General features: G+C 38.6%; 1 protein-coding gene across 1 annotated transcript; it reads left to right on the top strand.

The window, feature by feature from the left end:
• Positions 1–12,855: 12,855 nt before the first annotated feature.
• Positions 12,856–22,448, top strand: THOC3 (THO complex subunit 3). The gene is made up of 6 exons (XM_051978983.1): positions 12,856–13,541; positions 14,321–14,477; positions 15,814–16,018; positions 18,678–18,839; positions 19,171–19,271; positions 20,747–22,448. Exons 1-6 carry the CDS (start codon positions 13,044–13,046, stop codon positions 20,908–20,910), a joined length of 1,287 nt encoding a protein of 428 aa, XP_051834943.1. The 5' UTR covers positions 12,856–13,043; the 3' UTR covers positions 20,911–22,448.
• The last annotated feature ends 38,500 nt before the right edge of the window (positions 22,449–60,948 follow it).

Raw genomic sequence — 60,948 nt, 5'->3', positions numbered from 1 at the left:
CCTTGCTCTAGCATAAAGTACAAATTTAGAATGTAAGGCTGGAAGAATTGGTTCAAAAAAAAAAAAAAAAGACCTTAAAGATCTATTATGATGATAAGGCCAGTTCAGATTCAAGAGAATGACAAAACACAGATTATGGAAGAAAATGGCTCCAAAATATATTCAAGAAAAACTTCAAAGAATATTAATTTGTGCACAAGTTCAAGTCAAGAATTTATAAAATGCTGCTTAAGCTCTGATTGTAGGCTTCTTCTTTCCACATTATTAGGAACTTTCTGAAATGGGGTGACCAAACGAACACATTCTCAGAATTGATCCTTCATTGGCTAGTCCACCCTTCCCTCTACTACTAATAAATGAGAAGAATGGAATGAATGATTGCTCCCATTCTCATAGTGCTTCAAGGTTTCCACAGTGCTTTTTCTCACAACAATCCAGGAAGGTGGATTATTATGCCCATTTTACACATGAGGAAACTCTGGCACAGGGAAGTGACCAAGCCTGGGTCACAAAGCTGGAGTCAAAGCCAGGACTAAGACCTGTTCATTTATTCATTAATTCCTTCATCTAACCAACATTTACTAAATGTCAATTGTGTATTAAGCACTTTAATGGATTTTTGAGGAATGTTGTTCATCCTTCATTTTTGAAGAGGGCCAATGACATCATGGGATGATAACTTGCTCATGAATTAGTTAAGGAAGGCAGAGTTGCACAAAGTTGTCAGCCTTGCTTTCTCTTCTGGAGTCATCAAAATCCAAGGGCAAGATAAAAGAAAAGGCTATGGACTGGAATGCAATAGCTGATCCCATCTTTACTGTCTGACCAAGCTCTAAATGCTCTACAATGCTGCCTTCAGTCGCCTTCATGGCCATTAGAGAAAATTCTTTCATTCAGTCAGTAGATATTTATTAAGTACTTTGTTATAGGCAGACTACTGTGTTGGGTCCCCAAGAATATTGCAGAATTATAAGACAAGGTTCCTGCTCTTAGGGAGCTTACTGCAATTTATTCAAAAAGAATAGACTTTTAACACATGAAAACAAAGTATGGTAAAAGATGAAATGATTAAAACATTACATTCCCCAGGAATTTAAGGGAGAAAGATTAATAATATGCCTGAAAAAGCCACATGGCAAGAAAGATAAAATGAATATCTAGGGTTTTAATCCTATCTTTGATAGTTCTTAGCTTCAAGTAACTTCTCTTAGCTTCTATAAAAAAGGGGATACTCCTGGTAGTATCCACCTCATAGATTTTTGTGAGGCTAAAATAAACACATTTTAAAATTCTAAGTAAATTCTGAGATGATGATTACAATGATGAATGAATAAATAGAAAAGGATGGATTCAAAGGATATTTCAAAGGTGGAATATTATCTTGAAATGAACACCCCATAAACATCTTGAAACTCAACATGTCCAAAATTGAACTCATTATTTTGGCCTGTTCCCCCTTCTTCCCATTCTGTGGGCTGTGATGTGAAAGCTTGCCAAGCCCTTTTTCAGGCCTGCTCCTTCACTCTCGATGTCCACCTTTTACTCCTCTCCTCCGTGGCCCCAAAAAGCTGTAGCAGCACAGAGGCCACACCCCAATGAATCATCTCATCTAAACCAGGTTTAGGGTAACCGAAGGCCTCAAACCTATCAATGAATAGGTGGATATTTACCCTAAACATGTGAAGATTTCCACCAACAGAATAGGCTGATGAGAACAATTTGATGAACAAGTTGAAATAAGGCAAAGTCCTTTGGGTAATATATATAACAATATAGTTGCTAATTATAGCTACAAAGCTCTAAGAGTTTAAAACTACACAAAAATTGTTGGGATAATACTTATAATGATAATGAATAATATGTATTATATATAATTTATGTATATTTATATATAATACTTATAATAAGAATATTCAAAGTGCAAACAAAATCTCTTCTGAATTCCTAGGAGAACTCTTGTTCTGGGAGAGGAGGAAAGGTGTCATAGAGGAGGTAGTAGTTGAGTTAATCTTCAAAAGATGTGTAGAATTTCAAAAAGTGAGCAGTGTATCATATGCATCATTGTGTATCATGTAAAGTCTATGTATGCCCCTTTCAGAATATCATTTTATATGCATGAAATTAAATGCATAAGATACAGAGGAAACAATTATATTGAAATAGTTATCACCACATGTTTAAAAAAAACCCCAAACAAACAAGTTCATGGTCCCCAGGTTAAAAACCCTTGGAATTGATGATCAGCTGTGAATGACATAGCTATTTTTAATAATACAATGCTCTATGACAACTCTAAAGGAGTTAGGATGAAAAATGCTATCTGTATTCAGAGAAAGAACTGATGGTGGTTGACTGCAAATTGAAGCATAGGGTTTTTCTAACTTTATTTTTCTTGAGGGTTTGAGGCTTTTTTGTTTTGTTTTGTTTTTTGGCCTAGTTTTTCTTTCACAAAATTATTATGGAAATGTTTTGCATGACATGTATAATATATATTGAATTGCTTACATTCTCAATGGTGGGGAGGAAGGAAGGGAAAGAATCTGGAACTCAAAGTTTTTAAAATGAATATAAAAATTATTTTTACATGTAACTGAGGAAAAATAAAATATTAATAAAAAAATTTAAAAGAAAAAAAAATCCTTGTAATCTCTGAAGAAGAGGAAGGGAAATTCTAGGGATAGAGAATTGTGTCAAAAAAGACAGAGGTGGGAGGTTTCAAGAGTGTGTTCAAAGGTGTGGGAGTCTTATACTTATAAAGAACATTTATTTGAGCAGCTAGATGGCCCAATTGAGCACTGTGGTAGATTGAGGGTATATAGAAGTAAGTTCTCTTCCCCCTTGGGGATTACAGATTGGTAGTACAAGATACAAGCACAGATAAACTATATTATGTAAAGTGGATAAAGCACCGGACCTGAAGTTAGAAGACCTGAGTTCAAATATGGCCTCAGGCAATTGCTTAACTGTGTGATTCTGGTGTGGTTCAGTTTCCTTATCTGTAAAATGGGGGTGATCATTGAACCTACCTCTCAGGATTGTTGTGAGGATCAAATGAGAAGATATTTTCAAAACATTTAGCCCAGAGTCTAGTACATGATGAGCATTATATGAATGTTAGCTATTATTATTGTTATTACATGGAAGGGGAATATTAAGAGATTGCAAAGGTAGGGTGGTGACAGGTTGGAGAGGACTTTAAATGCCAGGCAACTGACTCATTTTCAGTCTTGTGACTTGATCTCTTGAAACTCTTACTGATTCAGAATTGTTATATTATGCATTTTGTTTCCTGGAAGCTCATTTTCCAGCAGCACAGGCATAAGTAAATGCTTTATTGACTTCTGAAGACGATATAGATACCAGTACTATGAACTAGCACAGATTTTATGTGCCACAAAAATTTATTGAATGAATAAATGAACTGAATTAAACACTGGGGATATAAATAGAAAAATAAGATAGTTCCTACTTTTAAGGAACTCGAATTCTAATGGGAGAGAGAATACTTTTAGAATATTTCAGCTATAAGGCAGATGGAAATGTCTCATGATCCTTAAGGGGTAACAGTAAAATAATATCTCTTTTAAAAAGTAATTTTCTTTTAAAATTATTTTTAATTAAAAAAATTTTTTTTAGAAATTCATTTTAAACTTTAATAAAAAACAAGAAGAGAAATTTCTGTGTATACAGCAGAACATAGAGGATTCACTATAAAATCATGAATTTCCATTTCAGAGTGCATACTTAAAAAAACAAAAACAAAAACAAAACTTGTACTTGTTTTCAAAGCTACCCAGTTTTTCTATGCTTCTTTCTAAGGTTCTCTGCTGTATGCTTTTTTTGGTCCTTCACTGGCCACCCCACCCTAGAGTTTAATTGTACAATTAAACACAAATGTGTATATAATACATACATACATATGCACATATATAAGCATATGCATATACACACATGCACATATATGTATAACCATACAATACATATTTCTATTTATGAGTTCTTTCTTTGGAGGTGGATAACGTTTTTCTTCATGGACCCAAGTCTTTCATTATTTTTCTAAAATCAACCAGCTTATTATTTCTTTTAGTGAAGTAGTATTCCATATCACAATCATCTATTAAAATCTGTTTAGCTATTTGCCAATGGAAGCACATCTATAATTTTAACTAATATGATAGGTATAAGATCAAAGTTGTTTTAGTTTGCATTTCTCTCATCAATAATGATTTAGAACATTTTTCCCAGATGAATTAATATAATTTTGATTTCTTCATATTCTTTGATCATTCATCAATTGGTAATGACTTGTATTCTTATAAATTTGACGAAGTTTTTTATATATTTGAGAAATAAAACATTTATCTGGGAAACTGAAAGACTTCTCCAAAATTTGTTTTCTTTTTAATTTTGACTATGTTTATTATACATACATATATGAAACATTATATATATACTACAACTTTTTAATTTAATACAACTGACATTATTCCTCCTATGTCTTATTTATACATAAATACTTCTCATATCCATGAGTCTGATAGGTAATATGTTCCATGTTCTTTTAATTTTTTTGTGATATTTCCCTTTATATATAGTTATATATTCATTTTGACCTTATCTTGATATATAGTTTATGACAATTGTCTGTGCCTTTCCATTTTTTTCCCACAATTTTTAAAATGAAATAATGAATTCTTTTCTTCAAAACTTAAATCTTTTTCATTTATCAAATAAAGTTACTATAATCCACAGGGTATCGTTTACTCTCTTCCACTGATCTACCTTTCAATTTCTTAGCCAGTAATAGATATTTTTCACATTTGCTGCTTTATAATATAGTTTAAGATCTGATACTATTGAATCTCTTTCCTTTACATTTTTATCCCTATTAGTTTCTTCAAGATTCTTGACCTTTTGTTCTTCCAAATGAATTATTATTTTTCCTAACTCAGTAAAATTATTTTTTAGTAATTTAATTAGGATAGCAGGTAAAATTGTCATTTTTATTATATTGGGTTTGCCTACCTGTATCTACCCATTACTGTTTCTCCAATCACTTAAATCTGACTTTATTTGTGTTTTATAATTATGTTCGTGTATATTCTGGCTCTGTTTAGGCAAGTATACTCAGGTATTTGATACTGTCTACAATTATTTTAAATGACATATTTCTTGCTATCTCTTGTAAGATTTTGCTAGTAATATATAAAATGCTCATGATTTCTGTGAGTTTATTGACAGTCTTAATGACAGTCTTAAGAGTACTGATATTTTCAATTAAGAAGTAAACAGATCTTATTTTTTAAAAGTTTTATTTATTTATTTATTTTTTGCTGAAGCAATTAGGGTTAAGTGACTTTACAAGAGTCACATAGCTAGGACACTTAGATCTTATTAAATTTCATAATTGAGCTTTAATATTTATCTTATGTTTCTCCTGATTCTTGTATGTAGAATTTTCCATTGAGTTGTGATCTTTTTGCCACAAATATCTGAAAGTCTTTCAGTTCATTGAATGACCATTATTTTTGTTTGTTTTTGTTCAGGATTAGACTCAACTTATTTTTGGTTGCAATCCTAACTCTTTTTCTCTTTTGAAATATCATGTTCTAAGACTTAGGGTCTTATAATGAAGAAACTGATTGTAGCTCTGTGGTATTTGCATTTTTTCCCCTTGTTGCTTGTCATATTTTCTCCTCAACCCAGGTTCTTTAAAACTTGGTTAAGGCATTTTTGTATATTTTTATCCTAGAATATCTTTTAGGTCGTGATCAGTAGATTTAAAAAAATTTCTATTTTATCCTTTCATTCTAATATTTCAGGGCAATTTTCCATGATTTCTTGTAATATTATATCAAGACTATATTTCTTTGAACTCTCAGATAGTTCAAAGATTCTTATATTGTCTCTACTTAGTCTGTTCTCTAGATCAGTTGTAGAGGATTGGAACAATTGCAGAGGGCTGGAACTCTGAAAAGGTGTACTTGAATTTAAGACAGCAGAGCACTTAAGGCTAAGTACCTACTCAATGTGAGATAATGGTTCTATAAATATATACTTAGAGATATAGTGATGTGATGGCTCTCCTCAAGATTGGCGGGGCTGCTGAATGTGATGCCGTGAGGTAATTGTAGGGAAGAATAGGAGGGCTGAGGGAAGAGGGTCAGAGTCTCTGGCTGGCTGCAGCACTTTCGGCAGGGAAGACTTCAGCCTCCAGACTCCAGAATCCAGGATTCATCTTTGCTGAGCCACATGGCAGCTTGCCTGCCTCCTTCACTTCTCCTCCTAAAGACCAAGAACTTTGACTGATCCTGAGGCCCTCTAAAGAGCTAGTTCGAACTTTATAATCAGTTATTTTTTTAATAAGAGGTTCCATTTTCTCTTCTATCTTTTCATTCTTTTGATTTTCTTTAATTATTTCTTGGTGTCTTATGACATCATTAACTTCCCCTTGCCCAATTCTACTTTTCAAGGAATTATTTTCTTCTTTAAGTTTTTGGATCTCTTTTTTCAGTTATCTTGACTTTTTTTCAAAATTTTCTTGATTTTCTTGGCTTGCTCTTATTTTTTCCCCTAATTTTTCCTTAATCTCTTTTGTTTGATTTTTGAAATCCCTTTAAAGTTCTTTTAAGAACTTTTTAGGGACATTGTGACCATTTGGTCATGTTTTCTTGGATTAGAAGTGGATTTTTAACTTCATTATCTCCCTCTGAATATGAACCCAGATCTCTATCCCCACAATAGCTTTCTATGATCAGGTTCTTTCCCTTTTGTTTTCTCATTTTTATTTTTGTTTTATTTTATTTTTAATAGCTTATTATTATAATTGTGTGTGAGGAATAGTGTCCCAAGTCTCAAAACCTTTTTACTACTATTTTCTGAGCTCTGTCTTGGGGATCAACCTTGAGCACTCCTCCCACCACCAAGCCAAGGTTAGAACCTAAGCCATATTGTGTTGAAAATATCCTATTTCACTGCCATCCCTCTGGAGGCTGCAAAGTTCAGCATTTCCCTCTGCCCTGGAACTGCGACCAGGAACTCAGCTCGATTGCAAGTCTCCACAACCATCAGGGTCCCTGTCCCTCTGCCACCACATTCACTGAGTATGTTCTTGCTCCTCACCCACAGCTATTATTAAGATCTTGTCTGGTCAATACAGCTGGGCCTGACATCCTGTGTTAGGGAAGGGTCTTTCTCTGTCCCTCCAGGGGGCTTCTTGTTTGTTGATTCAATAGAGTCTGCCTGGAGGTGTTTGCATTTCTCTATGCTGGAACCTCCACTCCTGGAAGTAGGGTCTTTCCTGAGGTCCTCTCAAGTTGTCTTGTAAGGGACAACTGCTTTGATCTGGTTTTATTTATTTCTGCAGTTCTACATTCACTTTGAGATGATGATCTTCTGCCTTTTTTTTGTGGAGGAAATTTGGAAAGTCTGAATTTTTAAAAATTACTTTGCCATCTTTCCAAAATTCTTTCCCTTTTAAAGTCATTTTTATTGATACTGATAATATTTTCACCAATTACATGTAAAAACAATTTTTACCATTTTAAAAAAAATTTTGAATTTCATATTCTCTATCTCTCCCTCACTTAGATGGTAAATAATTTGATATGTTATACGTGACATTATGCAAAACATTTCCATGTTAGTCATGCTGTGAAAGAAAACAGATAAAAAACATGATAAAAATAAAGTGAAAAAATGTTTTGATCTGTATTTATACATTTTAGAAATAGATAACATTTTTCATTATGGACTCATAATATCCTTTGGAATTGTCTTGGATCACTGTATTTCTGAGAATAGTTAAAATATGTACAATTGATCATTGTACAATAATACTCTTATTGTATACAATGTTCTGGATCTGCTCACTTCACTTTGCATCAGTTCATATAAGTTTTTCCAAGTTTTTCTAAAATCTTCCTGCTTATCAATTCTTATAACACAATAGTATTTCATAACAATCATGTATTATTACTTATTCAATCATTCTTCAATTGATGGGTATCCTCTCAATTTCCAACTCTTTGCCAATACAAAAAGAGCTGCTATAAGTATTTTTGTACAAATAGATCCTCTTTCTGTCTCTTTATCTGTCTATTAGGGAATTGATCTATAGTTTTCCTCTTCTGTTTTGGCTCTTCCTGGCTTAGGTGTCAGCATCCCATTTGTGTTGCAAAAGGAATTTGTTAGGACTTTATCTATTTTCCCAAATAATTTATATACTATTGGAATTAGTTGTTCTTTAAATCTTTGGTAGAATTCACTTGTGAATCCATTTAACCCTGGTGATTTTTTTTTAGGGAGTTCATTGATGGCTTGGCCAATTTATTTTATTTTATTTTATTTAAAATGGGGTTATTCAAGTATTTGATTTCTCTTCTGTTATTCTGGACCATTTGTATTTTTGTAAATATTCAACCATTTTACTTAGGTTGTCAGATTATAGGCATGTAATCAGGACGAAATATGCTTATTTTTTACCTAGCTTTAATCAGTGAATGAACATTGTCTTAGTCAAACTGAGATCTGAGAAAGAACTTAGCTTAAAAAAGCCAAGGTCTCCCACTGTATTTGAAGTCATCTCCAGTCATCCTGACCTATCCAAATAATTGCTTACTTTCATCTTCATGAATTCACTCTTTAAATATTAGATACTCGTTAATTTTTTTTTTTTCCTTTTTAAAACATCAGTTTAACCAATGACAACCATTTTATTGTTGTTTGGTTCCTCCCCTCCCTCCCCCATAAAACCAGGTCATAATTTTATTTCCTAATTCAATAGTTTTCTTACTTTCAATTTTATTCTCTCCTTTGATTTTCAGGATTTCTAATTTGGTGTTTAATTTGGGGTGTTTAATTTATTCTTTTTCTAGTTTTTTTTTAAATTTCACGCCCAATTTATTGATTCATTTATCAGTTCTTTCTCTATTTTATTGATACAAACATTTAGAGATCCAAAATTTCTCCTAACTATTGTATTGGCTGCATCCCATACATTTTGGTATGTTGTCACAATATTGTTTTTAATGAAATTTATTAAAGAATTTTTAATGAAATTTGTTATTTTTTAAGAATATTTTTCTCTTCAATGAAATTATTCTTATGATTTGTTCTTTGATCTTCTTATTCTTTAGGATTAAATTATTTAGTTTTCACTATCTTTTCTAAAATTCTATTTACCTTAATGGCCTATTTTTGGTTGGATTTATCTAGTTCTGATAGTGGAAGGTTGAGATTCTACACTAGGATAGTTTTACTGTCTTTTCTCTTGTAACTCATCTAACTTCTCATTTTAAATTTTGAATGGTATTCCATTTAGTGCACATATGATTATGTTGATGTTATTTATTTTTGTCTATAGTACCTTTTTAGCAAGATACAGTTTCCTTGTCTCTTTTAATCAGATCTTTTTTGCTTTTGTTTTTTCTGAGATTATGATTGCTACCTGTTTTTTTTTTTTTTTTACTTCAGCTGAAGCATGATATATTCTTTTCCAGTCTTTCATCTTTATTTTATATCTCTCTCTCTCTGCTTCAAATGTGTATGTATGTAATTGTGTGAGTTTGTGTTTTGATATTCTCTGTCACCACAATAACTTCTTATAGGGTTCTTTTTTTGTTATGGTTGTCCCAGCTTATTCCTTAATTTTAAACTTGATGTTAATATTGGGCTTTGTTCCTAGTATGTAAGAGACACTGTGGCAAGCTTCAGATTTTTTTTTTTTTATGCTGCTCTCTTCAGAGCTAATTCTGAGGATCTATAAAGTTTTCAATTTTTCTAAGGGTATGATTTAAGGAGTGGTAAACTCACTAATCTCCTGCCTCTGGTGCATAAGTAACCATATGCACTCTTTTTTTATCCTGGACCTGTGACTAAGACCATTGCTCCCCAGTAGCTGCAAGTTCAAACATGCTTGTGCCTGTGATCTGTGTTTATGATTCAGCTCCCCATTTGTGCCATGCAACAAAGTCCTGCACCTAGAATCAGCAAAATGTCCCTTTTATTTTTTTCTTCTTCTTCTCCCTCCATCCACATAGGTTATAATACCCTTACCTGCAGGTACTATGCCCAAAGAATTGTAAATGTTGATCACTGAAACTTTGCAAGACATGTTGGGGTTTAGGAGATTGAATCCTTTCTTAAGGACCATGCCTTAAGCCCAGATCATCCTGGGTGTCATTGATTGGCCAACAGCAGGTCCCACACCAAGCCTTACTTGGTCACTGTTTGGGCTATGATGATTCAGAGTGAATGTAAACAGTAATTGCTTCTGGTTTTATCCAGAAACCCTGAGGGTCTTTCCCTCAAAGACTGATTTTTTTTTTAACCATTCTTTGCCTTATTTCTTACCTAGTTTTAATCATTGAATGGGAATTGTTTCAGTCAATCATTCAAGCGAAAGACCTTAGCTTAAAAAGTACGAGATCCCCCATTGCATCCTGGGCCATCTCTAGTCGTTCTGATCTATATGTGGCCACTGGGCCCAGATGGCTCTGGAGGACAAAGTGAGGCAGGTGATTTTGCATGGCCTTCTTCACTTAAATCCAATTCATTTACATGCCATAGCATCACCTTCCTGATGTCTAGTCCTCTTTGATAATGAAGGACAAACAATAACTGGGTGAAAAGCATCTGAGTCATGGCAGCAAAATACAGAGTTGAAAATACTACAGGGAGGCGAATCATCCATTAGAACCAAGGAATCAACAAAGCACCTACATGATCCGCACTGGGCTAACTGCTAGGGACCAAAGTCAAGAATGAGATAGTCCCTGCCTTTGAAGTGTATATATTTGTAACCTGCATTTTTAAACCTGGGACGTTTTGCATGCCTTTGCATGTGCAAGAGAATATTCCAATTACTGGAATGATGACAGGATACGAAATATCTGCAGGAGTAGTAGTAGAGTTGATGCAAGAGCTTTGGGGAAGAAATATATTCTTTGATAAACACTTTTGGATTTATAAATTCTTTGGGAACCTTCTAAGTTGGAGAGAAAGACTTTAATGTAGGGGAAGCCAACTCCTTAACATGTCATCAGTTTCTACTTAAGCTTCTTAAAGATTTTGGAGAGAGAATTTCCTTTTAAGTGGGATCAGGATTTTTCTCTCTTGGTTCAAACTGAAATATCTTACTTCCATCAGAAGAAATCATTCACTTTTGTGTATTTTTCTTGCTTAATTTGTATAACCTCATTTTTTTTTTTTTTTTTTGATTACTTGCTATTCAATATTTACAACAGTCTTTGTGTGACCAACATTTGGTGGGAAGGAGTCAACCTGACAGATGTAAATTTGGGGATATCTTTTTCTATAGAGGACTAATGACCACGAAAGTGATTTTTGTTTTGAACTTATCATACCCTGTACAATAACTTTTAGGCAGATACATATATGGTTGGTTCTCATCATTCATGGTAATTAACTATTAAGTTACTATGAACAAGGAATTGACAAATACATAGCAAATTGCTATGAGAGGCAATATAGATAAAGAGTCCTGGAAAGCCTGAGAGCACTCTCCAGAGCTGCCTCACTTACAGATTAGTGAATTTTTAATTTTTCTGGATGTATCCTATTGTTGATTCATTAATGCTGAACCTATGACCAGGATCACTGAATATGCCTGAAAGGTGTTTATCCAACACCTCTTTTCTCAATAAGGCATATCATAGTTTTCTTATGCTTAGGCACACTAGGCAATACTTTAGCCCTATCGTTGGGAGCCATTTAAACAGTGAAATCACCAACCCCAAACCCACAAAAATACAAAAAAGAAAAAAACATGACATTTAGGAGACCATATAAAGAGAAGTTATTTATACAGTATGAAACTGAAGTAGGAAGTCAAATGATTGCCAGAAATTTGCTGGACCTCAGCTAGAAACATGGCCACTCAAATTCTTGTCACTATGTTCATGTGGAGGAATGATTATATAAGTGAGTATTGTTTTTTGGGTTACAAATACATTTTAGCAAGTTGGTGAAGTTGTAGATTATAAAAGCTATAAATAATGAAGATCATCTAATTCTAGCCCAGTGCTCCTCTCAGAGACTGGGGGTGGGGTGGGTGGTGGGTGGAAGTGGGGGGGAGGGAAGTTTGTTCAAATTCCTGATCCTTTTGCTCCTTTCAAGGCAGCCATCATAGTCTCTTTTCCATAGGCATGGAAGATTCTAGAGATATTGGAAGCCCCTGAAAAGAACTATCCATTTTGACTATCCATATCAATATCCATGTCTTAAATGGGCACACACAAACATATATTCTATGGAGGAAACATATACATAAATATATATTCAAATTAAATATGAATTGATCTGTGAAAAGAGCTTTGGGGGTGATTAGGAATAGAGGTGGGTCTTGAGGTTAGAAGGAGGAAAGAAATGCATTTTAGGTATGCTAGGCAATGTCAAAAAGGAGGAGAAATAAAGAAAATTTCATTGGCCTGCGGTACTGTGAAGTGGAGAAAAAATGTAATCTGTAAAATGGGAATGCTAACAGCATTTATCTCCCTAGAGTTTTAAGGAGATTAAAATGAAATATTTGCAAGGCACCTTCAAGCATTACGCAAAGATTAATTATTTATTAATATTCCTGGAAAGTAGCCATTAAAGGTCACTTAATTTCCTTTCAGGTAGCCTAGGCTTTCTTCTCCACGGGCAATCCACTATTGCTGCCCCACGCCTTGTTTACTGTCTCTTTCTGCTGGGTCTTTAACTCCCAAGAGCACTCAATGTCTTTTTGTTTCCAGGCTATTTCTAAGCTAATCAGTTCTGGTCGGCTTAAGGTATAAGGAATATACCAATATAGCAGGGAAATTTTAAAACTATCAGAAGCAGAAGTAGAAGAGATCCAAAAAGATGGTTAATATTTAATAGAGGTCAAAGGAGAGAGAACGCTGAAGGATGGGATTTGTAGTCTTTAATCTTTTGCCGACTTTTCAGTGGCGATTGGATTTGTGAACGCGCTTGCGCCATTTGGTTCCCGAAGCTTCCGGAATGGCTCTTGCCCGACCGGTGGATGGGCGGGATGAGTGCGCATGCGTATTTTTTTGAGGCGGCGGTTCCTCGCTCCTTCCGAAGCGGTGGTTGGGCTAGATGAATGCGCTTGCGCGTCTTCCCCTGGAGGAACCAGCTTTGCTTCTCTCTCCCTCTGGCGGTTGAGCGGAGGGAGTGCGCTTGCGTGTCTCCGCCCCTGCCTCCACTGCGACGCGTGGGTGGCGGTTGGTTTCTGCTCTCCTGGGCGCGCGGCCCGGCTTTCTGTGCCCGGGATGGCTAGCGCCTCAGCCCTCGCGGGGAGCTCTGCTTTGGGGTTGGGTGCTGTCGGGGGCCCCGGGCCTTGGGGCAGCTCGACCGGGGGCCCGTCCCGCTATGTGGCCGGGATGCAGGAGCTGTTTCGGAGCCACAGCAAGACACGCGAGTTCCCGGCGCACAGCGCCAAGGTGCACTCGGTGGCCTGGAGCTGTGACGGGCGCCGCTTGGCTTCGGGCTCCTTCGACAAGACGGCCAGCGTCTTCTTGCTCGAGAAGGACCGCCTGGTGCGCTCGGCCCCGGGGGGGTGAGGAGGGAGGCTAGCGTTCAGGAATTGGGGGGCTGAGGGGGCTCCTGGCCTGGGGTGGCAGGAGCAGGACAGAGAACGCCCCCTGGAAGGCCCAAGTGGTCTGCTTGATTTTTCCTGTACACTACGACATTCCATCTCCCACCACCATGCCTTTGCATAAGTTGTCTCCCCTCCCCCCTTCCGTTACATTTGGGCTCTGGTCAGGTTCAATTCACTAAGCTTTTCTTGACCTCCTCTCCTCACATTCTCACCATTACAGTTCTGTTCCTTGACAAATTGTACGCACTAGTTTGTGAACTTGAACTCCGACTCTTTGGCCCTTCCTCATAAAAATTTGAGGACAGTGACTTTTGTTTTTGTTTCTGTTTTACATAATTATCACAAATACTTGTTGCTTTAGTAGGTGGTTTGTAAATATATTTTTGAACTGAATTGAAGTATCTGGAGCTTTGGGGATTTGAAAGTAATGGGAATCTATTGACAGGATGGAGGGAGATGGTGAAATGTTAGAGGCCTGAGAATTGCAGGGGCTTGGATATGAGTGAGAGGATCGGGAAGTGGGGAGTGGGGGTACAAGAGCCGAAAGAAGTAACAGGACTAGTAGGCCTTATGCAGTAGAGGGAAGAAGTGATGGGCATCTTTGAAAGTGCTCTGGGGCCATGCAGAAGGGTCATTGTGGTGCACTCCCAATATTCCCAAGTAGCCCATGGAAGTATTTATATCTATTTGAGTTAACAGATACCGCCCTCATTTTAGGTAAAAGAAAATAACTATCGAGGACATGGGGACAGCGTGGATCAGCTTTGTTGGCATCCAAGTAATCCAGACCTCTTTGTCACTGCATCTGGGGACAAAACTATTCGCATCTGGGATGTTAGAACTACAAAATGCATCGCTACTGTGAATACTAAAGGTGATTCTCAAAAGGGAAGAAGGGACTGTCATGGTGTAGTACATATTATTTGGAAATTGGAGTTGAAAACAGGGTAATATCCTAGTTTTGACTTTTTACAGGCTGGTGACTTGGGGAAAGTAAGTACACTTCAGAGTCTGTTTCCTTATATTGAAATTATGATATTTATTTTCATCTCAATCTTACAGGTTTTACTATAAAGCAGTACAGAAATGGAAGCTAATATTTTCATGCAAATTAATTTACAGTAGTGATTACAAGGCATTTTTTTCTGCCTTTGCATCCAATCATTCTTTTATCTAATATGCTTTCTCAATCTCTTTATTTATCTATCTGTATAGCTATATATTAAATATATCTACTGATCTAGTGGAAAGAACATTAGATTTAAAAGTCAAACAAGTTGGGCTCAAATTCTAGGTCTATTGCTTACTAACTGTAACTTTAGATAAATTATTTGATTTTTCTGGGCCTCAGTTTTTTCATTTGTAAAATGAGAATAATACTTGCACAATCTACTAAAAAAAAAGTACCATGAAAGCTAGAAAAATGAATTCAACCATGGCCTCTGAGACAAATGACTATCACTGGGGGCAAATCACTTAGTTTATCATTGCTCTAGGTCCATGGTATCAAACTCAAATAGAATCTCTGTAGGTGCCATATTGATTTAGAAAATCATAACTAACATTTTTAAAAAATTATTATTTTGTTAAACATTTCTTAGATTTTAATCTGGTTGGATAGAGCTGCTTTAGGCAGCTTAAGACTGTAAGTTGCACAAGAAATGCTGACTTGTATTTTGTAGAGGGAGTCTATTCACTCCCTTTTCGCTATGCTCCCTATATAAATGAAATCACAGAAGTCCACTTATGACCCTTATAAATTTGTTGTGAGGAAAGTGCTTCTTTGTTTCTATAAAGATGAGTTTAGACTTAATCTATTTGATAAGTGGTCATTGGGTTTAGAATATTTAGCAACTTATGTGATGTTTCCTGATTAATATCAAGCTGAATGTGGTATTCAAAGAAAAGTTTTGATCTTGTATTATAATCAACCAACTTGCATTTATATAGTGCCTAAAGATTTACAAATTACTTTCATCACAAATCTTAGATGTGATAGTGCAAAAGATTACTGTCTTCATTTTATTGACTGAATCTTGGAAATAGTGATATGCCTACGACCACACAGCTAGTAAAGATCGTAATTGATATTTGAATGCAAGTCTTTCAATTTCATGTCCTGTGTCCTTTGCATTGTACTACAGCTGTTCCTTAGAAAATTTATTTGGTGGTTCTTGGTCAAGTCAGTTTGTTTATTTTTTTCTTTCTAGGAGAGAATATTAACATTTGCTGGAGTCCTGATGGGCAGACCATTGCTGTGGGCAACAAAGATGATGTGGTAACTTTCATTGATGCTAAAACCCACCGTTCAAAAGCAGAGGAACAGTTTAAATTTGAAGTAAATGAAATCTCCTGGAATAATGATAACAATATGTTCTTCCTGACAAATGGCAATGGTTGTATCAACATTCTCAGGTAATGGGTATCACCCAGCTCTCCTATTTCTCTCCTATTTATAGCTGTTACAGACTTGTAGAATGTTAAAACAGGAGGGAGTTTTAGAACCTAGAATGTCTTACTGATTTGGTTAATCAATTAACATTTAGGGTTATATTTGTTAGGCTTGTGTTTTCTTCTTATTTCTTTTGTACTGATTTTTAACCTTACCTTTTAAATCAGCACTTTGGTCTTGTGATTATTTTTTCTAATGCCACCTTGATATTAGTCTTCCCATTGGTTCTTCATTTGCTTCCATTTAGCTTTCTAATCCCAAATTCCTTGAATTTACTTAGATTAGAACATAGAATATTAGAAGTTGCAAAGGGACCTCAGAAATCATATAGTCCAATTTCCTCATTTTATGGATAAGGAAACTTAGATTCAGAAAAGGGACTTGCTCTAAATCATACTGCTAGTTAGTGGTTGAGATTCATACCCAGGGCTTTTTTCATCATACCATGTTTCTGAACATTTCTTTGGAGGCTGGGATCTATTGGATGATGAGCTGTACAATATAGATCTTTGCAGTAATTAGGCTGGAGTTGAATGCTTAGTGAGATATTTAAGCTCCTTTCCCTATCATGAGTTTCATTAAAGTAGTCATTACTTGGAGAGAGAATGTTTGTCATTTGTGACTCATTTGCAGATTTATAGAGAAGGCAGCATGATTTAGTAAGAGCAGTTGAAAGATTACTAGATTTAAATCTTAATGACTTGGATATGAATTCCAACTGCCTAGTTAGCAGTTATATCCCTTTGGGCAATTCACTAAACTGATAAACTAAATCCACAGTTTCTTCTGTGAAATGAAGGGATTTAGTGCTTTTCGTTTTATATTTTTCATTTTGGTTGCTTTTTTTAGGATTCATGAAGACATTCTCACCTTATGATCATACCTTAAGATTTATGTGGTATTTTATACAATACATATAACATAAACCTAGTGCCAGTATTATAACCCAGAATGGATTCAGGGTCACACATCTGGTAACTGGTTCCAGTCTACCAGGCCATCACATTACTCTTACTCATTAAATATTTGAGAGCTTATTGTGTAAATTGTACTATCCTTCTGAGTAAGATAATGTATAAAATAAATATTGATCCTTCTCTGGGAGTTGAGTCTAGGTTAAATGAGATGTGAACATAGTCATAATGTAAGTGTCATGTGAATGATACAAAATGTTCTTTAGGAGTTCAGAGAGGACAGAATGATAACTTTATATTGATCGCATAAAAGGAATATAAACTAAAAGCCAGGTGAAATTCAGGGAAGCAAAATAGGTAGAGATGTGCCTCTCTATCATTTATCATGCTCTTTTGGATGAAGAGTAGGGCATGTTCCCTATTGATAGGTGGAAGAAGCAGTGATACCTTGAGAGGGTCATTCCCTACTCTAGTGTTCAGTTTTCTCTTTTGTTAAATGAAGGGTTTGGACTAAAATTAAGATGCTATATTTGGAACTGGAAGGGACCTGATCCTTTTACTTTACAGATGTAGAATTTTACAGATTTTATAGGCCAGAGAAGTTACGTGACTTGTTCAAGGCAGCACAGTAGTAGACCTAGTATCTTAAAATTAATTATTTTTTAGACAGGATTTGAACCTACATTCTTTGACTTTTAAACCCAGTGCTGCTACTACTTTACCATGCTAATTAATTCACACCACCATAATTCAGGTCTTCATTTTTTCTTGCTTGAATTGTTTCAGTGGCATCTATTGAGCAAACTAAACTAGATGGGACAGTGAACTAGATCTGAAGTCAGAAAAAATCTTGTCTCAGATGCTAGCTGTATGACCTTAGACAAATCACTTAATCTTTTTTAGCCCTAGTTTCCTGATTTGCAAAATGGGGATAATGATGTACTTCCCTTCTGAGGTTGTTGTGAAGGTAAAACAAGGTATTTATAAGTGTGGTTTGAAGTTGATAAGGTTAATGAGAGATGCAAAGTATTCTGCAAAAACATGAAGAAGGGAGAAGTAACTTTGAGCTCACATATATAAAACTGCTTTATAGTTTTAAAAACGTTTTCCTTAAAAGAATCATAAAGAGAAGTAATCAACAAGTATTTATTAAATACCTACTATATGCTGGGCACTGAGGATGTGAAGACAGACATGAAATAAACTCTGCCTTCAAGGAGCTTACTGTGCATTTTATTGTAGCGATAATAAGGACATTTAAATTATATGCAAAATAATTTCAAGTTAATTGTGGAAGGGGGAAGGAAAGACACCAGTGGCTGGAGGAACATCTTCATATATATAACTCTTGGTGCCTGATAAAAGCTTTGAGAGATATAAAGTATTTATGAAGTACTTATGTGTTAGAGGGGATTCTAAGAGGTAGAGGTAAAGAGGGAATAGATTTCTATTTATGGAAATGGGTAAGGGGAGTAAAAAAGAACAGGAATTATGAATATTATCTCTTAATGTGATGATGAGGAAAATGTAGCTCAGAAAAGTTAAATGTAATTGGTTGGGTTGCCCCACATCTCAGTTAATTAAAATTTGGCACAACTCCTAGGCCAGTGCCTTTGCTAATAATTTAGATCCAGGTTGTCAGTGGGTTGCACTTTTGAGTATGTGGATAAATGATCTATGTGCCTTGTTCTGTGTTTTTTCTTTTTAGCTATCCTGAGTTGAAGCCTGTGCAATCCATCAATGCCCATCCTTCCAATTGCATCTGTATCAAATTTGACCCCACTGGGAAATACTTTGCCACAGGAAGTGCTGATGCATTGGTTAGCCTTTGGGATGTTGATGAATTAGTGTGTGTGAGATGTTTTTCCAGGTCAGTAGTACTTCCTGATCATTCATCTCTTGTGCCTAACTGTGCTACAGTATTTTGCCATTCTCATTTGTTCTTTACATTTCTTAGATGGGGTTCACATAGTGAAAGATGGAAGCTTTTTGGTTCTGTGTAACGTGTAATATTTTGAATATCAACTCAGCACTCAGGCTGTCCATTTATTCTTGCTGGGAGAAAAGTTTCCTTTTCCAGTTATATATATATAATATATATATATATGTGTGTGTGTGTGTGTGTGTGTGTGTTATACATAAAAAAAATTACATTTAATTTAATTTTAATTTAATGATGAATAAAAATCCCTATTCTACAGATTGGATTGGCCAGTGAGAACCCTTAGCTTTAGCCATGATGGGAAGATGCTTGCATCAGCATCTGAAGATCACTTTATTGACATTGCTGAAGTAGAAACAGGTAAAAAAGTTTCACTTAAGGATATTAGCATTATGCTTAATAATGTGAAACAGAAAGTACAGCTGGCAAGAACTTTAGATTTGTGTTTTCGCTTTAATTTTTACAGCTGATAAAGCTGATATGAAATAACTTATCCAAGATATCATAACTAGGCAGTGGTAGAGCTGACATTGAAAAAATTTCTAAAGTTAAGAACCCCCAAATCACTTTCTGAGTGAGTTGAATTACCTAAACTGTCCCTCTATTCCAATAGTTTTATGCTAAAAGAAACAAATTTGTGGTGGTAGGGAGGTATGTCTAGAGTTGCATTTTGCATCTGTTAAAAAAATTCCTTAATGGTTTATTTTGTGGATACCTTTCACTTTAGCTTCTAAAGCCTTGAAAATGTTCAATATTTTTAGATAAAAGATTTTCTGAAATTACCTTTGACATGATTTTAGATTACTATTGACAGATATGCAGTTTTAGAGTTCTTCTGGAGGACAATAAAAACCTCAATCAAAAATATCAAAAAAAAAAAATTAAGAGTAAAGCACTTTGACAACCTTTGAAATGCTAATGCAGTAAATGAATAGCCACTAACTTAAAATTCGTAATTCATTGTTATATCTGGAGAGACAAAGCAGATCTGTAGATCTCAAGAAATCAAACTGAGGAAAGCTTTGAAGCAACTTGACATTATTCTCTTTGATTTATCTAATTTGAAGGAATAATAAAAAACATTATTCATACAGATTTGGATCATATCCATTTTGCAAAGGAGGAAACTGGAGCTAAGAAAATTAAATGACTTATCTAAGATCACATAGCGAGTATCCGAGACAAAGTTTTGAAAACACAAAGTGAAAGCTACCTTTTCATGAAGTACAGATCCACTTGTCAAAGTTCACCAAAGCAAAATGAAGAATGATACAAGTAGGACCTACTTCAAAGGAGTATTAGTAAAGCATTTTATAAATTTTAAGGCTTTACATGTGGACTTTTATTGACCCATGTTGCCCTTTGTTGGAAAATTTCATACCTTTAAATATTATCAATATTTATTTGAAAGAAATTTAGTTCTTAATTTTCTTTTTTTGTGCCTTTCTGTTTCAAAGAAGAAAAAACTTTTTGTTCTATCTTGTTTTTGATTCTTAGAAGTTTTTGTTAATGGAATAACATTCTTAGAATCATGTAGTTCAACCTGTATTTGGGAAACAGTGGGGTAGAATGGAAAGAGTAATGTATTTTGTCAGGACACTTTAGTTTAGATCTCAACTGTAGCATTTTCTAGCTCTGACCTTGAGGACATAGTTTTACCTCTTTGAGCCTTAGTTTTTATATCCTTTACCTAAGGATCATCCTTATGTAGCTCAAAGGTAATTGTGAAAAAGTACTTTTTGGGTCTTAAAGTGCAAGAGAAATAAGAAATTTTATTTCTGATCAAATCTGTATGTGAATATATCTGACTTGTTTTCTGTGTCTGTTGATTGTAGGTGATAAGCTCTGGGAGGTGCAGTGTGAGTCCCCAACATTCACGGTGGCTTGGCATCCCAAAAGACCTTTGCTGGCATTTGCTTGTGATGACAAAGATGGCAAATATGACAGCAGCCGGGAAGCAGGGACTGTGAAGTTATTTGGACTTCCTAATGACTCTTAAAAAGAGGCTGGAGAGTCCAGTCTGGAGAGGGGAGCACTGGTTCAGAAGAGAGGCTGGGAGAAAGGCCTGGGAAAGTCAGGCATTGTTTTGTCTAGTTTGTTTGGTCTGTTTTTTCCCAGAGTACATTCTCCCATCACCAAATATCCCAATAGAAGAAAAAGTTGTTACATGTCCACCCATTTGAATAAGATAGTACGACTTTTGGCAGTATTTTTATGGGACTGGGGGGGTGGCAGAGTTTCCATTTATAGTAATCTGTTAATGCAAAGAGCACTGAATTTAAGAGAGCAATGGAAAGAAGACTGGATTTGAAATTAGAGGCCTCTATTTACAGCTTAGTTCTGCTATTACTTAAAACTTTGCCTCTCTGGGCCTTAGTTTCTCATTTTTAAAATGAGGGATTTGGATGATCTAAATCCTATTATCTTTCTGTCTCAGGGGACTGTCCTATATTGTTCAGAAATCCTAGGAATTTCTGCAATTGGAATTTTGTTAATTCCAATTGCAATAATTAATGGAATTTTTGTTAATTAAATGGAAAAATTGCAATTTCCTCCCTTTTTTTATTGCCTTGAATTTTGAGAAGGTATTGTAAAGCTATACTTCATAACCTTTGCTGACTCTAAAAGGTTGTTGGTTTTAGGAAGTGACAACCTCACTTCTTGATTAAATATTGAATGGCCCATATTAGTAATTTTATCTTGAATAGAGATGAAAAAGACTGGTGCCTTAGTACCATAGTCCTGAAAATAATAGCTCACTCTTCTAGAAAGAGAGGGGCTTGGATTAGATGACTTCTGAATTCCTGTGATCCATTTTTAATAGCACTTGGTTTGCAAAATAATTTCCTCACAATAACCCTAAGGGGAGGGCAGAGAGTTTTTTATTCCCATCTTAAGGTGATGAAACTGGCATAGAGAGGCTTAAATAATTTACCAAGGGGTCACATGGCTAGTCAGGTATTCCTGCCTGAGTGATTGGTGTTATAACATAATTTCAATTTGCTACCTCATTTGGGTATCCCCATATGTGATGTATGTCTTGATAACTCTCCTCTGCTCATACTCATTCTACTTGTGGGTCCAGGGTTGATGAAGAGGAATGTAACATTTTGGGAAAAGTATTTTTTAAGAATGATTTTGATATTTTAGCTTTTAATAAAAGTTAAATTTTGGGGCATTCTTACAATTTAGTAAGGTGGTACTGGACTTTTTTATTTTCTTTATCTGTGAGAGATGTATAAAAGTGATTGTGGGTGACCTTGTTCTTTACCACTTTGAATTCTGCTTTAAATCCTTAACTTCTCTGGGAAGTTGAAGCTGATTGGCGATCATTTTAAGCTGTCATTTGCTACCTTACAATAACAGTTTCCCATTTCTTTGATGAAAGTTTTTAAAATACTGTGAAGGCTGCTGGGTCTAGAGATTGCCATCTTTATTTTATAGGGTGGGTCTAATTCAACCCGGTCAGGAGGTATCCAACTGAGTACCCTAGAAATCTATTTTTGGTCCTATTAAAAAGATTTTACAACACCTAGATTTTCCTTGGTATTCTTCCCCCATCCTTTTCTAGAAAGCCATCTAGGATTTAGAAAAGTATTTAAAAAGAAAAAAAGGAAGAAGAGAAAAAAATCTGTCAAAACTGTTAAATACATTGAAGAAATTTGACATACTTATTATTTCATACTTGTAGACTCACCCCTGTTCTGCATCTTTGCTAAAGAGTTAAAGATGTCCACTCTTTTTAATGTATTCAGTGAATTAAAGGTATAGATTGATATATTAATCAGATTTGCAGATTGCACAAAGTTGGGAGAATAAATAGGACGCAAAAAGATGTTGATGGGCAAGAATATTGAAATGACTAATAAGGTGAAATTTTAAAAGAATAAAATTAAAATCTTACATTTAGAACAAAAATCAATTTCATAAGTATAAGTTAAGGGAAACATGGTTGGAAAGAAGTTTGAAAAAGATGTGTGTGTGTGTGTGTGTGTGTGTGTGTGTGTGAGTGAGATTTAATTGAATTATGTTGTGAAGCAATGGGAGGCCACCTGTGATAGTTTAGATAATCCTCCAAGTATTCAGGTGGTCTGCCCTCTTCAGATCACACTTTAATAATGTATTTAGTTCTGGGCATCATAGTTATAAAAAAAGTGATTAAAAAGTTGTAGCTCAAGAGATTGTGGAGGAGAGCTTGTAGGTTGGTTCCTGCCATATAAAGACTTAGTAAAGGAACTGGAGATTTAGCTTGGAGAGAGGAGTATTTGAGGGATGATTTTGAGAGTGGTGCTGGAAGGTTACCATAGTTGTCATAAGTGTCTATAGAAGAGATAATACTTGTTTCATTTGGCCCCAGAGGACAGAATAAGCAGCAGTCTCTCTGGGATTCCCCTTTACTCCTCCAAAGCATTCTTGAGAGGTAGAATTGTACATTGGAAAGAACTATGGATTTGGAGCTAGAGGACTTACGTTATTATTTTTTTTTTTTTAAATAACTTTTTATTGACAGAACCCATGCCAGGGTAATTTTTTACAGCATTATCCCTTGCATTCACTTCTGTTTCTATTTTTCCCCTCCCTCCACCCCCTCCCCCAGATGGCAAGCAGTCCTTTACATGTTGAATAGGTTACAGTATATCCTAGATACAATATATGTTTGCAGAACCGAACAGTTTTCTTGTTGCACAGGGAGAATTGAATTCAGAAGGTGTAAATAACCCGGGAAGAAAAACAAAAAATGCGAGCAGTTTATATTCATTTCCCAGTGTTCTTTCTTTGGGTGTAGCTGCTTCTGTCCATCTTTGATCAATTGAAACTGAATTAGCTCTCTTTATCGAAGAGATCCACTTCCATCAGAATACATCCTCAAACATTATTGTTGTTGAGGTATATAATGATCTCCTGGTTCTGCTCATTTCACTTAGCATCAGTTCATGTAAGTCTCGCCAGTCCTCTCTGTATTTATCCCGCTGGTCATTCCTTATGGAACAATAATATTCCATAACATTCATATACCACAATTTACTCAACCATTCTCCAATTGATGGACATCCTTTCATTTTCCAGCTTCTAGCCACTACAAACAGGGCTGCCACAAACATTTTGGCACATACAGGTCCCTTTCCCTTCTTTAGTATCTCTTTGGGGTATAAGCCCAGTAGAAACACTGCTGGATCAAAGGGTATGCACAGTGTGATAACTTTTTGAGCATAGTTCCAAATTGCTCTCCAGAATGGCTGGATGTGTTCACAATTCCACCCACAATGTATCCGTGTCCCTGTTTTCCCACATCCCCTCCAACATTCTGCATTATATTTCCCTGTCACTCTAGCCAATCTGACAGGTGTGTAGTGGTATCTCAGAGTTGTCTTAATTTGCATTTCTCTGATTAATAATGATTTGGAGCATCTTTTCATATGGCTATAAATAGTTTCAATTTCTTCGTCTGAGAATTGTCTGTTCATATCCTTTGTCCATTTATCAATGGGAGAATGGTTTGATTTCTTATAAATTTAGAGTCAATTCTCTATATATTTTGGAAATGAGGCCTTTATCAGAACCTTTGATTGTAAAAATGTTTTCCCAGTTTATTGTTTCCCTTCTAATTTTGTCTGCATTTGTTTTGCTTGTACAAAAACTTTTCAATTTGATATAATCAAAATTTTCTATTTTGTGGTCAATAGTGATCTCTAATTCTTCTTTGGTCATAAATTCCCCCCTCTTCCACAGGTCTGAGAGGTAAACTATCCGATGCTCTTCCAATTTATTTATAATCTCATTCTTTATGCCTAGGTCATGAACCCATTTTGACCTTATCTTCGTGTATGGTGTTAAGTGTGGGTCAATGCCTAGTTTCTGCCATACTAATTTCCAATTTTCCCAGCAATTTTTGTCAAATAATGCATTCTTATCCCAGAAACTGGGGTCTTTGGGTTTGTCAAATACTATAGTATTAAAGTTATTGGCTGTTTTGTCCTTTGAACCTAACCTATTCCATTGATCAATTAGTCTATTTCTTAGCCAATACCAGATGGTTTTAGTAATTGCTGCTTTATAATATAATTTTAGATCTGGTACAGCTAGGCCACTTTCATTTGATTTTTTTTCATTAATTCCTTTGAAATTCTTGACCTTTTCTTTTTCCATATGAACTTTGTTGTTATTTTTTCTAGTTCATCAAAGTAGTTTTTTGGGAGTCTGATTGGTATAGCGCTAAATAAATAATTAATTTAGGTAGTATTGTCATCTTTATTATATTTGCTCGCCCAATCCAAGAGCATTTAATATTTTCCCAGTTGGTTAGATCAGACTTAATTTGTGTGGAAAATGTTTTGTAGTTTTGCTCATAAAGTTTCTGATTTTCTCTTGGCAGATAGATTCCTAAATATTTTATACAATCAGTAGTTACTTTAAATGGAATTTCTTTTTGTAACTCTGTTGGGTTTTGTTAGTGATATATAAGAATGCTGATGACTTATGTGGGTTTATTTTGTATCCTGCAACTTTGCTGAAGGTGTGGATTAAAGGTGTAGCGTCTCTGGGGTTCTCTAAGTATACCATCATAGAGGACTTGTATTCTTAATAGTTCTCTGCTACTTGCTATTTGTGTGACCTGTGACAGGTCCTTGAATCCTGTGATTCTCATAGCAAAATTAGTTTTGAAAAGTATGTATGAAGCATAGTAAGGATTTTCTTTTGGGGTGTAGTTTTGACAAGATGGTCTTTCCTATCAGACTATAAAATTCTCTTATTCTACCAGGCTGGAAAAGAAGCTCAGTAATTTGTCCATGCTTACGGCAGGATAATGAGAAGCAGGGCCAGGACATAGAGTCTCTGAATGTTTGATCTAGAAGACGTCTCGGATCCTTTTTTTGATGTTTTTCAACTTCATGGTTGAGGGGGTAACAGACTCAGATGTTTTATGGGGTCTCATTGGGGCTGAGTCATTGCAGACCTTTGATGTCTCTGGTGTGATCTTCTGACCACTGTGCCTTTGTGGCTTTCAAAACACTTTTCATATCCCTGACTCTTTTTGTGTCCTCTTGGGGCAGATAGAGGGGAGGTAGCTTTTACTTCTAATTAACAGATGAGGCATCTAGCTGAAGTAGAGGAGATAACATGACTATGTCATATAACCATTTAATAGCAAAATATAAACTAGAAACCTAATCTTTCTACTCATGGGTCAATGTTCTTGTCACTAAACTTCATTACTTTGTGATCACACAGTGTTGTGAAATGGGAAACACCACTGAATTGAGATTCCTAAAATTTACAAATTTTAGTTTTCGGTCCTGGCTCTGCCTGTCAATTTGTGTAATCGTGGGTAAATTATTTCTTTTTTCTGAGCACAAATTTCCTTGCTTATAAAATGGGGATAATCATGGTTTCTCTGTGTATAAATATAGAGTATTACATAATACTCTGGGTATTATATCATGGTGAGAAAAGTACTTTGTAGTCCTTAATGCCATTAAGAAATAGGGATGGTTATGAGGGGATTCATTTCTTAAAAGACATGTCATTCTACTTGCAAAATGGATTGACCTGACCATTTATGCTGCCAGCATAGTCAGTCCTCAAAGAAATTTGTACTTTAAGAACATTTTGGGTTATTGGCTTTTCAAGTAGATTTGAAAAGCCATAACTAATGTTTTCAGTTGTGTCTGACTCTAACCTCATGGACTATTTCTGTTCATGGGGCTTTCTTGACAAACATAAAAGAATGGTTTGCCATTTCCTTTCCCAGCAGATCCTTTCATTAGGTAATCAGTGGTTAAGTAACATATTCAAGAATCAGACAGCTAGGAAGTGTCCTAGGCTAGATTTGAGCTCAGGTCTTCCTGACTGAACCCATTGTTCTATCACTAAGTCACCAGTTGCCTCAACTCATGTTATTTCCACTCAAAAATGGGTATTAAGTGAAGATTATAAGTGGCAAGCTAGATAAGATTAAGGGCCCATAAGGGATCATCATTCAAAGGGGTGGGGTGGGGATCTTACAGTTTATTATCTTATAATATACCTATTTTAATGCTGGGGGGGAAATTCCATCAGGTGTCAGAATGATGTAATTTTCAGACCTGTTAAGAAGATGCATAAAAATCAGGCCTCAGCTTTGATATTGAGTTTGGGGTTGGTGAAGACCCTTATAGTATCATACCATCCTTGGTCCAACAATAAGGATAGGAACAAGAATAACACATTTCTAAATTGCATTAAGGTTTACAAAACACTTTCCTTACTACAGTCCTATGAGCTCGGCCACCCCTTGTACCTGAAATACATTTCATTTTTATCTGACTCTTTGAAACATTCTCACCTCAGAGGCCATTTGTCTCCAGGAAACATTTGAGAATAATCCTCTTCTTTGACTAAAAGTTTTCTTTCTGAAATTTCCCTGGAATACTTGGTCAGATCTTTCTTTGACCTTATCACACACTATAATTATTTTTATGTAATCAATAATTGTTATGCCTACCATGTGCCAGGAAAGGCATCTAATTAATGCAGTGGATAAAGTCCTGAGCCTGGAGTCAGGAAGACCCATCTTCCTGAACTCAAATATGGCCTCAGATACTAACAGATCCTGGATAAGTCACTATACCCGGTTCATCTCAGTTTCCTCATATGCAAAATGAGCTAGAGAAGGAAATGGCAAACCACTCCAGCATCTCTGCCAAGAAAATCCCAAAATGGCATCATGAAAAGTCAGACAACTGAAAAGGATAAAACAGAATGGACATGTGCCAGACACTGCTAAGTGCTGGGGATGCAAAAAGAGGCAAAAGACAAGCCTTGCTCTTGAGGAATTTGCTATTTAATGAGATGATATGCAAATACAGTAAACTATATACAAAATAAATAGGAAATAACAGGAAGACATGGATTAAGAAAGGTGGGGAAGTCTCCCTGTAGGTGGGATTTAAGCTGAGATTAAAAGCCAGGAAGGTCAATATTTGGAGCAGAATTGGGAAGTTTGGGGGTGGAAGGGACAGGCAGAACGATTGGCTAAAGCTGAGAAATGTATTGTCTTGCTTATGGTACAACTGGGAAATGTCATAGGATCAAAGAACAGGTGTCAGTCATAGGATCAAAGAACAGGTGTCAGGAAGTAAGGTTTAAGAAGACTGGAAAGGGGGGCAGCTAGATGGCAGTGGATAGAATACCGGCCCTGGAGTTGGAAACACCAGAGTTCAAATGAGGCCTCCTCTAACACTAGCTGTAGACCTTGGGCAAGTCATTTAACTCCAATTGTTTCACTCCCCCTTCTCCTCCCCCTCAAAAGATTAGAAGAGTAGGAGGAGGTGAGGTTAAGAAGAGCCTTAAATGCCAAATGCCCATCTTTGTATTTGCTTTTGGAAGCAATAGGGAGCCACTGATGTTTATTGACTAGGAGGATGAGATGATTGGACCTGTTTTTTAGGAAGATCAATTTGGTGACCCAATGAAGACTGGATAGAAGTGGGGACAGACTTAAGGCAGGCAGACCCATCAGTAGCAGGCTATTTCAGTAATCCAAGTTGTGAGGATTTGAGGACCTGCACTAAAGTGGTGACAGTCTCAAAGGGCAGAAAGGAGTGAAACTGCTAGACCTGGCAACAAAAATATGAGCTTGAAGGGCTGAGAGAGGAGAATCGAGGGAGACTCCTGGTAATAAGTAGTGCTGGTACTTGCTGTCCTCAGACATAGGAAAGGGAGGAGGGAAGGGTTAGACAGACAAGATGAGTTTTGGACACAAGCTTGAGATGTCTAAAAGGCAGAGATGCAAAATAGGAGAGATTGGGACAGGAGAGGTAGAGATTAGTTATTTGTGGTAATTGAATCCATGAGAGCTGATCACCAAATGTAGTATAGAGGGAGAATAGAAGAAGGAACAGAACCCTAAGGGACATCTAGATTAAAGGACAAGATTCAGATGAGATATTCTAGGGTTCCTTCATCCTGTGGTTCTCTGAGCTTGGTCATCAAATGAAACAGTTTACATAAAAACTCAGAATATAAACTGCTTGACAGAGGGCTTAATGCTTTTATTTGTATAGAACTGGGGCATTTCATACATATGTATATGTGTGTATGTGTTTCTGTTTTACTGATTACAGATGAAGGTGATGAAAAGGGTGCAAAAGCTGTGACTTGGCACAGGCCACAAAACAAGGATAGCTCAAACAAAGCACATTCATGTACTTCATCTTCAGAGACCCTTGGGTTGACAAGAGGGATGATTTTAAATTGATACAGTACAATGGTAAAAGTATAGAACTTGGAGTGGGTTTGAATTCCGGTTCTGATGTTTACTACTCATGTGACCTTGGTAATGGCTCATCCTCTCTGAGCTTCAGCTTTCTTTACTATAAAATGAAGGGGTTGGACTTAGTTTAACATCTCATTCATCTCCAAACCCTATGATCCTATTCTTTTATTGACCCCATTTTGCTTTCTTCTTGAGTAGAGCAGAGTTTCTTTGAGTTTTAAGTATGGATCCACAGTAATTCAAAGAAAATTTATTCAGGCTACACAGGGATCATGAATGCACATTGCTACAAGGAAATGATGTTCTGTATAATACATTATACAGCATCTGCCTAAGGTCATTTTGTAGAGGAATCCTCATCAACTATTGGACAGGATTGCCATGGCAACCATGAATTTTACCTGTTATTCCAGGATTGGCTGCTCTTTGTTAGTGAGGTGGGGGGGGGGGGAAGGCAGGCATGGATTTTTAAGAGGTTCCCTGGTTCACAAAAGTATTTCATGTTAAAGTTTCTTTGGGCTTTTTTATGAAGGAAATCTTGGAAGTTTAAAAGAATAGTATTTGCTAGATTCATAATTTTATCTGATAAACACCCATTTTTAACCTATTAAGCTTTTCTTCATAAGCATTGCCCTTAGGAACTTTAATTTGAACCTGAGGATAGAATGATTTGAACCTAGTCTCTCTACTTCTCTACCCTCTGGACAAGGATAAGTAAAATGAATGCCTTATGTAATTAGAAAAAGTAGGAGTTGATCTTGAAGGTGTTTAATCAGAACACCTGGCTGTTTGCTTTTTGAGATATTGGAGTGTAGAGACAACTGCATTAAAATTCTGACCCTGTCATAGCCACATAACCCTTGAAAAATTCTTTAACCTCACTCACTGGTCTTTACATTAATATGTAAAATGTTGATCCTTCTCTGACCAAGCTCACAATTTCACAGGATGAAGGCACCTTAGATAATCTAGTCTGTGCCTCTTACTAGTAACAACAGCAGGAAGAAGGAAGGGACTTTATAAAACTGAATGAGGGCTATCGTTACTCGTATTTTGGGGGATGGATTCCTTTTCAGGTAGGTCCTTTCTGAGGTCCTTTCATCAGTGGTCTTTCCTGGTCCACAAAGTCATTTCAAGCTGTGGTAGACCTGACCCATCTGTGCAACGTTGTCCACCAGGGGGCAGCATAAGCACAGCAACCAGCATCAGCTTGGCAGGGGATTATGGATCTGGGGGCCTCCGGCTTTGTGTATCAATCACTACCCTGGGATCACTGTGATAGCAACAGCCTTTCCTCTCTCCCTGTCTCCCACGTTCCCCTTGCATCCTGCCATTGCTGTGTGGATGGGTTCCCCTTTGCCCTTCTGGCTCAGGCGTTGTTGATGCTCTTGGCTGGGGCCAAAGCTTTCTGAATGCAAACAGCTGTGTTTATTTCTCAAGGGCAGCAGAGAAAACAAGGCGCTTTTTGCCTCATCGCTCCCAAGTCAAAAAATAACCAACAGTTGCTCTTCTCTCAGTGGAAAACTTGGATTATTTTGTGTTTAGTCCTGATTCTCTAGGGATCAGGACTACCCCTCTGAGCCTGTGGGGGGAGGAAAAGGGAGAGAAAGAAAGAAAGAATCCTATTCTAAATTCTGAATTGGAATTTTTGTAAATGGATCGAATAATATTACAAAATATCACAGACAATGGTGGTGGTGCGGAAGTAATGGAAAGAGCCTGAGCCGAAAGTCAAGAGAACTGGGTTCAAGTTGGGAATCTACCATTTACTTGCTGTATAACCTTGGACAAACTATTGGTTTTCTTATCTCCTCCAGTCTAACCTAAAGCCTCATGCATTTGTGCATAGTTGTTGAGTAAATATAAAATGAGGGAGCCAGATGATTGAAAAGGACTCTGTCCCTTTTGGCCGTGGTCATTACTTTATGAAATGAAGTTCAGACTACATGGAATCTAGTGGAGAAGATGCTGCATTTGAAATTGGAAGACCTGGGTTCTAATCTCAGTTCTGAAGACATTTTAGTTGTGTGATCTTGGCCAATCATTTTATGAGCCATGTAAAATGGAAATAATATTCATCTTACCTACTTTACAGATCTATTGTAATCTTAAAACACTCCAGATATGAGTTATTATTGGATCTTCTCTAAAGTCCTTTGTATTTCTAACATTCTATGCCTATTTAAAAACTGAAGGAGAAAGATTTACAGTCTTTGACAAATCAAAATCTATTATGATGACATTGTCTGCCCAGCTCTCTCCAGGAATCATTAGTATGGAGATATCCAAGGTAGAATTACTGAACTGCGAATGTTAGAGCTGGAAAGGACCTTTAGAGGTCATTAATTCTAATTCTCTCATTTTCCAGCTGAGGAAACAGGTCCCAGGTGGAGAAAGGTCACGATCGGGGTCATGGAGTAAGTTAATGGCAGAAATGAGATAAGAACTCAATAGTCTCTAGCTCCCAAAGAGAGCTCTTAACTGTTCCACCATGACCTTAATATAAATGAGGTTAAGAGACCCAATAAACATTCGGTGTCACTTGTTTTACCTGTGGGGGCTTGTGTTGTGGTGGGGGAGTGCTATGAGATCCCTATTCTGCCATCCCACCAGGAACATAGTGGGATGTGGGAAGCAGTGACCTAAGAGTGCAGGTGCCAGTGCAGGGAGACTGCAAAGCAGGGCAGATGTTCCTGGCTGTGAAAACAATTAGAACCATATCAATATGGATTCAGAGCTGGTTTGGCAGGTGGCCCATGTACCCAAAGAACAATTTCTCCTGGCTCAGGTTACTAACTGCCTCCATTTCGAGTGAAGCCACTTTGAAGTTTCATCTTTTTCTATTAATTATCCTTCGTACTTTACAACCAGCCTGCTTTTTTCTTTGCCACAATAAGGATTTAAGCCAGAATGTTTGAACAGAATATTGTTTTTTCCATGTTAACTGTTCCTCCCAGTTGCTGGCAAAGAGCTAAGGCTTAGCTCTGGCTTAGGACAAGTTGTAAGTAAACATGGACTTATTCCCAGCACAGACACTCCCATCTCAGCCTTACCCTCACCCTGTATTTGGATATGCAGTACAGTTTCTAAGCTTAGTATCATACCATTTTAGAAGTGGAAAGAATCCTTGATTCAATTTAATTCAGCTCATAGTTGTGGCCACGATTAGACTATAAGCCGTTCAAAATCATGTCATTGGAAAACTTTGCACCTTCCCCAGCACTTAGCATAATGCTTTGTATACAATAGGCACTTAATAAATAAATGTTAAAGGAGTGAATGTTTATTGTGTTCTAGGCTTAAAAAATCTTCTAGCCCTGCTCTCAAACACAAAAGAGGAAGCTAAGGTTCAGAGAGAGATAGGAACTAACTCATAGTTGAAAAGCCGGTGCTAGAAGCTACGTTTCTGAACTCCCAGTAGCAGCTTTTCTCCATTATATTCTTGTCTTCCACTGGTGAGTTTGTACCAGAACTTTGCTGATTTCACTTAACTCTATGTGGGTGAATCTAAAATTTATACAATCAGCCCTGACCTACTTTCCTGAACTTGAGACCTGCTTCTTGAATGGTTTATAGGATATTTACCAGGATGTATCCCTAATATTTCAAGCTCAACATGTTAAAATCTGAGCTTTCCCTCTAAATTTGCTCTTTAGGATTTTACTGTTTGGTCTTTGGAAAAACATTCAAGCTGCAATCTCTATTTAAACCTTAGCACTCTCTGTAACTTTCCCTTTTCCCAGGCCATGTTTCAGCTTCACATCAACATAGTTACCCAGGTCATCTCACCTGCCACTGTCCTGTTCCCCCTCATCTGGGCTAGCACTTTACCCACTGAACTCCAGCAATGGAACTTTCAGAATAGACGCCCTCAATCCTCATGTTAATTCACTCATTTTTGGAGCTACCACACTTGGTTCCTACTCAGTTGATTGATGACTGTGTGCAAATCCATCTAGCTCAATATATTGACTGATCATTTTAGACATCCAACCATACTTCAATTTCCCATCCTATTCCATCTTCCAACCAGGCTACCTCAACGTCTGCCATTATTTTCACCACCTGAGAATAAAACCTTCCTGATCACCATTCTCCTTTATGTTGTCTTCCTTTATTGGAATGTAAGCTTCTAGGTGGTAAGGCGTAAGAGTGTGTGTGTGTGTTCCTGCTTCTAGTTCTCTCCTTCCAACCATCCTTCACACGTTGCCAGTTTAATGTTCTTATCCACAAATCTAGTCATGTCATCTCAAACATCCATCGTAGTTTCCTGAGTGCCTGAGTCAACTTCAGATTCCTTGTTCTGGCATTCATTTCTGACTATAAGCTGATGCCAACTATTTTTCCAATTTTATTTCATATTGCTCCCATATGTACCAGATAAACTGGACTACTGAATTACTCTCTATCTCTGAATATCACCATTCCCTCCCCCTGATCTCCGCATTTCCTTCTTTCTATGCTTTGGCTCATACTTTCCCCTCTACCTAGAATATCTTTCCTTCTTTTTGTTGAATTCCTGCCCATCTTTTAAAATGAAATTCAGATGCACGTCGTTCAGGAAGCTTTAGTCAATATTTCAAAAAAGTAATGACTTTTCTCACTTTCAATCACATAAAACATTTTGCTTTGTACCTCTCTGATGATGTTATTCTGCATAATTTGTTATTTGCTATAGTAATCTGTGAATGTGTCATATCCTCCTACGAAATTGTAAGCTCTGTGAGAGCAGAGATCATGTCTCATCCATTTTGGTATCTGCCTTAGCTGAACTGAACAAATTGCTCTGCACACACTAGGTGCTTTATACTTATGGAATTCAATCCTATATCCTTATTTAGGCAGCTAAGTTGCATCATGGATAGAGAGCTGGATCTGGACTCTCTTATTGTGTTTTATTAGTTGTGTGACCCTGAGTATATCACTTAATTTCTATTTTCCTCAGTTTCCTCATCTGTAAAATAAAAATAATAGCACCTACCTACCAAGGATGTTGTGAAGATCAAATGAGATAATATTTGTAAGGCATTTTGAAACCTTAAGGCACTAAAGTGCTAGTTTTTAATACTCTCCCAATTGAGTTATCTGGAATCTAGAAACAAACGTCTAGTTCTCAAGTGGGAGAATTTAGATAATTTATGGAACTTGATATAGCCATGTGAATTCAAGACTTTTGCTTAACCTCTTCAAGCATGTTTTTTTTATTAATAGGAGGTTGCACTGGATAGTTTTTAAGACCATCTTTGATTCTCTCTGGGGGAGGGTAAAGTATTACATCGTCTACACCTATTTTCAATCCATTCTTTCATTCTCTCTCTCCCTTCTATGAATACAGAGTAGTAGTTCACATTCTGGTGCACAGGGAAAAACTGAGGCATAAGGGAAACAGATTTTCTGGGACAATAGATCAGAACCTCAGGACAGCAGTACTGTCCCTTGGAAGAATTTTATGGCTATTTTTGTAGTAATGGAGAGTTACAACCACTGCCTCGTTGGGAGTCAGGTAGGGGTGTGTGGGTTTGCGGGCAGTGTGGGAAGGTGGTTGTGGCCGAGTGCTGGCAGGGACAGAGTTGGGCAAGGGCATTGAGTGGGGAGGGAGGAAGGATGCGAGCTGACACAGGCCCTACCTACTCTGTTCTTCCAAGTCCGGATCATCGCCTTTTTAGAATGCTTTCCTCTCCTTCCCCTCCCGCTTCATTAAAAGAGGTGGTGGGGGGAGAGTGAGTCGGAGAGAGCGAGGAGCAGTGAGTAGGTGAGGTGTTAAGGAGACAGCTTGATTGGGTGGGCAGTGCAGATGACAGGCGGGTTTGGAGGGAGAGGGAAGTGGGTGGTGTATGCTCTGCCTTGCACCAGTGGGGGCTGTTTGCAGGCATGGCCCAGGCTTTGTCCCCGAGAGATGTCTCCCCAATAAAAGGGAGGGGGGTGGAGAGAAGGAACGGATCCTTGAAAAGAGGGTGGGAGAGTATCTGAAAGGGGCAAGGGAGGGAGGGACTTTAAAGGTGAACGACCTTTTAGCACTTCAGAACCACCATTCCCCTATCACATGAACATGTTTAAAAGTTTTTTGGGGGAGAGAAAGGGATTTTATATCATAAAGAAGATATGATTACAATACACATATAAATTGGGGAAGAGATTCTATAGGAAATAATGGCTACCTAAGTATAAATGTTCTTTATATAGTTGCAAGAAGGATCTCTCATGTGGGTGCCTTCCTTAGATACCCTTCTAATTATGAATCAGTCAATCAATAATTTAAGATTCTGTAATTTCATCAGGATGGTCATTCTGTCCACTCGTATGAATTGTATTGCCTCACTAACTTTATAGCTGTTTGAGAGTTTCAAAGGCTAAAAAATTCATCTTCCCAAAGCCAACCTGGTAGTGATTCTCTCTGAAATTAGGGTGACCCTTAGCTAGCAGATAATAATAATAATCATAATTCTTTTAATCAATATTTTTAATGAATCAATTCATAGTTTTGAATGTTTATTAAGTGTCCACTAACATATAGAGGGTTTGTAATCTCTGTCAGAGGAGGGAATTGGAATCATGGAAGTTTAGAGCCAAAGGGATCTCGGAAGGCATCTTATCAAGGGCCTCCTTATCTCACCTTATCTCAGTAAGAATCCCCAACAAAGGATCCCTGACTTGGACTGACCTCTGGTCATATGCAATCCATTGCTTCTCAAGGCTCACCATTCCAATTTCAGAGAGCTGTAATTGTGAGGGAGGTTTTTCTTCTCTCTCTCTCTCTCTCTCTCTCTCTCTCTCTCTTTTTAAGTTGAGCATCTGATTACTCACATGGCTGAAATCACAGATCCTGGTAGTATTAATATGATTACTGAGATAAGAAATCCAGCCTCAGTTCTGTTACAAATTAACTGTGTAATTGTAGTCAGGTCACTTAATCTTCCTAGGTCTTGGTTTTCTTATCTGTGCTATGAAAGTAACATCTAATATAATAAGACTATATAACATATTCTGCCTGCCTGTCATTTAAGGTTACCAGTCAGATGAACGAATCACAGTTATGGAAGTAAAATGTTGTGTATAGGTAAGACAGAGTGTGATTTGGTAGGAAGAACCCTGGATCTGGAATCAGAAAACCTAGATTAGAATCCTATCTTTGCTACTGACTTTGGGCAAGTTATTTCACTTCTCTGGACCTCAGTATCTTCAGTTGTAAAAGGAGTGGGTTGTTTTAGGATATTTTGAAAAGAGGGATGTATGTGTGTGTGTGTGTGTGGGGTCCTGATGTTGAGTTTGGAGAAGAGAAGATTCAGAGGGATAGGATATCTGTATTCAAGCATTTGAAGGACTGTCATTTAGGAGATGGTGGGTTCCTCTTCCTCCTTGGAGCTCTTCAAGCAGAAGTTAGAAGAGTATTTGTCAGATATGTTAAGAGTATGAATTCCTTTTTGGTATGGATTGGACAAGATAGTCATCGAAGTCCCTTTTACCTCTCAGATTCTGTAATTTTGTGATTAAATCTCTAAGGTCCAACTTGAAATCTTATAATGCTCTATAAAGGAATAAATTAATATAAAAAATCCCCGTTTTCATCCATGTGAATATTTTTTCCCCAATGATGCAGATTGCAATTCCCTTATGTTCCAACTGGACAGTGGCTATAAACAAAGAATCAAGTCTTGAAATTGGAAGAACAGTGAGAAGACTATTAGAAATTTAGCTGCAGACTATGAATAAGACAGCATTTATTAAGCACTTAATATGTTTCAAAATTGTGCTAAGTGTTGGGAATATAATTAGAAAAGTGAGGTAGATTCTTTTTTCTTTCTTTCTTTCTTCTTCTTCTTTTTTCTTTCTTTTTTGCTGTTGGGGTTAAGTGACTTGCCCAGGGTCTCACAGCCAGGACGTGTTAAGTGTCTAAGGTCAAATTTGAACTCAGGTCTTCCTGACTTCAGGGCTGGTGCTCTATCCACTGCACCAACTAGCTGCTCCTTGGTTCTTTCAATCTCATATTCTATTTGGGGGAGATCATATTTGAAGGAGGGTTCATATTTGTGTTTGTTTCATGGCCATGGAAAAGCCAATTAGTAATTAGGCAGGAAAAGAATCAAGGTAGGTAGATGATAAGGCCTAAAGAACCTTGGTGAACAATGGCAGAGAAGATAGCCTTCTACCATTACCATGAAGAAAAAGATGCTTGTCATTGGCAAAATAGAACAAAGACTAAAGTATTGAAGACTGGAACAAGTAATGACTGATGAAGTTTACTTTTTCATTCAAGGCTATACTAAAACATTCTCAGAAGTCCTGGTGAGGCTGGGCATTTTCATCAGACCATAAATCATCCACTCAAAAAATGTTTGGGAGATTTTTCATTTCCACTGGGCCTGAAGACCTTGACCCATTTAGGAAATGACAGATTCTTACAGTTTAATGATATAATGAGAAGCTTAATTGTTCCAGAATTACAGGAGTTCCCAGATGGAAATGATACCATATCCTACATTGTGAAAAGTTAGGAAATTTGTCCAAGAGCTCAAAATAAACATTCTTTAATGGTCTGGGATTTCACCTGATTTAAACCCCATTGAAAACTGTGGGCTATAAATAAGAATAGACTTTGAAAAACGGATTGTTCATCTAAGATTTATTTAATATCAATGTAACAAAACTTTTGTTTCATGATGAAGAATTAAAGAATATATGTCAAATATTATGAACTCAGTGCTAAATAATGTAAAGTGATAATAACAAAAAGATATAGTATATGTATATTTTTAAAATTGTAAAAATGTATAAGGCTTATTATATTGTTAATAAATTTAGTTATTTCACTTTTCTCTTGTAATTTCAATACCACTGTAACTTTATGGTGGTTAGGGGTTTCTCATCCTGCTTGATAGAGAGGCTGGGTAAAGTGTGTAATGGTAAGAAATGGAGCTTGAGCCAGTCTGGGGAGGAAGAAAGGGGTAGATCAGACAGAAATCATAGTTCAATCTATTCTAGAATACAATTATGATTGGAGGATTGGCCTGCATAAAATTAGAGCCAGTAAAAATTAAAAAGGAATCATGGAATACTAGAATGTTAGAGACTTTTGTGGGGCAGTTAAGTAGCAGAGAGGATAGAGTGCTAGATCTGAATTCAAATCCATCAAATCATTTACCCCTGTTTGCCTTAGTTTCCTCATCTGTAAAATGAGCTAGAGCAGTAAAGGCAAATCGCTCCAATATCTCTGCCAAGAAAACCCCATACAGGTACATGAAGAGTGGGCTACAACTAAAACAACAGAACCACAGAGACTTGCAGACTTGCGGGAATGGAGGCCCAGAGAAATGTGGTGGCCCATGGTTCAGAAAGAGGGACTAGTCCTTAGGAAGCCAGATTCTTAGGTCAAGGCTCTTTCCCCTAAAGAAAGGGCATTTTTGCTTTACAAGTGGCGAAAACTCAGGGCTGAACTTCCTTGGGGGGCCTGGCGAATCTGGGACAAAATTGGTACTTGAGGCTAGATTGAGTCTTCATCTCTGGAGAGAACCACCCCTCTGTCCAGGACACACATAGGGGATGTGGCCCCTGGCCGGGGTCCTGCCCTTTTTGGTTGGTGGTCAGACCTGCCGGCTCTGTAAGGATCACTCTGGCACTCTCTCTCATCAGTATTTGTTGTCAGCTGCAGTTTCTGTTTTGTGGGTTTCCACGATAGGGATGGCTGGCCTCCGGGAAGGAGCTTCCGAGGACAAGAGCCAGAAGGGCCCAGTATGGGACTAGAACTGCATTTTTTCCGAGGCAGAGGGCCTGAGTCTGCCCTCTCCTTTTTGGAGACCTCTTGGCTCCTCTCTTGCTTTGGACCGTGGGCTGTGAGTGTGATCTGCCTGGCTATAGCCCAAACACATCATTAAGGGGAAGATTAGTCTGTGGGCAGATATTTAGCTCAGCAGCTGAGGGCTGAGGGGAGCTCCCTGCCTGGACACAGTCCTATTTGTTCAGTGCCGGCTGAGTGGCTCCTGGGCTGTGCCATGTAGAAGGCTGCTTGTATTTAACCCTCCCTGTGGAGGTTTCATGGTTGGAAGATGCCTGAATGGATTTGGTATTAGACTGTTTTTCAGTGTCATCTTGTATTGGAGGAGGCAGGAGGAAGGAGGGAAGAAAGAAGGGAAGGAATAGGGCAGGGAGGAAGTTAAAAGACAAAGAGGGCTTGGAGTGAAGGAAAGGAGGGAAGAAGGAGAAAATGGAGGGAAGGAGAGTGGGGAGGGAAGGAAGTAAAGGAAAAGGAAAAGGAGATGAGAAAAAGGAAGAAGAGAGGGAAGGAGGGAAAGTGAGGGGGAGAGACAAACAGAGATAGAGGTAGAGGAGAGAAATGAGAGAAGAGGAAATGGAGAAAGTGAAGGAAGATGGGAGAAAAGGGGAAAAAGGTGTTAAGACGGGGATAACAGAGAGGAGGAAGAAGAAGGAATTGAGAGAGGAGGATACTTCTTTCCATTGAAGTTGTTGGTTTGGTCAATGTTGCTGCACAAGGCAGCGAGGGGCAGCAGTTATGGCCTGCCTGGGAAAAGATGAATTGCTCAGGCCTATGAAGGCTCTTGGTTACTCATTCCTAGTTTTATTTTATTGGGTTTTATGAGAACAGGCTTAAAGAAAGAAGATGGACAGGAAGAATCAAACCTGAGCAGCAGATCTAAGTAATAGTTCCATCATTGCACTTTTCTTGGACTTTCTTCCCTGACTCCTCTCTTTCCCTTATTTCCCTTTATTTCATCCACCAAATAGAGTTGGACTATAATGCTACCTGGATTCTTTTTGTGTGTTTTTCAGCACTGGAGAAAATAGCTTCCTGTGTGTTCCTAGAATGTCCCAGTGGGTCTTAATAAGGGCTGATGGTTCTTCGACTGGCATCTTTTCCATGAGGGGGGTATCAGAGAGTACAGCACATAGTCATGGGGAATGAAACCCCAAGGCTGAGAATGGGGCCATCTGAAGGTTTTAGCTGCTTGCCTGCCTCCCATGTAGCCCCTATAGGCCTCTTTGGAAAGCAGGAGTGATTAGTTTGTCCACCTCTGCTGGGACCAGAAGTCGATTTATCCTTCAAGATCTAGCCAAGGTCTCTTCAGGTAATACCAGGGTGAAACAGTGGGAGGCGTCCTGGGGACAAATGGGAACTATCTGAGTTCTAGGTTTCCAGGAGCATCTCTATTATCCTGCCCTCTTTAGATGAGGGGTCAAATAATAACTCCATTCAATACACATTTATTAAATGCCTACTGTGTGCAGAGCTGTAGTTTAAATAAGACATGGATAATAATAGCTCACATTTCCATAGCTCTTTCAAGTTCCTTGATCTTTCCTCACAACAACTCTGTGAAAGTAGGGACCAGATTATCATCCAGATTTTACAGATGGGGAAGCTGAGGCTTGTAGAGGGGAAGTGACTTGTTTATAGTCACACAGCTTGTATTTGGTAGAGCTGGGACTGGATCCAGAGCACAAAAGTTCATAGAAATGGTTCTTTTTACTCTAATCAGGTGTTGAAGTGGAAAGTAGTAAGTGCGTTGTGATAACTGACTGGGTTTTCATGAAAAATTTTTTTGAGGGACACCTTTGTAGCCACCGTGAGGAAGGGAGGTCAAACGGTCTGTGTAGTGGGAAAGCAGCAGCTAGTGTCTGTTACCCTAATGAGGGCACCTGCCTTTCTCTTCCTTGAGGCTTCTAGTGGCCAGCCTATAAAGAGAGAGCTAGCTATGGTCTCTGGATCAAAGCATTCATGATGTTGCCAGGAGGGAAAACAAGAGAGCCAGAGCATTGTAGTGTTTCATAGCTCTGGGGAGTCTGGTTACCTGGGAAGCTTTCCACCTATGTATTTGTTTGCACCTCTGTGTGTGTGTGTGTGTGTGTGTATGTGTGTATGTGTGTCTGTCCCTGAGGAGAACTTGTACAGAGAGGTCTGTACTACAAACTGCTGGGTTCTTAAGCTATAACATATGCCAAAAGTCGTGGGGACTTATGCTGCCGCAGGACAAGGTTTTTCATTGCTGCATCTTTGACAGCACTAGTTCCTTAAGTGTGACCTTCTCATAGTCCAGGCCTGACTCAGGCTGATCTGCTGGCTTGGGATTAAAATAAAATGAGACATTTATAGCCAATCTATAAAAAGAGATAATAAATTATATAGCATTGCTTCAACCTACTTGTTTGAGCAGCTGAGTTTTGGCCATCCTTTTGTGATATTGCTTTTGTACTTAGATCACCAGGAAGCCATGACAATGGTTGAAACTTATTCCCCTGGCTTAAGTTTTAAGAACGGTTAAATATGGGGCAGCTAGGTGGTACAGTGGGTAGAGCACCAGCCCTGAAGTCAGGAGGACCTGAGTTCAAATCTGGCCTCAGACACTTAACACTTTCTAGCTGTGTGACCTTGGGCAAGTCACTTAACTCCAATTGCCTCACCAGCCAAAAAAAAAAAAAAAGATTGAATATGGTATATGAATGTTATAGAATATTATTGTTCTATAAAAAATAACGAACAAGCTGATTTTAGAAAGGAAGGCCTGGAAAGATTTACACAAACATGCTGAGCAAACCAAGTAGAACAAGGAATATGTTGTATATAATAATAGCAAGAATGCGCAATGTATAACTATGAAAGACATGATTTTTCTCAGTGGTTAGGTGATCCAAAACAATCCCGATAGATTTTGGACAGAAAATGTTATCTGCATCCAGAAAAAGAACTAAGACGACTTGAATGTAAACCAACACATGCTATAGTCACTTATTTTTTCTGTTTTTTTTTTTAATTTCTTTCATGGTTTTTCCCTTTTTGCTCTGATTTTTCTCTCCCAATATGATTTATAAAGCAATGTGTGTAAGAAATAAAGTTAAACACAAATAAATAAATAATACTTTAAAAAGTGATTACATAAAAACTAGACTTAGTCTGGATCTTACAACTCTATGAAGCAGGTATCTTCCATCCTACAGTTCACCAAATCACTTTCTTTAAAGGAAGATGATCTCCCTTCTCTCTCACTTCTTCCTTCCTCTATCCTCTTCCCCCTCCTAACACCTTTTTTATTCATCTTTCCCTCCATCCTTTTCTCTTTCTCCATTTTCATTTTTTGTGTCTACCCGCCTCTCTCTCATTGCTTTCCCCCCTTCATTATCCCTTATTGTACAATGCCAGTGATTAAAGGTTTATCCCTTGGATCAATTATGCCTTTTAAAAAATTTTATTTTTATCTTTAGTTTCAAATTCCCTCCTTCCACCACCTCCCTCTTCCCTTGAGAAGGTAAGAAATATAACGTCCATTATACATATGAAGTCATGCTAAATATATTTCCATATTAACCATGTTCCAAAAAATTAAGAAAAATAAAGAAATGAAAAAATGTGCTTTATACTGCTCTCTGAGTCCTTAGATGAGGAAAGAAAAATTGAAACAAAAATGATTAAAAAAAGAAACACAAGTATTGCAACAGCCCCTGAAGGAATAAGAAAATATTGAAGAGAATGAACAACATAAATCCCTCTTTCCCTTCTTCTTAGATGTAGAGAGAGGACAGGAATATTAGGGATACTTTATAGATGAAAGCATTTCTCGCAGATTCTCATCATAGAATAAGGTCTTCTGAGTCCCTAAGAGGCCATTAGTCTGCTGCATACAGCCTGTCCTAGTGCTAGGGCTAATACCTAGAGTTTCTCTGTTCCATCATCATCTCAGTGTTCTTATCAAGTTGGGAGCTCCCTCTCACAGCAGGGGAATGGGGATGCAGTGGGGAGAATACCAAATCTTTGCCTTTTTAGAGGCACCTGCCGAAGGCCTGATTCCCTTGTTCTGCGTGGATTGAGTAGACATCTTCATTTTCCCCCGACACCAGATATCAAGGCACCTTCCAAGACCTCCCCTCTTGATCCTCCAACCCTTTCCTGTTAAGGAATTGTCTACTAAACATGGGGGGGGGGAGCAATGTGGAAGAATTCAGTTCAAGATCAGCAAAGGGCTATAGTGGATGCAGCTGCTCTGTTGCCCACACCAATGTCCACTCCTCTGGGGCCTGCTTGGGCAGCCATCCCGACCCACTCTGCTGCCAGTGGAGCTGGGCTACCATCCACATTCTCTAAGGTAACTGAAGCTTCTTGCCATGCTGAGGCCCACTGCTGGGGCCTCTGGGCCCCCCGTGCTGAAGCCGTTGTGCTGTCCCAAGCACTGTCATTGCTGGGGTCCAAACCCTGCCCCCCAATTCTGGGGCTTTATCAGGACATGCTTTATGCTGCTGGATGTCACTCCTCCTGGCTGGACCAACATAGCCATAAGTCAGGAATGGCAATGGGGGCTGGCTGGGGCGGTTTCAAGGCAGCAGACCTTGAAGGGCCAGGGGGAAGATTCCGCTTGCTAATGGCCATTTTCTTCAACGCAGAAAATTCCTCCTGTTGCTCCTAGTCACACAGCTCCGATCGTCAGAGCCAGCTCGTCTTCACCTGGGGGTCATGGATTTCTTAGCGAGAGAAAAGGCTAGGAGGGTCTACCTTAAGAGCCTCTTGCCTGTGCTTGAGGAAAGGGACAGATTAAAAAAAGAGGCGACTAGTGGTTCATCTCTCTTTCTCTCATGGATGAATGGTGTTGCTTCTGCCATGGTGGGTGAGGGTACTCAGGGTTGTGCTGGGGTTCAATCTACATATATCCCTCACCTACCTTCACTGGAAGTCCTGATGAGGTAGAAAGTTACTCTTCTATGAAACTAAAATGGAAACCGTCTCTTTTTAAAAATGGATGCAATCTCCCTTGTCTGCAGCAGATCAGCCAGGTTGTATGGGGCACATTTGTCTCTAATTTCCAATTCTAGAAGGGCCTCTAGGATTCTGTAGGCGCCAGGATCCTCAAACTACGGCCCGTGAGCCAGATGTGGCAGCTGAGACGATTATCCCTCTCACCCAGGGCTATGGAGTTTCTTTATTTAAAGGCCCACGAAACAAAGTTTTTATTTTTACTATAGTCCGGCCCTTCAACAGTCTGAGGGACAGTGAACTGGCCCCCTATTTAAAAAGTTTGAGGACCCCTGCTGTAGGGAATCTAGTGGTGTCTTTTAAAGTGCCCACCCACTACCTTACCCAGCAAAGTTCATAAGGTGCAGTCCCCAGTGACCCCCTAAATGTCCTAAAAAGTCGGCTGTAATTCTTAGATAAGATTAACAGTTCATTCTGTAAGGAAGGACATCACAGTTGGTGGATCTAGAGATCACTCTCATACCCAAATAGAAAAGTTATGCAAATAAACACAAATGACAGTTTACCAAATTTATCCTCTTCAGAACATGATTCTTAAAGATGCAGAGCACATTCAGATCTGTCTTTAGTTTCTGAATGTTCACAGACAATTTACTTTCTAATTCTACCCTGCTAGTGGGAGGCCCCTTTTGGTATGTGTCCAGAATCACTGCTAGAAGCAATGGGACCATAGAATGGAGAATTTTCATAGTGGCCTATGATCACCCGAGGCTCCCCTTCTTCTGCATTCTCCTCCTGTTCCAATCCTGCCTACTAAAGCCAAATGTCGCAGTCAAGGCCCAGATTCAGGCTAGTTGGGATGGAACAAACTAAAACACTTGTAAATTATCTAGCAGTTAACAAAAGGAGGTTTACTCTATCTCCTCACAGCTTGCTTCGTATATTTTTGTGTGCATCTTGAATCCTCCACTAGAATGAATGCACAGACATGGGAAAGAAAAAAAGAGAATAATTTAGTTGGAGAATAGTTATTTTAGCTGAAATAAAAAGCACATGCAGGGAAATGACGTGAAACAAGATTGGGAAGGGAGGTTGGAGTTAGAACGAAGAAGACCTTATATATAATACCTTACCCTCTCCCAGAAGGCTTCATGGAAAGAATGAGACTTGAACCTGATTTCAGATGGAGGATAGGACTTTGACAAAGGGAGAGGAGACAAAGGAAACAGCATGAGCTGTTGCGATTGAGAATAATACCTTTACACTCCTGTTCAACTAGATCAGATGCTTGTGGTCATACACCTCTTCAACTCCTCTCCATAACATGAGGTAACAGACATTCTGGCCCTACAGCCTCTCATTCTTGTCCCTTCTCTTCATACCCCGCCATCTAGCAACCTTTACCTCCCAACATCTGGATCACTTTAACAGCCACTGAACTGTTTCCTCTCCATGCTTTTAGCCTCCCATCTTCAATTCATTGTTCACACATATGACAAAAATAGGGTTAAGATGAATGTGTCTGGCCACGACATTCCTTCACCTGGAAACCTACATCGGCTCCTTATTGCTTCTTGGAGAAACTGCTCAGTACTAAAAACCTCCCAAAATCCGGTTCCAAACGCTTTGCTTTTCCCAGTCTTATTTCATACTTCACATGCTCTATGTTCTCGTTGAACTGAATTCATTCCTGGATGTTGTCCTGCCTTGTCCTTCCTCTAGGTATTCATATAGCCTGACCCTAAGCCAGAAGTCATCAAAAAGAATTTATTAAGTGTCTACTCTGTGTGCCTGATAGAATCTGGAGATACAAGAAAAGCAAAAGATAGTCCCTGCCCTTGAGGATCTCACAATCTAATAGGGGAGATAGCATCCAAATAACTAGGTTCAAATAAGATATAGAAAAAGTAAATTAGATAAGCTCAAAGTTGCTAGCTTCTAGGGCAAGAGTGTGCTGGAGCCAGCTCACCCTGGCTTGTGAAAGTCATTGTAAAATGTTTAGTGTATTTACAGCATGGAAATAGGCAAAAAACCCAACCAAACAAACAAAAAACAAAAAAAAACCGCCCAAAAATTCCATCAAAAACTAAAATCAAAATCTGGCCTTGATGTATTTTTTCTGTTGATTAAGAAAGTAATAAAATATTAATAATACAGATTTAAGGTGTGTCTTCCTAAGCATGATTTGTTTGCTTTGGAAGGCCAGTTAATATTCTTTAGTTAAGGAGATTGGAGAGACATCTTAAAGAAGGTAAGATTTTATCTGAGACTTGGAGGAAGTCAGGAAAGGCCGGAGATACTTGGTCTACCCAGAAGGGAGAGAATTCAGGCTTGGGGGGAAAGCTAATGAAAATACTTGAAGTCAGCAGATGAGTGTCTGCATATGTAAGGAAGAGCAGAAGGTGAGTGTCATTGGATCATAATGAATATGGAGGAAAATCAACTTTAATAAGACTGGCAAGGTAGGAAAGAGCCAAGTAAGTGATGAAGGACTTTAGAAACTAAATAGAGGATTTTTTTTTTTTTGATCCACGTACCCACTGGAGTTTATTGAATAGATGGATGATATGGTCAGATTTGATCTTTAAGAAAATAATTTTGATAGCTGAGTGGAAGATAATGGACAGAAGTGAATTGTCTCCCATTCTCATGACTTCTTTCAAGAGCTGTTTCTTTCTTAAAGATGTTCTTCTTTCTGTGAAGGCTTCCTTGTACCTTAAGTAATTTATTCTCTTCCTCTTCAGATTTTCCTAGGATACTTTTGTCTGGATCTGTTCTCCCTCCCTCCCCCCCCCCCCATAACACTTTACTTGTATAGAGTATTTATGTTGCTTTTCCCTTTTGCTCCTTGGTGGAAGGTAAACTCCTTGAGATCAGGCATCTTCACTTAAAATTTTTTTGTATTTTCAACAACTAACAACGTCTTCTACACAGTAGGTACTTAGTAAATGTTTGCTTGAATTGAATAAGATTGAAGCTAGCTTGTAATTGTCAGAATTAAAATTTGAACACTAAGAACTTGAACTCCAGGCCTTTGATTCTCAGACTGCTTTATGTCTGGTATGGAGATGTTTACAAAAAGGAGTAGTGGGAGATTAGGATAACATGGTAGGCTGGGACTAAATGATAGAAGACTTTTAGCACTATAGTAGGGAGAAGTTTTTAGGCTTGTTTGATCAGGATATTTAGGATTATCTGATAGTTTTGGATCAGAGCCACATAATCAAACCACATTTTTATTTTTTATTAAAATTTTTTTAAATAATAGTTTTTTTTATTTTTCAAAATACATGCAAAGATAGTTTTCAACATTAAATGTGGTGTTCTTCTTTTGTATAATATAAGATGGTTCTCTCTAGGAGCAGGTTCAATATACAAACATTTCCCCCTCAATACTTTAGGGTCATAAATCTCCTTATCATTATCTCTGTCTCTCAGAAGGGAATTGAGATTAGGTTTACTTCCTACATAACATTAGCCCTACCAAGGTGAAGTCCAAAGCCCCCTTGGACCACTATCTGGGAATTCTGTCTTCTTGTGGCTTTTCTGCTAGATTGGCTGCAATATCTGGTCTAGCCTCCTAAGTTCCAAAATCTTCATAGCTTGAGTTCTCAGGTCAGGGAGTTCATTCCCTGAAGCACAAATTGAAAAGGGCAAATCAAACTCCAAGCTCATTTCTTGGGATCACAGGGCCTAAGATGGGGGAGCCCCTTCTTTACCACATACCTATTGTGACTGAATATACATTCATTCACCCTGTATCGCTAGACTTGAATTCTAGAGAGAGTGACTGCTTGGAGTCAGATAGATTTAAAGAAGCAGATAATTCTAGCTATGCAGCCAAGGGAAAAAGGCACTCTCAATATCATGGAAGGTTAATACAGAATATTTAGTTCTCTTCTCTCTCAAGAGCAGTTTCTAAGCATCTTCCATGCAGAAGATGCGATTTTAGGTGGTTTGGGCATGCAATGGCAGCCCTGAAGCAAGTGGTTCCCCTTTCTTGAAAAGGCTGGATTCTGGGATTGTCCCCCTCCTCTATCCAGAGGGCAGACCCAGCACTCCTTCAGGAAGCGATGGCTCAAAATTCCCACCATTTGGACCACGTGTTTCAATTTTCCAAAGATGAAATATAGTGGGGAATATTATTTTTATCCCTCTATGCTAGGGGCTGAGCCCTCAGTGTCCAGAAACTTGATTCAAGAACTCTTGATATTCCACCACTATCCTGACTTCTGTCAACTCTGGGACTAAAAAGGGACCAATCCCTGAAGGCTTTTGCCAAGGCTCAAGGGTATCAAGAGACCAAAGTCTGCTGTTGTCTCTGATTTCTGACTTTTGGTCAGAAAAGGAAAAAAAGGCAAGAGGCCAAATCTGTGATGAAGACTCTCTTTAATAGACAAATACAATGGAAATCTCAAAGTCAACACATCCAAAGAAATGAACCCATTATCTTTCCCCCATATCCAACTTTCTTCTCATTGTTCTTGTTTGTTTTGAATGCCCTGCTATTCTAACTTCCTCAGTGTTATTCTAGTATCCTTATTCTCATTCAATATATCCAATCAGTTGTCAGATCGGGTTCATGCTAACTTCACAAAATCTCTTGTCTCTGTCCCCTTCTCCCTTCTCATGTCACATCCTCTCTAATTTGAGCAGCTCATCACTTTGTTCTTGGACTAGAAAAAGCTGCTTAATTGATTTCTCTGCCTCAAGCCTTTTTTCTCTCCAATTCATCTTCTACTTAGCAACCAAAGTGATTTTGCTAAAGTGCTGGCCTGATCATATCACTCCAATGCTCAGTAAACTCTAGTGACTCCCTATTACATCCAGGATCAACTATATATACTCCTTTGACATTTACAACCTAGTTCCAACTTACTTCCCTCCATATACTCTACAATCCAACCGGTCTTTTTTTTTTTTTTTTTTTTTTGATATTCCTCATATATAGCATTCTACCTCCTATGTGCCTTTGCAAGGTAGTCCCCCATATCTGGAATACTCTTTTCTTATTCCCGCCTTTTAGAATCCCCAAGTTTCCTTTAAGTTTAAGTCCATTTTACCGTTTCTATAATATATTTCCTATTTGGTTCCCCAAATTCTTTTTATATACTTTGCATGTCCTTACATATGTAAACTTTATTTCCCTCAGTAGAAAGCTCCTAGGAGGCTAGGAATTGTTTTTTCTCTTTGTATCTCCAACATTAGTACACCAGAACATAGTAAGTGCTTAACAAATGGTTGTTGACTGACCCTTCTTTTAAGAGATGAGAAGGGATGTGTGCATACCTCTGCCTAGGGAGATACCATCAAAAGTCCCAAATAAAACCTTGTCAGCCTGTAAACTCATCAAGTTAATTAGACAATTCTCTTGATCACCCCCCTAATGTGCATTAGAAAAATTACTTTGGCAGTGTTATGAAGATAAATTGGAGAGGAGAGAACCAGAGACAGGAAAATCAATTGGGAGGCTATCAAATAGCCTAGAAGGGAAGTGATGAGAACCTGAATTGTAGATGGAGGGACCGTGGAAATAGCAGAGGAGAATTGATGTAATAGATATTGAGAGGAAGGAGGGGCAGGATTTGGTAACTAATTGGGGATGGCAATGAATTATCAAAGATGAGTCTGGAATCTAGAGCCTGGAAGGATGTTAAGGCCATTCATAGAAAAATGAAGTTAGGAAGGACAGGTTTAGAGGGAATAAGATAATGATGAATTCAACTTTGAATTTAATCATCTTGAATTTAAGGCTGTCCAGGAGGAGATGTCCAACAGGCAGTGGTAATTGTAGGACTAGAGCTTAGTGAAAAGATTGAGGCTTCATATATAGATTTGGGAGATAGTCACATAGAGGTGATAATTGAAGCCAGGGGAAAATATTAGCTTGTCAAGAAGCAGAGAAGATTGCTAACCACAGGGCCTTGGGGGATGCCTAATTTTAAGAGGGCAAGAGGGGAATGACAAATCAATGGAGTATCCCAAGAAGGAACAGCCTATTAGAAAAATAATAGGAGAAAGCACGGATGTGGAAAGATAAGGAAGTAGAAACATGGTCAATGGTGTCAAAGACTGGAGTGCCCAAGGATGATGATGATTGAGAAAAGGCAATTAACTGGGTCCTTGTGTCCTTGGAGATGTTGCGGGTGATATGAGGCATCAGGTGGCAATGAGGTGATGGAAGTTTTTGTTAGATCTTCCTTCCTCCTTCCTTTTTTTTTTTTTTTTTTTTTTAAATGGAGCAAGGGTTTTTAAACAGGAGCAAGAAATTCATATTCAAATTTACCTCTCTTCACCAACTGCCTCTATGGAGGTTATTGTAAATCACTTGAGTCTATTTGACTACTGATGCTAAGTTCTAGCTCCCTTTGTCACTAGGGATGGTAGAGCCAAATAGGACCTTTTGGTTCCAGAAATAATTGTAGGTTCATCATTGGGCCTTCCTGAGCTGGGTGAATTCATTTTCTCCCCTTTCCTTGTGTCTTCCTTAAGTAATGAATGAAAACAAAAACTTCCATTCGTATAGTTAAATGCATTAAAGTCAAAATGAGAGTGGGTTTAATAGAGCTGGAAGGCAGCTAAGTGATGAAGTGGGTAGAATATCAGTCTTGCAGTTAGCAGGACCTGAGTTTAAACCCAACTAAAGCTAAAGTGTCTAAAGACACTTATTGATTGTGTGATCCTGCACGATTAATCCCAATTGTTTTTTAAAAAAACAACAGCTGGAATGGGCCTTAAAAATCATCAAGGGGCAGCTAGGTGGCACAGTGGATAGAGCACCGGCCCTGAAGTCAGGAGGACCTGAGTTCAAATACGGCCTCAGACACTTAACCTGTCCTAGCTGTGTGATCCTGGGCAAGTCACTTAACCCCAATTGCCTCAGGGAAAAATATCAAGTATAACCCTCTCATTTATGGGTGAGGAAACTGTGGCCTAAATTGTTTAAGAAATTTGTTTGTGATTCCCAAGCTAATAAATGGCAGAATTCAGATTTGAACATAGGCCCTTGTCTCACAGCGTGGTAGCACACTCCTTACACTCTTAATATTTTTCAGAGCATTTTCTCTGAAGCAGCACACCTGAGTAGAGGGAAAGGAAGGATGTAATGTTAGTATTATTGTCCCATTTTACAGAGGTGGAAGTAATTTCAAACAGCTGAAGTGATTTAGCTACAACTAGAAGGTTTAGAGCTGGGACTTAAACCCAAATTAAATGTAAGATGGACATTCTGATGTAGTGAAGAGAGCCTAGGATCAAGTGCCAGGAGGTCTGAGTTCAAATCCTGATGAATATATTTTCTGGCTCTGGGATCCTGGGCAAGTCAGTTATGGGGATAATTAAGGAATAGGAGGCTGGTCCATGAGCCCAGTTTTATGAACAGGTGTAGAGAGCTCTGCTGCCGTCGATGTGGACTTAGCCGCAGGTTTAGACATTCTAGAGCTGGTTTTGCTGACTATCTGATGAAGTATGATGATTGACTGCTTGGCAGAGCTGGAGTGCATTCCGGGGCACCCTTGCTTTGCTTTGTTGTTTGTACTTCTTTTCACTTATTCTTTCTTGTGTTGAGTGAAAGAGATTGGAGAGGGCTGTGACCCTGTGAGCTTTGGCAGGTCAGGAGAATAAGCCAAGCAGTCTGGAGGCAGCGATTATGTTGGTTTTGTAGCCAGTCCGCCCAGCACTGAGGTCCAGTGATGGGTGGGAGGAGACCCATCCGGCAGCCGTATTGCATTTAGATGTAAACCCGGAGAGACTAATGCCATGTAGACATTGCGTTGTCTGAGCCTGCTTTCTCCAGGGAACACAATGGCACGGGAGAGAGTGAGCTCCTGCTTTTCCTGTATCTTCACAGCAAATATCCCTTCATACAAGAGGGGAAGGAATAAGCATTTATAGAGCACCTACTACATGCCAGACACTCTGGTAAGTGCTTTAAAAATGTTACCTCATTGATCCTTATAGCCATTCTGTGAAGTAGGTGCTATTATCATTCCCAATTTGCAGTTGAGGAAACTGAGGTAAATAGAAGTCAAATGACTTGTTCAAAGCCAGTGAGGATTTGAGGCTGGATTTGAACTCTGTTCTTCTTGACTTCATGCCCAGCATTTTATCCAGTGTACCACCTAGATACCGCTAACAGGTTATTGGATAAACGGAGTACTGATCATTGACAGTTTGGGAGATAGGGAGAGAGAGACAGAAATAGAGACAGAGAAGATAAAGAAAGAGGAGGGAGGGAGGGAGGGATGAAGGGGGAGAGACAGAGAGAGAGAGAGACAGAGAAGGACAGAGAAGATAAAGAGAAAAAACAGAGAGAAATAGAGAGACAGAGAGAGAGACAGAGAAGATAAAGAAAGAGGAGAGAGGGAGGGAGGGAAGAAGGGGGAGAGACAGAGAGAGAGAGACAGAGACAGAAACAGAGAGAGACAGAGATAGAGAGAGAGAGAGACAGAGACAGAGATAGAGAGAGAGACAGGGACAGAGACAGAGAGAGACAGAGAGAGAGAGAGACAGAGAGAGAGAGAGAGACAGAGACAGAGATATAGAGAGAAAGACAGAGAGAACGAGAGAGACAGAGAGAGAGAGACAGAGAGAACGAGAGAGACAGAGAGAGAGAGAGAGACAAAGAGGCACAGAGAGAGAGACAGAGACAGAGACAGAGAGAGGGAGGGAGGGAGGGGAAAAACACAGAGACAGAGACAGAGAGAGACAGGAGAGAGAAGGATGGAAAGAGATAAAAAGGAAAAACAGAAAGAGACAGAGAGACAGAGAGAGACAGAGAGACAGGGAGAGGAATGAGATATAGAGAGAGAAAGGAGTGGGCCAGAGATAGGAGACAGAGAGAGATATAGATAGGAAAGAGAAGGACGGAGAAAGATAAAGAGAAAAAACAGAGAGAAATAGAGAGACAGAGACAGAGAGACAGAGAGAGCTATAGAGAGTCAGAGAGAGAGATAGGGAGAGAGACAGAGACAGAGAGATAGAGAGAAACACACAGAGAGAGGCAGGAGAGAGACACACACAGAAAGAGAGGAAAGAAACAAAGAGAGAGAGAGACAGGAGAGAGACAGAGACAGAGACAGGAAAGAGACAGAGACAGAGAAGTACAGAGAAAGATAGAGAGGGAAGAGAGAGACAGAGAAAGAGATAAAGGGACAGAGAGAGAGACAGAGACACACAGACAGAAGGACAGACAGGGGGGAGAGAGAGAGAGAGACAGAGAGAGAGAGAGAGAGACACAGAGAGAGAGAGACAGAGAGAGAGAGAGAGAGACAGAGAGAGAGAGAGACAGAGAGAGAGAGAGAGTGTGCATGCATTTAAGTGATGGAATTAGAGAAGAGGCACTCCATTGCCCCTCAGGTGTACCCTAGAATCCTGAGGGGGTGCTGTAGGACCCCTCTGAGAAGGTGAGTACAGAGTATCACTATGATCACATTTGCACTATCTACTTAACATGATTATTGTGAAGAATGGGCTTGATAAATCTTAAGGCACCATAGAAACGAGATATGGATGGATGATTACACATGTAGTTCTAAAGTTTCTTCCGACTCCCAAGTCCATGAACGGCCCTTCTGGGCTTCTCTCCCCTCCCCCTCATTGCAGACTCAGCCTTTGGTTTGGGGTGGGGTGGGGTGAGCAGGAACTGAATGAGGGGGAGGAAGGAGAGGGACCCCCGGATCACACCTCCTTTGTTGTTGTTCACAGGCCGTCATCGCCTTGCCATGAGTCCCCTTGAGCAGCTCGTTAGCAGAGGACAGCCTCCTCCAATTGAGCATATGTAGAGGTATTTTTAGGCCGTTAGCCGCCCGCCACGGAGCGTTTGTTTGGCATGTCGTCGGTAAACAAAAAGCATTTGTCAAAAGGAGATGTTCCAGTTTCCCTCCTCCGCCCTGGCAGGCGGGCAGCTGAGCCGGGAGCCCCTCTTCAATGGACCACGCTGATTGGATCCAAGACTGGGAGGCAGCCATGGATCCAAAGGAAGATGACTTGGGTCTGAATCCCAGCTCTGATAATTACAGCCTGGGTTAGTCCTGGGCAACTCTATTCTTCAATCTGGGCTTCGGTTTCCCTCTCTGGAACGTGAGGGGTTTAGACTAGATAATCTCTGGGTTCCTTCCAGCTCCAAATTTTATAACCTTATAACCTTATTATAGATCTTGGAGCAGATTCCTCCTCACTTGCTTTTTTCCTCCTGGAACTTTCAGGTTTTTTGCCAATCCTGTTCCATCCTTCTCCACTTCCTGGCCTGCTTCATGCAACCCTTAAGAGTCCTTGTTCTGTAGCAGAAACAGTATGTGGTAGTGGAAAAGCACAGCACTTAGAATCAGGAGCTCGGGGTTTGCGGACCAGCTCTTCCACTTCCTAGCTCTGTCATGCTGAGGACCGCACTTCCTTAGCTTTCAGAGAGTGCCCTTTGACATCAGAGCCCAAAGGAGGAATTTTTGTGCCTGAAGAAATAGCACAAATTGTGCCTGGCTCAAGTGGCCTTCAAGATTCTGCTTCGAAAGTTAGGGAGTATAATGAGGTACCACTCTGTGGGGGCAAAAGCAGAGACCTTGACACACAAGTGAAGTGCTACTGGAAAGGGTTAAGGAGGAGTGGGGTAGGGGGCTTTGCCTAGAACTCTTCCCTACATCTATTCTTTGTGAACCAGTTTTTTCCCTTTAGAGGCAATTATATGGCACAGTGCCTACACAGGAATTATTGGAGTCAGCAAGATGAGTTCAAATTTGACCTCAGATACTTAATAGCTGTGAGACCCTGGGTTAGTAACTTAACTCTGTTTGCCTCAACAGTAGTACCTATTTTCAAGAGATGTTGAGAGGATAGAATGAGATAACATTTGTAAAGTGCTTAGCACTGTGTCTGATACACAGTAAGTGTCTAATAAATGCTTATTTCTGTCCTTTTCTGGATTGTAAGTAGCTTTAGAACAGGATCTGTTAGCCTACTTAACTTTATATATTCCATATTGAGCATAGTGCCTTCCTACTGTGGTTGCTTAGAAAATGGTTGTTGGAGTAAATTGAATTTAATTCCTTGAAGTATTTAATAAATGGCTCATAATCTTCTTGACTTTTTCTTTTGTCATAATCCTTCATAATTTCATGCATTCATGGAGACAAATCTTTGCTGTCAGGGTTTCCCAATATCCTCAACTCTTGTCACCTTCACCTCCACTTTAGCAATGTCAAACTTGGAAACTTCCTTCTCAGATCAGAATATTTCTTCATTCCTCAAACATTTATTGAGCAACTATTGCATATATACCACTATTCTTGATGCTGAGAGAGATTTTGAGGCTATGCTGTATTAGGATTAAGCAACAAGGGATGTATAACCCACAGAAAATATTTAGGAGATAAAGAAAATTGTCTTCAAATATTTGGATATTTCTTACCTGGAAGAGGGATTATATTTGCTTTCCTTATTCCTGAAGTTTGAACCTGGAGCTATAGGACGGAGGTAGGGAACTTTGTAGAAAGAACAGATCTCAGTTGAATAACAAGAAAAATTTCCTGAAAAGTAGGGTTCTTTCAAAATGAACAATTGAACTACTTTGGAAAGTAGCTAGATTTCTTCAAGCAAAAACTGAATGACCAAGTGTCAGAATAGTAGCCATATCAATCTTCTATCTCAAAGTGGAGCTGAGGAATTTTCTCTTTTCTCTTTTGTCAACTGCTCGATCACAAACTAGGATCAGCTGCCTCAACAGGCCCGGAGAACCTTTCTTCTTCTCCTCTCTTCCCCCCAACCCACCAATGAGAAGCAGAAAGGCAGACCAATAATACCTACTGCCCCTGAGGGGAACCATGGATTTTTCCCTTTTTCAACCATTAATGCTTTATTGTCCACTCCTTACAACTGCAGTAGGTCCACTTGCCAGCTGGATACTGACCTCCAGATCTCTATCTCTAATAAAAATATACTAGAGCCCTCTCCACGCTAGCCTTGAAACGCGCTAATCTCTTTGGGAGGAGACACACCGTTTGCCCAGTCATCGATCTCCAAGTTTCTCTGAGCCTGAACATCTGCTCTGATTCTTTCTTTGCTTAAGAACTTAATTTCCTTGCTTAGTGCACTGAGAACATTGGATGTAGACTCAGGGAGACCTAAATTCGAATACAGCCTCAGACACTTACCAGTTGTGTCACTGTGTTTCAGCTTCCTCATCTGTACAACAGGAATAATAGCAAGAGATGATATTTGTAAAGTACTTTGCAAACTTTAAAACAGTATATAAATGCAAGCCATTATCATTACCTGCCTCTTTCATTTGTCAAAAACTGAACATGAACCTGAATCCTGTTATGTGTATTGTCTCTCCCAATTACAATGTGAGTTCCTCAGGGCAGGGATTGTATCGATTTTCTCTTTGTGTTTCCAGCTCATAACATGGTGCTTAGAATATACTAAGTACTTAATTAATGCTTTTCCTTTCAATTCTATGTCGCAGAGGGAATTTATGAAGGGATCAGACTATATGGCCACCTGAAGACCCTTGAGTCTTTGAGATTCTGTAGGTCAGTGGGATTCTGTGTTAAATTTAAATGCCAGTTCACAGAAGTTACAGTTTAATAGACACAAATACCAGTAGCTCTAATACACAAAATTGTAAGATAAGATAGGCAGCAGGGTGTAATGGATAGATGCGTGGCACAGGAGTCAAGAAAACCTAGGTTTGAGTCGACTAGCTAACCTTTCATTGTCTCTGGTGGCTCTTAAAGATTGTAAGTTTAGAGATGAATTGCCAATCTATCTCACTGAAGGTTATTTCCATGCTGAGAATGGAAGGTTTGAAATGCAAATTTGAGAGTCAAGAGAAACATAAAAAGGTAAATTTATTTGATCATTTGGAAGGGACTACATGATGGCACATTGTGTCTATTCCAATAGGGGAAAAGAAAGAAGTGTCCTTCAGAACCTTAATGTCTTCAAGAGCCATAGAGAAAGTTAAATAGGACAGGTGGAATGGCTGTGTGAGTGTGTGTGTTTTGATATATTTGAACAAGAAGGAAATAGGAAAGAAAAAAGAATATGCTAGGGGAGGAAATATTCTCTAATATAATAAGAGCTTAAAGAAACCTTTTTTATTTATTTAAAGAAATTAATGCATTCTATTCACTGGAAGGTCAAATTTGAAGCTGAAACTTAAATACTTTGAGTATATGATGAGAAGACAGTACTTACTGGAAAAGCCCTAGAGCTGGGAAAGGTTGAAGATGAAAGGAAGAGGAATTGGTAGAAGTTAAGATGGATAGAGAATTATCTTGGAGCAATGAACCTGAACACAATCAAGAGATTGTATTATGGACCATGGAGTCACAAAGAGACACTCCTGAACGACTGAGCAATGTAGTAAGAGCAAATAAGATGAAATGTATTCAGATTTGGAGGAAATGGAAGAGGAACAGGCATCTCAAGAACCCCACTTTCTTTTTTTTAAAAATCATTTATTGGGGCAGTTAGTGGCCCAGTGGATAGAGCACCAGCCCTGAAGTCAGGAGGATCTGAGTTCAAATCTGGTCTCAGATACTTAACACTTCTTAGCTGTGTTACCCTGGGCAAGTCACTTACTCCAATTGCCTCAGGGAAAAAAATCATTTATTTATTAGCTTTTTTCCCCAAAATATGCGCATAGATAGTTTTCAACATTTACTTTGCAAAACCTTGTGTTCCAATTTTTTTCTCCTTCCTTTTCCCTACCTCCTCCCTTAAACAGGAAGTAATCTAATATATGTTAAAAATGTGCAATTCTTCTATACATATTTCTATAATGATCATGCTGCACAAGAAAAATCAGATCAAAAAGGAAAAAATAAGAATGAAAACAAAATGCAAGCAAACAACAAACATGATGAAAATGCTATGTTGTGATCCACACTCAGTTCCCACAGTCCTCTCTCTGGGTGTAAATGGCTCTCTTCATCACAAGACCATTGGAACTGGCCTGAATCATCTCATTGTTGAAGAAAGCCAAATCCATCAGATTTAGTCATGTGTAATCTTCTTGTTGTTGTGTACAATGATTTCCTGATTCTGCTCATTTCACTCAGCGTCAGTTCATGTAAGTCTCTCCAAGCCTCTCTGAAACCATCCTCCTGATCCTTTCTTACAGAACAATAATATTCTATAACATTCATATACCACAATTTACCCAGCCATTCTCCAACTGATTTGCTAAACCACTTCAGTGTCTTTGACCAAAAAACAACAAATGAGGTCACAGAGAATAGGACACAATAAAAATGACTCAATAGCAACAGCAACAACAATTCTTTGTGTAAGAACCCAGGTCTCTAACCCTCTTTCACAGTACACAGCTTCCAGGAGAGTGAATTCAGTGCTTTTATCAATAGTACCCTCCCTAACTTCTGTAGGGACACACAATTTATCCCATAATCTTGGGTAGATCCCTTCTGCTCTTTGGGCCTCTGTTTTCTGATCTCCAAAATGACAGGGTTGAACTGGATGAGCCCCAAACTTCCTTCAAGTTCTCTTCGTCTAGGTTTTATGTTCCTCCATCCCTCCTAGCTTTGATCCTTGTTCTATAAGGTATGTAGGACTCAACTCAGCCTTCTTTTAAGCAGGAAAAGGAGTGTCAGCTCTACAATATGCTTTAAGATCTGTTGCCTGACTCACATATCCAGTAGAGCAGAACAAAGAAACTTTGGACCAAGAACTCACAGTGCAAGGAGATGGAGCCACGAAGTGGGATAAAGCAGCTCTTGTAGCTGATGCTTTTCTTGATTTTGCCTGTTCTTTTCTCAACAGGGACCTGCAACCTCTTTCAGAAGGAATTAATTGATGACTTATGGAGCAGGCTGATGTCTCTGACAAGGAGGTACCTGCTATAATGCTACTCCTTTGCTGTAGTTGTATCATTTCCTTTCTTGTTCTCCCATTACACCAAAGCCCTGCCTCTCTGTACAATAGATAGCAAGGAAGATAGAATGAGAATAGTTTAGTGGGAAAACTAGTGGATATTGAGGTGACACACTGGATAGAGTGCTGGGTCTGAAGTCACGAAGACCTGAATTTAAATTGGGCTACAGACACAGTAACTGTATGATTCTGGGCAAATAACTTATTCTCTGTTGGCCTCAGTTTCCTCATCTGTAAAATGGGAATGAAATAGCATTTACCTGCTAGTGTTTTTGTGAGGCCATATGAGATAATAATTCTAAAATACTTAGCACATTACTTGGCACATATAGCTAGTGCTATATAGCTGTTAACTATTATCATTATTATGTTGTAAAACCCATTAAATTTAGTGTAGAAGAATTTGGCTTCGAATTTTGACTCCAGTACTTACTAGTTGTATGACTCTGGATAAATATTTCTTCTTTCTCAGATGCCATTCCTTTTCTTTAAAATGAGGAAGTTAGAGTTGGTTACCCCTTCCACCTCTAAATCCCATTTTCTTTTGAAATTACCAGCATTAAAATCATCTCCCCAATGTTAGGAACTCACGCGTTTATATAGTGCTTTAAGATTTACAAAATACTCCTCGGAACAATTTCAGTAACGATGCCATGCAATTATTTTCATTCTCATTTCACATAAGAGGAAATTATGACTCTGAAAGGGTTATTGCCCAGGGGTTACACAATTAGGAAGTGTTGAACCTCCAAGTCTCTCCTGACTTCTAGACTAAAGCTCTTTTTACTACTCTCATGTTAGAAATAGAAGGGACTGAACAACTATTTCATCTCTCTTCTTCATTTTACATATGGCAAAATAATTACCATAGCTAGCATTTACATAGAACTTTAAGGTTTTTGAAGCATTTTTAACAAACATTATCTCATTTGAGCCTCACCACAACCCTGGGAAGTAGGCGCTAGTATTGCTATTAGTATGGGCATTTTACAGATGAGGAAACTGAGGCAGACCTGAGCTCAGGCTTTCACAGGTCCAGTGCGCAATTCACTCCCAGCTTAGCTGGGAGATGGGAAAGATCTCGCTCGTGTTAATCGGTAAGACAGTTGCCTCCTTGTGATGGCTGTGATGGTTTGGAGACATTGCCCTCTTCCCTTGGCTCACCATCAAGCTTCTTTTCTATCATTGAGGGTCCAGGAGGCCCTGGTAAAACTGGTAGTCTTCCAGATCTGTCGATCAGAGTCACTGGGGTGGGGGCTAGAAGGAGTGACAGGGAGGGTGGGAGGAGGCGGGGAGAGGAGGGGCCCAGGGATCCTGGGCCCCAGTTGAGGGGGAGGGAGGCAGGCAGCTTCATTAGTTTGTCCCCAGGGGGGCCTTGACAGCCTGTTATTAAATGTGCATAGAGATGTTGAGCTGAGGAGACTGAAGGAAACGCTTTCAATCTGGGGGAAGGGGTATGATAGTGATGAGAATAATAGAAATGACCCACGTTGCTTTTCCTCATCTCGGCCCTGAGCTGCATCTTAGAGAGGTCACTTGCTCAAGGTCATAGAACTAGTGAATATTTGGATGGGAGTCAAATCTAAGTCTAATTATCTTTCTGCTATTACTTACCACTATTAAATTCTGTTGGGCTGGGCCTGGGTGGTGTGTGATCTAGAGTCCATTGTGGTGTTTTGGAAAACATTGGACTTTGAGTCAGGGGACTTGAGTGTTAGTCTTTATTTCGACATTCATTATCTATGTGATTCTGGGCAAATCACTACTCACTCCTCTTTATCTTAGTTTTTTTTTTCTTCTTCAAAATGTAGAAAATAATACTTGTGCTGCTTAGGTTATGAAGCTTTTGTGAACCATCTTTAAAATATTACATTAATGGGAATTATTCCTATTTAACAGAGGGAAAAACTGAGACTGGTGAGAAAACACCAAGGATAAAACCCATAATAGAGGTTGAGAAGGGGAAGAAATCTGCATTAGAAAAGAGTATGAGTTCTGGCCTGGAGTGGGAAGAATTAGAGCTGAAAGGGACTTCAGTTTTCTCCTATATAAGATTGAGGGTATAGGATTAGATGATATATCAGGTCCTTCTAGTTCTCAAAGCCTTATGATCTTAGAATTCCAGAACCAGGCATTTTAGCCTAGTTTGGTGAAAAGAGTACTGCATTTGAGTGGGAAGACTTGAGTTCAAACCTTGCCTTTACTAC

This window comes from Antechinus flavipes, chromosome 2 (genome assembly GCF_016432865.1).
Source record: "Antechinus flavipes isolate AdamAnt ecotype Samford, QLD, Australia chromosome 2, AdamAnt_v2, whole genome shotgun sequence".
Classification (NCBI taxonomy): domain Eukaryota; kingdom Metazoa; phylum Chordata; class Mammalia; order Dasyuromorphia; family Dasyuridae; genus Antechinus; species Antechinus flavipes.
The sequence above is the reverse complement of the archived record's forward strand: the minus strand, read 5'-3'. Positions and strand labels throughout refer to the sequence as shown.

Excerpts from the sequence above, each read along its gene's own strand:
- THOC3 (XM_051978983.1), top strand. The coding sequence starts at position 13,044 with ATGCGTATTTTTTTGAGGCGGCGGTTCCTCGCTCCTTCCGAAGCGGTG. Across the intron at positions 13,542-14,320 it reads TGCTCGAGAAGGACCGCCTG|GTAAAAGAAAATAACTATCG; the intron begins GTGCGCTCGGCC and ends CCCTCATTTTAG. Across the intron at positions 16,019-18,677 it reads GGTTGTATCAACATTCTCAG|CTATCCTGAGTTGAAGCCTG; the intron begins GTAATGGGTATC and ends TTTTCTTTTTAG.